The sequence below is a fragment of the Manacus candei genome, unplaced genomic scaffold, assembly GCF_025592945.1.
Source record: "Manacus candei isolate 608988 ecotype Guabito, Panama unplaced genomic scaffold, ASM2559294v1 h1tg000069l, whole genome shotgun sequence".
Taxonomy (NCBI): Eukaryota; Metazoa; Chordata; class Aves; order Passeriformes; family Pipridae; genus Manacus; species Manacus candei.
The window spans coordinates 131611-195969 of NW_026138117.1; the positions used below are offsets into that span (position 1 = coordinate 131611).

Below are 64359 nucleotides of genomic sequence, written 5' to 3' on the forward strand. Positions count from 1 at the left end.
CAGATTTTCCAGAGAAGTTATGGGCGCCCCATCCCTGGGAATGTTCAAGGCCAGGTTGGATGGGGCTTTGAGCAACCTGGTCTAGTGGAAGGTGTCCCTGCCCATGGCAGCAGGTTGGAACTAGATGGTTTTTGAAGTGCCTTCCAATCCAAGCCATTCTGTGATTCTATAATGTGTTTAAATATTTTACGTATATATGGCACAATGGTCACAATATTGTATATTGTGGATTATGGTTTTGTAGGAGGACTTGAAGAATTTAAATTCTACATCAGTGATTATCTACAGTTTTATCACCCTTCCCTACAGAGCTGGACTACCCCAATTTTCTTCACAAAGATGGATGTCGTTCCTGTGATCTCAACCAGTTTTTCAGGGACCATGACTCTTTTTAAGGAAGTTCTTCTGATCATGAAATTGCAGGGAAATATAGTTTTAGGCAAATGTTTGATGTTGCCCTGAGTCTCCTCTCAGCAGTCTTTCACTGACATTCTGGCCTGTTCTTACTGAAATAGTGAGCTTAGGGAGATGGCACATCAGTTTGAAAGTAAAGCAGCATCTTTGTAAGTATAAACTATCAAGGCCTGCTAAGTCTAAGTTCATGATAACTGATAATAACATACACAGTATGCAGAAGAAAGCAATTTGATAGTTGACCTGCTTGTCCAGCAGACTGAAGTTGAATTTCCTTCCCTGTTAAAACTTCTCCATAAAGACTTTCCAGCTAAAGGAATTACACACAGTGATACTTAAAATTTAAGTGAGAAGCTGTTGCTTCATATGGGCATACCTGGGCACAGTGCATGGAGGGAGTCAAACAGCTTAAGTGAGGTTCTAAACAGCCAGTTGGGAGGAGCCTAAACTACTCAAGACCCAAGTCAGGTATGGATTTGAGGTTTTCATCTCAGCTCTCTGCAGGAGACAAATGCTGAATCTCTCTCTCCCAAGGATCAAACAGTTGATCTTTTTTCCTTAGGATCCTTTCAGTAGGAGGATTACGGGATCTTCATGTTTCATAGGCTTCTTCAAGTGAGGTGGGAAGCCTAAGCCTATCTCCTGTCTCAGCCCAGAGGGAAACAAACCCACAATGAAAATTGTTGGCACATTTTTACAACATGGTCAAACCAGAATGTTTCTAACACATGTTTCATTCGTTGTTATGAACCCAAGGTATTTGGTTTCTAGCAAGATCTACCTTTCAGTCCAGACTCTGGGCACCAGAATGTGGTAGTTTATTAACTGATGAGTTTAAAAGATAAGGTAAATTTGGTTTAGCATCTAAATTGCCCAGTACGCAAAATTTGTTGTGATGCCTTTCTCAAATCTCTGTTGTTCAGCTAGTAGTTAGTGACCTCAGGGCATAAATCAGTGGGTGATATTCTACAGCCTGTGTGATGCTGAGGTCTAAACCCACATGATGTTACTCGTAAGGAGAACTTGGGGAGATTTTTGTTTGCATACACAGTGTTTTTCAATTGTTTTCACATTGGCTTAAACTCTTATTGAGGTATTTTATTTTAGATTGTATCCAGGCATCCTCTGCTGACCTCCTATGCTGGTCAAAGACAACCGTGTCTGGTGATCTGTCAGTGAAGCACCTCCTATGAGCTCTTTTGCATGCAGAAGACAAATGCCAGTCAGCCAGCTCCAGCCTGGCTGACCTAATTGATTTTTTCTGTGATAACGGGGAGTCTTGTCCCATTCCTTCTCCTTCCCCCAGCCAGAGTCAGGCAGAAGTTATTAACTCAGGTTAAGGTGTTATCAGCTGCACCAATCTGTTTGGCCTCTCTGCTGGGTATTAATTACCACAAGCAGAGTCAGGAAAAATCAGTATTTGTTTATACCTCTGCTGCCCTCATGCACAGCCCAACTTCTGTAACTATGTGAGAACTTGGGCACATGCCACATTTTTCTCTGCTGCAGCCAACACTTGTACCTCTTGACCCAAAAAGTGCACTGGTGTATATACTGAGCAATTGAGGTCAATGCTTCTGTATGTGACTGAGTTCTGCATTGCTGCTAGATTAAAAATCACATCAGTTAAGTTGAGCACTAATTTAAAGTAGATCTGCGAAACAGCAGAAAGACAAAACTTACATGATTCTTTCTCCATCTCCTTCTCCCCCTTTCTCTTTGCAGGAAACTGGATTCAAACTTTGATGTTTCACCCAAGCAATGAAAATTTCTTGTATAGAGCATTGGTTTTTAGGAAGGCTTCTGTACACAGAGTGTGTTGCTCTCTTTGTTGACTTCCGTCTATAATCTAAAAACCACAAGAGTTCAAGCAGTATGCTCGAGTAATTAGGCTCTCACAGCAACAGGTGAAAAGAGCTGTATTTGACTTATGATCGAACAAGAATTATAGAATCATAGAATATCCTTAGTTGGAAGGGACCCACAAGGACCATCACAGCCCAACTCCTCCACAGACCCCAAGAATCACACCATGTGCCTGAGTATTGTCCAAAGGCTTCATGAAGTCTGGCAGGCTTCGTGCTGTGACCACTTCCCTGGGGAGCCTGTTCCAGTGCCCCACTGAAGAATAACGGAATATAGGAAATACACAAAGAATTCATAGATAACTATAGTATAAAATTTAGCTTATATATAATGGCTCAGCAAGAAGACAAATACTAATATTCAAAACTGAAGTTTCACCTTAAAGATCATTAACAAGAGAACAGCCTAATAGCAGAAAAATTGAATGTAACTTCAGCTGAGTGACCAAACCTCAGAGGGGTGAAGAGTGCTAGGCACGAGTGCTGTAGCGTAGACTCTAGCCCAATGAAAGAGAGAGGGACGTATCTGCAAGCAAAACACTTCTTTTACTAATTCAGAACGTATTAGTTAGGGCAAATTATTACCAACACTATTTTTACCAAGTATTTCTAATTGTTATCAAGAGTAACACACATAAAACTAGCACTGAAGTTTTGATTCTATATTAAGAACTCTGAATATCTACTGACTTTAATCATCCGGCTTTCTGACTTCTGCTTCTTGGAAAGCCCCAGCTTACTTCTCACTTCTGAATATTTTCACCTCTGATGCTTTCAGGTTGTTGCATTTCTTATTAGCATGAACAAAGACAAGGTGGACCTGTGTAATTTTTTTTCATTTTCACTAGTACTAAGAAAGCTGCTATGTATAATAGTACCCCAATCTATTTTGCTGCATCTTCTACTGTTTAATATATGAAGTTTCCTTAGAGGAGCCCATGTTAAATGATCAATCTGCTTAGGGGCAAATGAATTGCTGAGGTAATAATTTCTTTCATCATCCCAGCTAGATCTTGACATTTGCACCAGTTGGGAAGGATTTTTACCTGATATGATTAGCATGGGGCATTACTGCTAGTGCAAACAAGTTCTCTGGCTTAATGCAAGAGTAAAACAAATGAAAAAGCTATAATTTAGGAGGAAGCCTTAGCATAGAAATGGATTTTACAAGGACAGCAGAGGTCTACTAAGAATCCTGTAGCCATTCTTGGCATTACCTAATATGATGTCTTTGTCAGTTGTCTCTGAAACAGGGTGCTTGTACCTCAAGGAGTGTGTAAGACAATTCATTGGAGTGCAGAAGGAATACATTTTTGTACCATTAGCAAATAAAATTAAAATATGAGTTCTTAAAATAGTGTTTATTTTATCTCATCCTTTTTAATTTCTATTTTTTGTAAGTTTTATAATGTACATAATATATTAGCTCAGTAGTACACTGGTATAACTTTTTAATAAATAAACATACGTATGTTGAGGGATTGTGCTCAAAAATTTTCTACTTAGGGTGCATGATCAAAGAAATTTGGAGACCTGTGTGATATTGGAGCCATCTTCCACTGGACATCTGTCTGATCAGCTGAAGAGTATGAGTCTCGGTGCAGTTTAGGACTCATCATGTGGCTAACCTCAAGTAGCACTATTGAGACAGGTTACCTATTTTTTCCACTATGGAAAATTACTCTTATGGGTGAATGACAGTGACAGATCAGGCTGCTAATATGTAGACAACATATTGCCTCCCTCAAACTTATATTCATCTTCTACTTGGATAGCACTTAATATTTTAAAAAATTCTTTGCAACTTCCCCTTCAGTAAAGAGAAGGTGGGTATACATTGGAATTTCAGCATTGCAAACCATATGTCAATTCTGGAAAAATACCTCTGTTGGTAACTCCAGCATTTGTGATGTAAGGTGAGTGAAAAGCTGTACAACGCTCCATGAGTAGTGGGTTCATCATGCAAAAAAGAGTTTTTGAATTGGGGAAAAATATATATCCTTTTAGGAAATATTCTAAAATAGCTTTGTCAGTGATTAAAAGAAATGAAAAGAGGAAGTAGGTGCAGCAGTTTAACATGTTTGTATTGGCATCCTACTGCAGAAATGCATTCAGTGAGAAAAGACTGAAGAAATCCAAATGTGTGTTAAAAAATCAGGTAAGAAAATAATTTACTTATTTAGTATTTATAAAGTCCTTAGGAGCAGAAGTAACTCTTTCTACAGTCTGTTTGACTGACAGGAGCATTTGATTCATGGTAGTATTTGATCAGTCTTTGTAGTTTGAAAAGACTGAGTTTGTTTAGCCTTAAAGAAGAAAAATGTTTGGAGGGCTTATGTAGGAGGGAGCTCATTCTCTGGGTTCAGGGTGGGTAAGACAGGAGTCTTCAGGCTCCAGACTGAGTAAAGAAGAGTCATATCTGGAAGATTTTTTTCTTTTTTCTTGTTTATAGCTGGCACTTCAACAAATGCCTAAAAAAATTATACTCTGTATCATTCTTTCTAAGATGTTAGATATACATTTAATGTTAGAAATTTGACTGATTCTGCTATAGGGAAAGGATATGAACAAATAAGACTCCATTCAGCCCTATTTTTTTTTGTGAAACTGTGGCTGCTATTTCTTCCATTGTTTTTTGAGGTATACAAGGCTAAATCTGGGTTTTAGTCTATCAGTGAAACAAATTTCAGAACAGTAAACCTCCCAGACAAATATTTAATTTATAAATTGCCCAAAGTCCCATGGATTATAAGTGATGTGCTTTTATATTGCTATATTGATCTTATAATTATGTAAAACTGTGCTGAACTGAGTACTGTAACAAGCCACATTTTCTTGAAAATGTCTGTATGGAATTTAGGCTTGACAGTGGTTAAAAAAAGGTGTGAAATATTTCACTGTTTAAGGCAGCAGCCCTTTTCTGAAGATAGTATTTCAGTGTTACAACTACCAATCTAGTTAATTTATTTAGCTAACTGAGCTCTTGCTCAGTTTTCTAATTAATTCCACTTGTGTTTTATACAGTACTTTACATACATATATCCATCTCAGGAAAAGGCTGAAGTATTCAGATCCTCTTTTGTAATTTAAGAGCCCAAGTCAGATTTTGCCTTCTGAAGTCACTTAGGCTTCATAAAGAAACATTTTCCTCAGCATCTCTTTCCAAAGATCTGCTAGTGTGAAAAGTGAGCAAGGTGCTCACAACAGTAGAAGTGAGTAGGACGAGGACTGTGTGACAGCAAAACCAAAAAGTCAGATAGCTGTTCTATTTATTTTGCTTGTGCTTAGTGGGTTTGCTGCAGGGAGAAGGGGCTGTTCTTGTCCATCCACGTGCATATGCATTCAACAAGCTGCAGAGAGGGGAAGTGAAACTGGAGTGGTGAGAGAGAGGGAAGGTGGGTGGGTTGTGGATGCTGTAGAAACAGTGGAGTAGAGGGAAGGGATGTGTACTGGTGTTGACACATCATGGCCATCTGGTTAATGTGGGGGGAAAATGGACTTTTCTGTGGAAAGCTTTCACTGTTCTGGACAGACATCTGTGACTTTAGACATTGTGAAGAAGCATCTGCACATTTGTGCAAAGCTGGTGAAGTCATTATTGAATTCATACTCATTGCATTCAAGAACTTATGAATACTTAGGTTGACAATATACAGACCTTTTCAAGTATTTCAGACAAAGAAATCAATTATAACTAGGCAAAAGGTTCTTTCCACAGAGAAAGTCTAGTACAGAAGTGATGTTTTTGTAGCTGTTTTTCTTGTGGAACAGTTAGTGTGAAAAGGTCTGGGTTTTGCCTTCACTGTTTTCCTAACAGGGCAATTGCTTGACAGGTTAGGATAAACCCCAGGGAGCCACTGAAAAAGTCCAATGGTTTTCACTGCTTTTTTGAGAAGAATAACATTTTATGTAAGGAAATTGATGTCATCTGAAAAAAATTCCCATTAAAGGATTAAAGCAGAGCCTGAAGTTTTATACATTTTCTTCTCCACTTCTGTTTGATATGATGCCATAGCCAGGGAGTTCATGTCATAGCCTGATACTTGTACCTCTGCTGAAATGTTAAGTCCTAATGAGAAGTGTCCAAAACACTTCCTTTTCCATTCAGCTGTGCTCTTTGGATCAAGTGCTTGTATCTTCACACATACACAGAGTAGCTGTATTCCAATTTTTCTTTTCTCAGATTTGTGCCCTGCCTTTAATTTAGAAAATTACTGGAACCTGTAAAACCAGGTATACACACAAATGTCAGTATCTGAGAAGTGAGCAAGAGAGTGCCCTTTCTGCTTTCACTGTCCCATAAGGATGTCACAGGGGCTGTGAGGGTGGGCTGCCCCACCAGGACCAAGCCAGAAGCCAAGAGTAGGCATGAGGTTGGTGGGACTATGCCCTCCCTTACCGGAGTCAATGCATCAGCACCTAGTAAGGGAGACAGGGTTGGTGATCATGGCTAGCCCAGAGCCCTGCAACCATCTGGCAAAGCCGCAGTGATGGGGCAGGTGCAGATCCAGTGGGTGCAGTAGATGATAGTCAGCAGGTACAGACTGGGCACAGACTGTGGTGTAGCTCAGGCAAGGGCCACAGGTGAGGATCTGGTCACAGATGCAGTTCCCAAGAAAATGGGTCACATAAAGCTACCCCAGTGATACTCTTGGCTCTTTCAAAGCCATATGAACCAAGCCGGGCTGCAGAGGCAGGAGCAGCACTTGGAGTCTGGGAGAATGGCGGCTCAGGAGCAGAGCAGGACTGATTTTTTCCTGTGAGTATCACTGAGAAATGCTGTTGTTTTCCCTAAAGTGTTTTCTTGGAAGCATATTGCATTATCAGCAAAGCCTCTGGGTTCCAAATGGGGCTCTTGGGGTCCTGGAGCAGGGGGCCAGCAGTGTGAAAAAGCTTTAGGGTCTATCAGGGGCCAGTGTGACCATGGCCTGTGAAGACTGTACTGGGAGTGGAGGCTTCAAGGTGTTAGTCTGTACAGCAGGCAATGAGCATACTCAGTGGCTCAGTAAAAGTCTTGAGGGTTTGCTAGACCAAATAAACATGAAACTTTTAGAAACATCAACCTCCTGGAACAAGAGCAGCACCAAGATATGTTTCATCTGCGGAAACTTCATAATTTCTTGAAATTTTTGGCTTATGAGAAATTAAGAAAAAAAAATATCTGTGTGTGTATGGTTTTGTTCTGACTCAGACAAAACCCAAATTTTAACAGTGCCTGAACTTCCCAGAAACCTCAGAACTCTTTCTCATCATCTCTGGAATGAGGCTCGCTCTGCCACCCATCATTTTTTTCCTTAGAACAAAAAAAGCTAATTTCTACACAAGTCCTTTTTAGGAAGCACATTGTTCTTTTGTGGCTGTGGCTGAACTTTTCAGAACAAAACGTAAAAAAAAAAGACTTCCATAGTAGAGAAGAGAGAGTAGTCTAAAGCTGTAATGAGGCAGCATAGATGGGAGCAGGTAAAAGACTTGAATATTGAGAACATCTCCGTTATTTGTATTTACTTCATACAGCTACAAAGATAATGACTTCTTGCATTGTGGTATGGACTTCCTGCTCTCAGGAGAGGATAAAGGGAGACAGTTTTAAAATATCTCTGTCTCCAGACAGTGGTTAGACCAAGAGCACGGGCAGGCATTGATCTCCTCTCTGTGTTTGAACAGTGACAGGACCCAAGGGAATGGCCTGAAGTTGTGTCAGGGAAGGTTGGACGTGAGAAAAGGTTCTTCACCCTCAGAGGATGGTTGGGCACTGGAACAGGTTCCTCAGGGAAGTAGTTACAGCACCAAGCCTGACAGGTTCAAGAAGCATTTAGACAATGCTCTCAAGCAGAGTGTGTGACTCTAGGAGGTGGTCCTGTACAGGGCTAAGGGTTGGACTTGATTATCCTTGTGTGTCCCTTCCAACTCAGGATATTCTGTGATTCTGTAATAATGAAATGTTAGTTGATAACAGTGGGGCTTATTTGTATTTCTATACAAAGTTTAAATGTTCTTCTTGATTCTTCAGTGGACAAAAATATTGCTGACATGAACATGCAAATGAGTTTCATATCACTTGTTTTAGATGCTAAAGTCTCTTTCCAGGCAGTGATGTAGCTCAAAGTACACACAGGTAAAAGATCTAATGTGAATAATGTAAGGCTTTTCGATTTCCCATCAGAGAAACTTTTTTCTTTTTTATTGCTTTATTACTACCTCACCATACACAGGCAAGTGTAGGGATGTGATTTGGATTAAGTGGAGTAGCAGCTGCACTGACAAAACCATCTCAATAGAAAAGTCTTAATGGATTCTAGGAACTGGTCTGTATAGTCTGGCTAGCCCCCCTAAATGGCTTTTACTTTGGGCAATTTCACAGAGGAAGATGGGCCCAGCCTCAAATGGGTACAACAAAGTAAAAATTAACAACATCTTGTTTCTTGTGGTATGATAAAGGGAGAAAACAGAGATTTGTTGACAGTGTAAGTGCAGTTTCATTTATGGATTGAGACTGTGACCGAGACATGCTGTAAAATGAAAGCAAATAAATTTGGCTTTCTATGGCCTCGTGTATGTATATGCACTGGAAACTACATTTTCTGCGTACATGGTAGGAAATAAGTTCTGCCTTAAACACATTGATTGAACATTGAGCTTGTTAAATTGTGATGTGTTCTTGCTTAAAACAGCTTGAAACTTGTTCTGTGCCAGTGAAGCTGCTCAGAGATAAGGATAGCATGAAGTTTTCCACTGTAGATTGGTAAACTGACTTGGTAGTAAATCAGCATGCAGGCTGTAATTTAGAGACAAGAGCTAGTTGTGCAGGTCAAGGATCCCATTGCTAAAACACAAAGAGGGAACAGGGAAGCAATGAATAATTTACAGTTTGGGATTTCTTTTATTCCTACCTTCTCATACAGGTGATGTAAAGTCCGTTTTTCAAAATCTGTGAAACATCTGAAAAACCCCTCCTGGTCCTTACTAGTGAGGAATGCCTAGCAAAAGGAAATACAAATGCTACTTTTTGCCTTGTGTTGTATTTGTGAGTTTAAAGTTCAGCATAAAATCAGCATAAAACCATGGTATTAATATGAAAAGACTTATGGCACCTGGTCTGAGTCAGGACCAAAAAAGTCCCTTTCTTCAGAGGTGTTTCAGGTGCTTTATTACTGTCACTAGAACAGTAATATGAGAATGAACTTTCAGTTAGAATCCTCTGCCTGGGGGTCAGAAACCTACCAATTCAGTCATATATCAAAGCTATGGCATTATGTTCTTCCTGCCCTATCTTGGCAGCAATTCCCTGTAAATGAGCAACAATGGTTTTCAGCAGGTGCTACTTCCTCAGCCTCAGGAATCCAAAATTGACTCAGCAGCATCTCTTGCTATGACCCTGCTCAACCTGAGGGAGCTCTCTGAGTAGCTGAGATGGGGGCACTTGCCCCCCTATCCTCAAGTCTCAGGCATCTTCATCCAAGGATCTCTGATGTGAAGCCAAGAGCTAGTTGGCTTGCAGAAGCCAAGCCATCTGCACTGAGTCCTGGGCCTGGTACTGTGTCCCAGGACACTGTGTCCCACCTGAGATAGGTAAAAGTGTATTACTTTCAACATCTGCAAACTCTGTCACCCCTTAACTGGGTATTTAGGATCCTACTTCAAAATGGCTATATTCATGTTATCCCAATGCCTTGCATGAGTGCTGATCCCTTGCAGCATTTGTGAATTAGACTGGTTCCCTTTGAAGTTGTTCACTGGGCAGTACTGAACTTTTGAGAGCTGTATTGTGGGCCATTGCTTCTTGGGCTTTAAGATTTTTCACATATTTTTTTAAAGTTTTTTGAGTTATACTTCAGGGCTATCTGGGTGAAACTATAAGGATTCAGCCATTTTTTCCCAGCTCACTTCCTCTCATTTGCATCAAATCTCCAAACAGCCCAAAGAGCCCCCCAAAAGTGACATGTATTGAGAATCCCTTCTCACCTTCTACCTCTGTTTCCCTATTTATCTCCTGCCTCCAAAAGCGCTAGATTTTCCTGCTGCCTCTGGCGCCTCAGCCCTAAGGATCAGCTGTATCCAGAATGGGAAATCGGACGCAGTGGATACCATAGGGAGAATGAGTCAAATGGAAAAGGGACAAAAAGAAGTCAAATGCTTGGTAAAGATGAGTAAACAGTCCTCCTCGGGATGTTCAGAAAGGAGATGGAAGACCAAGGACTGAAGATAACCTTTTGTTTTCTAAAAAACATTGCTAAGATGGGGGAGGGGGAAGGAGAGGAAGAAGGGCAGGCCATGCTAGTAAAAGCAATTGTGAGGACAAATGGAAGAGAGAGTATGTCAGAGGTCACTTCCCATTCTGGGACAGCAGTTATACATTTCCGTCCCAAGCTGTGTTCTGTCGGTCTTGATATCTGCTGACCAAACCCAAAAATTTTTCATTATTGTAACACCAGTTTTCCTCTGTGCATGGCTGATAAGCATAAGTTTTTCAACTCTCAAACATCAACTGAAACTTTTATCTCAAGACTGAATACATGTCTGTTCAATGCTGAGAGAAAGAAAAGTACATAGAGATAGTGTCAAAATATTATTAATCATATGAATAATTTCTTTCATGTTCTTTTCTTTGTGTTTATTTTATATTGTTTCTTGAAAAATAAAATAAAACTCTAAAGAGCAGGGTAGAAAAAGAGTTGCAAGAATTATTTCTTAGGGCTGATTTCTGCTAAAAAAAAAAAAAAAAAAAAGAAGGCTTATCTGTGGAATAACTCAGATTTCTACAGAGTTTGGAGGAGCACGAGGTTCTGGCTAGAGGTACTACAGTAAACCAGTGACAGTAATTCTTATGCTTGCATGGCACCACCTGGTGGGTAGCTGCTCATCACTACATGTTCCAAGCCCTAGATGTGTGATGGCAGTTCCTGGGCAAGTTTTTTCATTTTGTCTACAACTGGACTTGCACTCAACCCCAGATGCACCTACACACCCGTCCATGGTCAGCCACAGGTGTAGCTCAATCTCCAAGCCTATCCCAGTGTCCCTCCCTTCACCAGGTTTCAGAAGGCTGGGACACAGGTGAGGTCAAGTGTACCCCAGGCTTCTCCCCTTACAAATGTTTGAGTCTGGTTATCTATAGATACTGAGCCAGAACAGTGCCTAGTTTTGTGTGCAGATACAAAAGGAATCGTGTTGTAGGGCTGGGAATGCAGCTCCTGCTTCAATGAACATTATCAAGAAAACTTGGTTTTATAGCATGTATGATTGGCATTAGAAGTCCTTTACATCCATACAGACAAGTAGAGCCAAGGTAGCCTAGCAGTACCACCCTCTGACTGAGGCAGATGGAGAAGGGAAAAGGGGGAATATGGTTATGTACTTAAAAACAAACTTCCTCACAATGTTTGTGCAGAGGCAGAGTGGTTTTCATGCTATTATCTCCAAGTTTCCACAATTTGACATTCCAAACTACTTTTTAAAATGTAATTTTACATTTAATGAATGCTCAGTTTCCTTTGGCTTTTCCTGGAAACATTTAGCTAGCAACCTACATCTCCTGTTGCTGCAGCTGCAACAGTATCCTTCAGAGAAGGATTCACCCACATCTTGCACAAGCAGCGCGATGTGCCAGAGACTCTTGCACCTGGTCATATTCAAAATAGCTGATGATGCTGGATTTTTCTCTTTTCCCTGGAGGGATTTTTTTTTGTGGTTAAATGAAACTGCTTTTTGTTCAACTCCAGATCACCTCAGATCCTTTTTTTCATTGTATTGATTGTTTCCTATTAATTATAACTTTAACTTTCTTCTTCATCTTTTCTTGCTTTTAAGAGAAAGCTTTTCATCCCCATAGCAACAGAAAAAGGTTTGAAGATAGGTATCTCAGTGAATGACAACCCATTATTTAAGAAATAATCTGATGTTTAAAACAATATCTTAGTACTTACTACATTTAGGATTTCTAGATGCATGAGACTGGCAGGTCTTTTACCTCCAGGTAAAAGTGTGAAGGAATAAAAGTACCGTGCTACTTTCTGGTCCCATTTTCTAATTCTCCCACATTTAATTTGAAAGATTTGTATGCATAGCTAGCAATATTCTGGTTTACAGTCTTAAGCTCTGCCAGGGGAGGCTTAGATTGGATATTAGGAAGAAATTCTTTACAGAGAGAGTAATCAGACATTGGAATGGGCTGCCCAGGGAGGTGGTGGATTCACTGTCCCTGGAGGATTTTGAGATTGGGTGTGGCACTTAGTGCCATGGTCTAGTAACCACGGCAGTGTTGGATCAAGGGTTGGACTTGATGATCTCAGAGGTCTTTTCCAACTCTGTTCTATGATTCTATGATTCTAGACTTAATCTGCTAGAGCATCAGTTGCACCAACTGATACTAACTTAGACTCATCTTTCAATTGCTCTAACCTGTACACCCACAGCAATGTCGCACATATCACTTTATGAGAAATGGGGGGAGGGGGAGAAAATCACTTTGATCCTCATCTGTTATCAGATTTTATCTAAGCTTCACTCTAAAATAGTTTATTTTCATATATTAAGTATACCAAGCCCTGTTTTGAGAAGCTACATGTTGGATGTATGCTCAGTAATGACAGCAATGAGTTTAACTCATTAAAATACCTATGAGTTAAGACTTTCCTTTCTGGATTAAGTCACAGAGATGGGATTCAGCTCATGTAAATTAAACAGTCAAAAATGTGTCTGACTTAAAAATGACAACTGGGGAGTGATAGGCACTTCTAGAAAGGAGATTTAATTTTTTGCCAAGGGGTGGCAGGTCCCAGCTGATGATCAAAGCTTTCTAGTTTCTCTTGCATCTGGCAGTCAAAGCAGGGCAGGGATAGGTCCTTGAAGACCTCTCAGGCTCCCCAAGTTGCAGTCTCAGCTGCCCTGAGAGAGGCACACTGCACTGGGTCCAGGGGTCAGTGTGTTCCCTGTAGCACTTTGAAAATGTATTTCAAGGGGCAGAGTCCCACATTACATCCAGAGCCTGCTGAAGGGAAGGAAGCTGGATAAAAAGCAAAAACTTTGAAGTCATCTTATTTGATTTTCCTGAAGCTGACCAACAACAAAGGAGCATTGCAAACACTTGGAATAGCGTCTGGGTTGGCTGTCCCTCCTGCCGCGTCTCTTCCCTTTCCTTGGACAGCAGTTGTTTGCTCCTGCCTTGTTCTGGCAGGAGCAGGAGGATGTTTGTGGTGCCAGCTGTTGCTGTATGGAAAGGACAACACAGCTCTTCTCAAAAGTGGAAAGCTGGGGAGTTCTTCAGGGGAGGAGGATCTTGCTGCAGCTGGGAGCAAGGTTTCAGGGTTTCATGATCCTGAAGGTATATGTTTTCATATGGGGGAGGAAGGTGGTGCCAATCGAGTCTTATACATGTGTGATGAAGAAAATTAGGCTACCAAACAATTAAATTTAGTTTCATTCAGTGTAGCTCAGTGAGCAGCAATTAGCGATGTACTAACTTTATTTTTTTATCCCATTTGTTCATATTCTTTCTCCTTTTTAAGTTTTGGTATCCCTAATGCTTTCTCATTAAGGAATGCAAACTAAATGTGTCATAAAATTGCTGATTTCAAAAACACATTTCATTTTTCTCCATTGTTACAAAAAACAATAGATGGAGCTGAAACCTGCAGAAAGTATTCCTTATCATCCACAGCCACGGGCTCATTAAAGACTCAGCCTCTCACATTTGCAGTTATGTTTCTAGAATCAGAGATTACAGACAGATCACCACATATTAATAAAAGCTAATGCAGCCCCTCATCTCTGTGTGTGGGAGCTGAGAAGGAAGGTGAATAATATCCCCCAATATCTGAGGTGGAGCAGGAGGAATCTGCAGGATAGAAAATCCAGTATAAACTGGCTTATCCTGTGGCAACTGGGGAAACAAAATATTTTGGTCTTCTGGAAGGTTACATGTGGTCAGAGACTTGAAAATTTACTTGCTGTCTAGCATCTACTGTAAGTTCAAAAATCAAAATTCTTAAATTTCCCATCAAGATCTGAAATTAAGATTAAAGATACTTCAACATTACATGTTGAAAAAGAAATCAAACCCAAAGAAAAGTTTGCTTCCTTGAAGAGGTCTTTTCTTTTCACAAAGCCATAGTGCCTGACTACATAGGAAACAAAGAATTCCTGGAAAATATTATTTAATTTTTCTGCCTTTTCTTCATTTGGCTTCTACCTGCTTCTTAGGAGTTTGTTCAGTTCTGAATTGGACAGCAAGGACCATGAAAAATGCTGCTGCAGATGCTTTTGGGCTAAATTTTTGCTCCCAATCAGCCAAACAGGCTTGTTTCTCTGCCACTGGATCCAGCTTCCCCAAGGAAGTCCTTACCATGTAGGAGAAGAAGCAGCTCACAGGGGCCCAGCAGCTTGTCCACCTTAATTGGGGTAGCTATTGCTGCTTTCCATGTCTCCATTAGAGCTACAAAAAATATGCTGGGGCCTTCCTGCAAGGGTCATCAGATTCATTTCCTCACTCACAAGTGTATTTTACTGCAACTAGAGTAAAAGCCCCCACACTTGCTGCTGTCAAGGAGCTGTGAGTCCCACTCAGTGCTTCCTCACCTTCAGTGGAAAGTGAAGGGATTTCAAGCTGATATTTAGCTGCTGCCATCAGGCCAGTAATGTTTGCCTGTGACAGCACATGGCCTGCTGGAGAATTTTGGTGTGAATCAAATCATGGAATCACAGTATCACAGAATATCCTAAATTGGAAAGGGTCCACAAGAATCACTGAAGTGCAACTCCTGGACTTGCACAGTACAGGCCCTGGAATCACACCATGTGCCTGAGAGCATTGTCTTCTTGAACTCTGGCAGGTTCGGTGCTGTGACCACTTCCCTGGGGCACCTGTTCCAGTGCCCAACCACCCTCTGGGTGCAGAACCTTTTCCTAATATCTAACATAATCTCCCCTGACATAGCTTCATGCAGTCCCCTTGGGTCCTATCACTGGTCAACAGAGAGAAGAGGTCAGTGCCTGTCCCTCCACTGTCCCTCACAAGGAAGTTGTAGACTACAATGAGGTCTCTCCTGAGTCTTCTCTTCTCCAGGCTGAACAAGCCAAGTGACCTCAGCTACTCCTCATACAGCTTCCCGTCTAGACCCTTCATTGTCTTCAAAGCCTTCCTCTGGCTGCTTTAAAATAGCTTTATATCTTTCTTGTACTGTGGTGTCCAATAGTTGAGGACACCTGTGTTCATGGCTTCAGGAGCTCAGCATCATGGCAGAAGTCACCAGGAAGCCTGTTACCTGTCTCCTCTCATGCTGGCCCAAGACTTGCTCCACATCTCACTAACTTTGCAGCAGCAGGAGCCGTGGCAGGTGAAAATTAGAATTTCTGAGATGGAGTGTGGGTCCTCTTTGGAGGATGGATGACAGAAGTGAAACCTCACATAATACACAGGGAGGATGGAGGGACCTTCACTGCACTACACAGGGATGGTGCTTTTCAACCTCCAGATTCCTCTCACCTTTCTCCTCCAGTTGCTGCTGTGGCAAACTGTGAGTTAAGGAGCAGCGAGTGAGCCCCGCACACCTTCACGGTGATTGGAATCACAGGAAATGAGCTGCTGAGCAGTGTAAAAGCAGAGGTTGTCTTTAGGTTGATTGCCCATCTCTGATCTTGAGAATAACACTTCTAGCATAGAGCAAGGCAGGTGCTGCAAAAGGTATTCCCAGAACCTGTGTTGGTGCTTCCCCACCAGAGAGTGAAATAATATTTGAATGGGGGTAAAAACACACATTAATGGAAACATTTATTTATTGGAACATCTATTCAGAGTGCCTAAGAGAATAACCTGTCACGATTCATTATATACAAATATCTAAATTGCTATTACAACTAGGAGACATATTAAATATTGTAGAAAATAACTTAAAAAAATTATTTATGGATACAAATGCATATTATTTTCTGAGATGAAAATAAAGAAGTTAAAAGGTTTCTAATCTGCAAGAGAACTTGCTTCTTAAAAATATATATTATATACATTTTAAAAAGAAATGAAATGGGTTTATTCTTTACTCATCTGGCCTTCTTTCATATAAAAAAGAGGGCTTCTATTCTTACCTAGAAAAGCAATTTGAGTATAGATCACCAAATCCCTCCTACCACTGTGGCAGCATTAGTTACCAAAACAGGAGAGATGCCCAAGAGCAAAAGCTGCACACTGCCCTGACAGCCCTCTGCTTGCTCATTGCCCCATCAGCCTAGGGTTCTGACAGGTCCCCTGTTACCTTGGGTTCCCTCAGTGAAACTCCCCCTTAAAGTGACCAGCAGCTGTACATGTGTAGCATGAGAGCCTAAGCTGCCTGCTGTTCCCTGGAAAGAGCCGGCTACTTGGCCCCTCTCTTTATTGTCCTGTGGGTGTTGCCTTCTGCAGAAGGAGGTGATACTCCGGCTCAAGCCACACACAGCAGCCTCAGGCTCTGCCCAGGAACTGGTAACTTGATGTTACAACCATTTGAGATATTCAGAACTGCTCCTCTGGTGTGTATTTTCTTCAACTCTTTTCTTTCATTTAGGAAGACACATTTCACTTTTCAGTGCAGGAATGACAGACAGCAGCTCACTTTGATGTTTGTTAACCTGAACTATGTTTTTCTTATGAAACACTGCTTATGTTAGAGATGCTGTTTTGGGTCACAAGTCTCTGGGCTCTCTCCCAGCTCACTAGCAATGGCATCACAATTATTCAAAAACTTCTTACTGGAAACTTTTCACTTCCCCTTGTAAACAATTTGGGGAAACCAAAAAGCACACTGGTGCTTTCAACTTCGTTTTGTGTAAGATTTTTATGATGTGCTATATGCCTGAAACAGTGATAACAGTAATCCAGCTAGCCTATATTGCCAAACTGAAGAGTTTGTTTGGGGTTATATAAGCTTTTGCTGGTATTAAACAGTCTCCGCTTTGATCCTATTGTTGTTATTATTGTGCTGCAAAGAGTTTCAACAAAAGGCACAAATTAAGATCTGCAGATACATTCCTGAGACATGCAATGAAAATGAAGATATGCCAAGAACTTCCTGAGAGAAGAATTGCAGAACTGAAAATATATTTAATCTGGAATAGATACACATTACAGTTTTATCTGGGACCTGAAAAGTCTACTGTTTTAGAACTCAGATTTCAAAAACCACAGCCTCTGCTGTGGTAAGCTGCTCTCTGCCAGAATATGATTGCAACTTATTGGGATACAGTAATTGGCACTAAATACAGCTCAGTGTGAATAGTAGAAAAGGAACTGATCTTCCTTGGCATCAGCATACTCCAGCATATGAATGTTTCTGAATTAGAAACGCAAGGTGTACATTTAGTGAGGGGGGCCAGTACCCTGCTGGACTACATTTCTTGGGCTTAAAAAGATTCTTTTAAAGCTTCTTTCCCTTTTGCATTGCGAAAGGAAATGACTGAGGACAATACAATAAACATTTAGTCATGCAGCAAAGAAATATCTGGACTGAGAGCAAAATTCATTGTTGCCTTGGTCAAGGGTAAGTGCAGATGAGTTGACAGAGCCTGCAGTTAAAAACTGAATGGCAAAACCCCACAGATTAACTTTAGTCTGTCTATGTAAATTAGCTTCCTCTTTGCAATCAGTATTTGCATCGTTGATACATTCAGCGTTAACACATTGTATGTACATTTGCTAATGGTCTCAGTGCTTTTATCAGCCATTTCCGGGCTTGGCCCATCATGTTATGCAGCCCCCAATATCTGAAGTGTATGGCAAAGACGGACATAGTGGAAAATCAACCTGGTGCTTTGCATCTCTCCTCTCACCAGGCACTGGCCTTACCTGCTGCTCCAAGTTTGGCCCTAGGTCTACGTCTGCTGCCAGTGAATATCAGCCACACAAACAGCGCCATGGACCTCAACTGTGCCCTGTGGGAGCCCAAGCTGAGCCATGTCTGGAGAACTGTGGGCACCCAAGACAGGATGTGTGCATGTGAGGGTGCCACTCCACTGGAAACCTGCAGCTAAGAGGACAGCTGTCACAGCAAGCACCCTGAACGACTCTTCTGTAGCTGCTTGGGCACTCCTATAAAGGCTTCCCAAACCATGCTGCTTACTTCCTTGCTTCTTTCCCCTCCCCACTGCCTTTCTATCCCTAAAGCCATTCATGAGCAGATGTAAGGCTGAGTCACCTCGAAGTACATGGCCTGCCCTGAGTGGGAGCATTTTGCACGCGTAGCTTTGCAAGCAAAGGTAATGAGGATGTCAGAAGCAAAGCTGTAGCCCTGTGAGGATGTCAGGAATACTGGACTCATTCCAGGAGTTGCCATGGTTTTACGTGCACCTTAGCAGAGCTGAGAATACAATTTGACCCTCACTCTTTTTATCTGATGAAATAATTAAAGACTAAATTAATAATTTATGAATAAATTATTCATATAAATTAAAGACTAGAAGTACTGACTGATGCTTATATCATAAGAATAGAATCCAGGTTCTTGATTTAAGCTACAATACAGAGCCCTCTGGAAATATGCACCACCCAACCTCTCTCTTACACACCCCATTCCCTTTCACCACTAAATGGTTTTGTATATTGCTGGAAATATTTCTTAGCAAATATGTGTCTGGAAAAATCAAAAGCTTTTCTGGGTGTAACAGGCACTGAATAAATAATTAATGAGCACCAAGATCATCTGCTTTTTTTATTTTCCTCTTTTCTTTTTCTTAAAAAGAAAGGGTGAAAACAGATTTCTGTTGAGACACGGATGACACCTTTAAGCAATGGTGCATGATAAATTAAGAAACTGGGTGGAGTGTTTCCTTCCTGTAATCCGTTTGTAATCAGAGAAGTTAGAGACAAATAGGATGTCTTATACAACGTCTGAAAAACAACCTTTTAACAGTTAAAAAAAGAAAAAAAAAGGAAAGGTCCTCCCACTTCTCTGCTGGACTTAATCCTGAGTCCCCTTAAAGGCCAGGATGACAAACACCCTGCCTCAATTGGTGGAATTTCTGATGCTGACCAGCTGATAACTCTTCAACCTGTTTTTTTCCCTTCTTGTTCAGTAGGCAGGTTGGTGTCTTGTACCCCTTTTCTTGGGGGTATAAGTAGATGTGTCTTCAAGGAATTTATGGTGTCTGTCAAGACTTGACAGCATCTGCTTACCCAAACATGGGCGAATACATTTCCCAGGCAGATGCATGATGAAAGAAGGGGACAGAGGGAAAAAAAAAGCCCAACCAAAATCTACAGGGTTCCCACCATCCTGTGTATGACAGCCACAGCCTTGTTTTTCAGCACCCTCTCTAGAGCAGATGTCTGCTCTGAAGCATCTACCAGGCATATTCCAATTTGTCACATTCTACATCTGGGCAACAAACCCCAAAAAACCCATATTTCAAACAGCTGCAAAACAAAACTGAAACACTAGTTGACAGAAGAAAATACAAAAAGAAAACCAAAGCATTAAAAATATTTTTTTTTTACCACAGAAAATACTTTGCTTCCCTAAGCACTGACTTTTGCAGGAGCTCACTATTTTCCTGCCTGTTTTGTCTAAGAGTTAGACAGAGTGGTTACAAGGATCTAGGAAGCTGGGAAGTTTAAAGAAAAGCTTTTCCACTTGCATATCCTTCATTTGGGGTTGGACTAGGTGATCTTTAAAGGTTCCTTCTAACCCAACTCATTTTGTGTTACATTCATGAGCTTGCTTAATCAGGGAACAGGAAGACAGGAAGCATTGGTTTCCTGCCAGTCTGCTCACCAGGCACTGAAGTGTCTGGGTTTGCTGCTGAGGTGTGGAAGGAAACAAGCCTTGTGACTAAGGTGGCCAAACAACCTTGATGACTGAGAACTAGGGGAACAAAGTGCTTCCCACTGTAAGAGATCTGGTTTGTGACCAACTGAGGAACCTGACTGTGCATGTCTATGGGACCTGATGAGAGTCATTCCAGAGTCCTGAGGGTGATGTAGTTGCCAAGCCACTCTCCATGATATTCATAAAGTCATGACAGGTGAATTTCCTGGTAACTGGAAAAAGGGAAAACATTGTACCTATCTTTAAGAATGGAAGAAAGGAGGACCCTGGGAACTACCAACCTGGATCATGGAACAGATCTTCCCGACAGCTATGCTAAGGCACATGAAAGACAGGGAGGTGGTTCAGGACAGCCACCACAGCTTCACCAAAGGAAAATCCTGCCTGACTAAACCAAGTGGCCTTCAACAATGGAGTGACTGTATCAGTGGACAAAGGAAGAGATATTGTCTGTCTGGACTTCTGTAAGGCCTTTGATGTGGTCCCTCTTGACATCCTTTCTCTCTTAGTTGAAGAGAGATGGATTCAATGGGTTGACTGCTTGATGGAAGAGGAACTGTTGGATGGTCACATCCAGAGGGTAGTGGTTAATGGCTCCAAGTCCCAAGGGACATCAGTGACAAGTGGTGTCCATCAGGGGCCTGTATTGGGACCCTATTTAATATCTTCATTAATGACACAGACAAAGGGATCGAGTGCACCCTCGGTAGCTTTGCAGAAGACACCAAGCTGAGTGGTCCAGTTGATACAACTGGATGATGCCATCTAAAAGGGCCTGGACAAGCTCGTGAAGTCAGCCCATGGAAATGTTACCATGTTCAACAAGGCCCAATTCAAGGTGCTGCACCTGGGTCAGGGCAACTCCCAGTATCAATCCAGGCTGGAGGATGAAGGAATTGAGAGCAGCCCTGCAGAGAAGGACTTGGGGTACTGATGGATGACAAGCTGGACATGAGCTGGCAAATGTGCGCTTCCAGCCCAGAAAGCCAATTGTATCCTGGGCTGCATCAAAAGCAGTGTGGCCAGCAGGTCGAGGGAGGTGATTCTGCCCCTCTACTCTGCTCTCATGAAATCCCATCTAGAATACTGCTTCCAGCTCTGGAGCCCTCCACACAGAAAAGACGTGGGTCTATTGGAATGTGTCCTAAGATGGGCCATGAAGATGATCAGAGGGCTGAAGCACCTCTCCAGTGGAGAAAGGCTGAGAGAGTCGGGGTTGTTCAGCCTGGAGAAGAGAAGGCTCCGGGGAGACCTTGTAGCACCTTCCAGTACCTAAAAGGGACTTATAAGAAGATAGGGCCAGACTTTTCATCAGGATCTGTTGCGATAGGGCAAAGAGTAATGTTTTTAAACTAAAAGAAGGTCAATCTAGATTACATGTAAGGTAGAATTTTTTTACAATGAAGGTGGTGAAACACTGGAACAGGTTGCCCAGAGAGGTGGTAGATTCCTCCTCCCTGGAAGCATTCAAGGTCAGATTGGATGGGGGTCTGAGCAACCTGATCTAGTTGAAGATGTCCCTGATCATTGCAGGGGGACTGAAACTAGATGATCTTTAAAGATCCCTTCCAATCCAAACTATTCTAACATTCAACGATGATTTTATGATTCTATGACCATCAGCAGAAGTTTTGCTGGGACCTATATGTCCCTAGTAACACAGTTCTGGAACAAAGCCTTGTCCATACTGATTTCAATGGGTCAATCCCTCTGTGTTTCAAGATATGCTCCCAGAAACTTAGAACCAATAATATGTCTGCTTTGGGGAAAATGTGGTTGAAGTGGTTCCTAGCATCTCCTAGGAACTAGGAGGCAGAGGATCAAGCAAGAGTTCAGTTCTGGGGTAACACTAAGTTGTTTCGATCATAAGACTGGAGAGGGACCACTGCTTTCTGCAGAACCACATAGATTTCTCTTTTGAGCTGATTCACTTTTTGGAAGGACTTCAGAGAAATGGGTGTTTGGCCACATCTATCTAATCTCAGAGGCCCAGATCAAACAGGTGCCTGGAGAATGGAAACAACTGAGTGCATTTTCTTTCAACTCAAATTGCCTGTGCTTCTGATCACTCTGCTTTTCTCTGTTTGGGACAAAGCTCCCCCTGCAAAATGTAGTAACCTGATAGATCAAGGTCTGGATCCTGCCTCCTCCCAACACTTCTCCCACAGAAATTCTGATCCCTGCACTATTTTTTTTTCCTTATTTTTTCTTCTCCTACTAATAATTGTCCCTTTACACTGACTGAAAAATGAGGGGAAACGCACTTACGTGGGAATCATACCCTGAAATAAAAGTAGCAAGCGGAAGTCGCTTTTAAAGTCTGACTATCAGGATTATCAAACTGAAATCTGCCTTGTAGGGTTTAGTCAGGCCAGCAATCAGTCAGCAAACATGCAGTTGTCTAAACAATTTCAACAGGAGTTATTGGTTTTCTCAAAGCTGAGTCAATTCAAGCTAAGGCACTGGCTGTTTCGTGCTGTGCAGGTGGATTTATTCGGAGTCAGCTTGTGAACTGCTGCAATGGAGGCAGTGATCAAAACGGCAACGACAGAGCGATTAAAACCTTAAAAACCCCAACATGCTGAGGATCAGGGATGTAAATTTCAATAGTTTTCAGTGAATAAAGAAATAACTTTGTTTTGTGACAATTAATTTTTTAGTTTCATCCCAAGTACATGGGATTATTCTTTCTAAAAATGTCGGTACTAGGTTCACAGGGAATGCTGTAGGTGGCATTCATAGACCTGGAGGCAGAGCTCTGGTGCTTCACAAAGTGGGTTTTAGTTTCAGCTGCAGGAAACTGAGGTGTCTGTTGGTTCTCAATATAAGCATCCCTTCCCTCCCAGGAACAGTCACTAGTCACCAGACTGCAGATTCATTCTGCACAGAGGGTAGTTCAGTATTTTGTACAACATAGAACAGGAAAGACAAATGCTGCATCTGAACTTGCACTCTGATGCATGCCACAGTGCATCTGATGAGCCCTGTTATTCCAGATTTGCAGGTTTCATCCTACTTAAGGGCTCTTTCCCTTTTTCCCTGCTCTCTTGCTTCTTCATCCCCCTTGCACATCAAGAATATTAACTCCTCTCTGCCACCCGCCATCACTCTCCCTCTCTTCCTTCCCAGACTTCTTCTCACCCCATGCTTGCAATAAGGTCTCACCTGTTCCTACTTTGCCTTCATACAGCACAGGAACCCTTGCTCAGGCTGCAAGAAAAATACATGCCAGGAGTCTGTTTTGCAAAATGCCTCCTGTTTTGTATAGAAACCAAGGGGCATGTGTGAGTGTGTTTGGAGGGAGAGGAGATGTTAAAAGGCTGAAAGTCATGAGACAGTTTGGTTCTGGGGCATAACCAGGACACTCATCTCTACTTTTATGCAAAGGGTTGGTATGTCCTGAGGCTGGGGAGCCCTCAGGGCCTTGTGCAAATCAAATCCCCATCTGCATCTGCTTCCTCTGAGCTCCAGGAACCAGAGCCACATTCAGGTCACCCTCAAGGCTGGTGCAGATTGACCCTAGAGGAAGATCTCTGCACTGGAGAGATACCGAGGAGCTTTCTAACATCACTTAAAAAAAAGTCTAAAATATCACCAGACTAGTCTCAAGTGTCTTAAAAAAAAGTCGTGTCCCTGTCTCCCAGGAGAATACAGTCATGCAGATTCTTACCAACAAAGGCAGTGACCCAAATTCTCATAGACTGCTTGAGATAGCTCCAGGGAAGACTATAAAGGTGAACTCCTGTCCCTATTGAGCTCAATAAGAAGCTGAGTGTGGACTTACAGAGGGCTAGAACTTCACTCAGAGGAAACTCATCTGTAAAAATTCACACCATTGCTCATAGTCATTCTGAAAGACATGACTAGTCTTCAGAGGGATGTTTTCTTAGCACCTAAATGCTTTCTAAAGAAATTTTAACATGAACAACTGAGTGCCATCAAATTGATTACCAGGTAGTAGTAATTATTATTTTTAATTACTAGATAATTTTCTTTTAATTATAATATGATATACAACAGTATATTGTACCACAGCATTAATTACTGCATATACTTTATCATATAATACTCCAGGATTTTAAAATGTCACATTTTTTATCAAAAGTAAATGCTAATTTTTTTCATTCTGAAAGTTTCTTTCCACAGTTTTAGAGGTAATAGCTTCTTTAAAATGATAGTGAATTAAAAGTTGTGAAATTTTAACTATTTGTAGCCTTAAGGATCAAAGAATAAGAAAAAAAGCACTCTACTTCTAACCTTCCATATTTAAACTGAAAGAATATTGTTAAAAAAAAAGAACGAATTAGGAAGCGAACCAAATCCCATTAGTTTTTAGGAGGTCTGATTCAATATATTTTGCACTCTTTGAGACTGAGACTGAAACTCCTTCCTGTTTACCTGTGAGCTCATGGTAAGAAGTCTGACAGTTGGTTCAATTTTCTATGTGGAAGTGAGAGGTTTCAATGCAAGAACTTGAGTCTCTGTCCTGCAACCATGCTTATTATAAAATGCCCTGATGTTTCTGCATATGAAGCTATATCATAAATAGCTGTAGTTTGAGGAATCATCCTAATGTTTTGGCCTCCATTCCAAAAAAGCAACTAAGCACCTGCTTAAACCAAGGATCTTGAGTATCCTCATTATTATTGTGGTAGACTGTGAAAGGTAGAAGTTCAGGTGCAGACCACTCTCATCAGTGTCTCACAGGAGCATGCCTCTGGAGTCATTATTACTGGAATTGATTACTAGAAAAAATGACTTCAAGAGAATAAGGATTTTGTTTGTAGTTTTTATAGAGTCTTGATTGCATAAAAAAATTACAGAAGCATATATCTATATAGCAAAAGGAACACTTGGATGTTAAAACTCACAGATAAGGAAGGTTGCACAGGTCAGTTTCTCTCCCTCACCTGCATTCAAAAGTGCCTTGAATGGGTAGCTCTGGTGTAGACATCTGCAGTGCAAATGCCCAGAGCTAGGTGAGACAACCCCATTGCTGTCTCAGAAAACCCAAATATGAGGTCTCTCATAGACTCAGAAGACCTGGTGCCACCTTGGGTTCAGTGTGTTGGAGCCCACTCCCCAAAGGCAACCTATGCTCCTGCCTGTGGTCTTGTGGGGAACTGGCCTTTAATAGCTTTCAGGTGAACAGTTTTACATAATGATCAGTGTCATAAGTGCCTTTTAGTTGAACAGGTACATTCAGGCAAGAGAAACAGATTTTTAGGCACAAAAGGGGTTTTATGCACAGAGGACCTAACCCTGATGCTCCGGGGCTCCTGACTTTCACCTAGAGACCCACTGTGTGTAAAAGTATCATATACCATATATCAAATGCCTGTCCAGATTGCAAGGGATGCCACTCCTTTAAATAGCCTTGTTTTTTTTTACCTTGCTCTACTGGGCACCACAACTCTGAAATCATGTTGACAATATTGGTCTAAGCCTCTTCTATAAATGAGAGTTAGAAGCGAAACCCGTTAATCATTTCTACACTTCATTACATAAGCATCACTCAACAGTAAAATGTACTTGGTCACAGTTACACAGAAGACACTGCAATTTTTCTCTTCCATGGAGGTGATCAGGGTCATCTCCTCTGGCCACTGGCATATTCTTAGTGTGAAACAGAAATCATGTGTAGGGCATGGCATTAGACCTATTTTTTTTGCTGTACTTGAAAAAGCGAAGACTTAGAAGTGAGGGAGGAGCTAATCGTTGCAAAATACACAGTCATTTCCTGAGCCCTCTGGTTGGATGAGTACAAACTTTCAACTATTTCTAATTCTTCTCTGTCATTTAAGAGGCTTTCAAGGTGCACTGTACATCCCAGACAAGGTAAGGAGTACAGCTTTCCACTTCTTCATTGTTTATTCAAAATTGTTTTTCAGTGGAGTCAGACTCAGTCAAGACTGATTTTTTCTCCCTCTTATTATTTACATCTGAAGGGAGAACAAAGTTCCTTGCAATCCAAGAAATACATGTGTGTCTTTGTGCAAGATGACTGTGAGCTGTAGGAAAAAAGGAAGAACTGTTTGGCTTAATAATAGAGCAATGATAATTAAGAAATTATGTTGCACATATTTAGAAGTCAGAATTATTACAGCAATACTGCAGTATAAGAGAAAGAAAACTCTTACCACTAGTTTTAAGGAGTTCACACTGCACAAACCACTATCAAAATAAAGGAGTTTAAGTGCATAATTAGCTTTAGTGAGGGAGGTAGTAAAAATCATAGTGTGTCTTTTCCATATTGGGGCAGAAAAAAAATAGAAAAAAAAGCGCCAGATAATTCTGGACCAGTTTTATTTGTAAATCTGAACCCGATATTTATCTTTAGCTATTGTAGTCATGTACTGTATTCATCCTGAGACTGTTCCTGAGGTTTCAGTAACCAAACATACACTCAGAAGTGACTGTGGAACCATATCATAAAGTGATATAATTTCCTTGGGATATTTGGATGCATAACAACTGAACTCAGACAGACAGGCACCAGAAGGAAGTCTCATAACACTGCACTCTTGCATACTGCATTTGTTATCTCTTAATACATAGGGAAAGAGACTATTTGTGTGAAGTTTTGTTTTCTAATAGATCAGAAACAAGTATAAAATAGCCATCTGTGGGGCAGTTATTGTAATAATGTTCTGTCACTAGGTCTCCATACAGAAAGTGAAATTGTGTGTGCTGTGCTGGTCCCTGGTTGAAGTCATACACTGGATATGCAGATTTTTGGCATTTTTGGGTTTTTTTAAGTCTTTGCTTATAATCAGTTTTAGTGTTTGGATATTGGCTCCTTGAATGTCTGGTATAAACATTTTCTGGATTTTATACATAGTGATTGGGAGAATCTAGTTAGGATTTTTTAAAGCATTTGTTTGATTCAGACACATAATTTCGATCCATCATTTCTAAATCACTTCCACTGTACTTGTGAGATTGCTGCTGCGGTAGCACTTGGACCTCTCAGATGAATTTCACCCTTAACAGACTCAATGAGCCACTGGAAGCTTTGTCACTGCTTTTACAGGTGGGGAACTCAGATGAATCCCAGTTGACATACCATATTTGTGCCCTGGTATTTACAGCTCCCTAGTGCAGGCAATCTGATCAAGAAACCCAGGTCTTCCCTTGCAAACAGCTGTATTTCAGTTTAGACATAACTAGAAAGCATGCCACTGTTCTGCTAGGGAAGAGGCTATGACATGGGTAGAAGTATTTGCATCAGCCTTAGTCATCTCAGTTTGAACATTGATGCCAAGCACCTAGCTGTTCCTTACAGGTCTGTATGGCCTTAGCTGCTAAATACTTGCAGCCTATGCTGCAACTTGCTAGAGGAAAGCTGGCTGAGGTGTGCCTACCCATCTTGCAGTCACATTTCCCAGTTAGTGCATAGGCACGGCTCAACAGCTCTGTATGCAAAGAGTAAACTGAACCCAGGCATCCCCCTGTCACCAACTAGCAGCTTGCCCACTGCTTCTACCTTCAGTTTTTAACATTCCTTCAGGTACATTTATTGAAAATGTGTATTCACCTACTGTTTTTCAGTGTGGGTTTGGGTTCAACTCTGATGCATCTGTCTATGTGGATAAATTTGCTCTCACTGATGACTGTAAGCACAGAAAACGCCAACTTAGGTGATTTAAAATGTTTACTCTCAGTGCTCTGTTTCAGCATCAGTATCTTTGATGTGGGAAGAGGGTGCACTCCTCGTCTCTCTGTCAGAGGGAGGCATATGTTATATGTACCAGTTATGTGTAACAGGATTGAAAATAACCCAATACTAGAAAGTTGTATGGTAAGTTTGGTCTCCCACAGTAACTGCTGTATTCTGGGCAAGTGGCTAGAGGGGAGAAACCCAGAAGACACAACCCAGCCTCAAGAAGTTATCTTATGGTAGCCTCCTCTGTCCTGCTCAAAAATAAAGACACATCAAGACTATGTCACAGTGCATTTAAAAGATGTGCTGATGTTTTGCACATGTATTGCTGCCTAATAAAATTACTTCACATTTGCATAGTTTCCAGATAAATAGGTGTTTTGAAGCAGAAGATCAGGGGCTTCACTGCTGACAACTAATGTTTGCAAAGACTTCAATTGTACAGAAGGATGGTTTTCTTACCAGGCATATTTATTAACACTGTTTTCATGTTCTTCATAGTGTGCAAAAGGAGCTTGAACATGTAGCTTTCCTATGAAAAATGACTATGGAAGTGGGGGGGTTAGGCCCTTGACTACTGTCTTCAAAATTCCTGAATGAAATGAGCTCATTTCATAAGTAAATGTCTTCGGGATTGTTGTTTGGGCTTGATTATTCTTACTGCCAGCTGTCAAATGGGAAGGTCAAGTTGGTGTTTCTCCTGGGCTTGCTATTTACACACAGGAAACCTGAGAGGGACTCAGCCTTAGAGTTACAGTTGTTATTTTAAAATAGATTTAAAGTGGGCAATATAATCCAATTTTTGTCTAAATTTAGGTGCTAATCAATCAGAAACATTCCACAGGATTCATTTTCTACATCTTTGAATCTGGTAATGTCAGTTTGATCCAGTCTCTTTTCATGTATTTTGACTGGAAGCCTTGTGTCCTTATGGAAATTTTCCATCAAAAGTCTTATTTTTCAGTGTTTCACAGAGAGAGAGTGAGCTATGTATGCTTCAAGCAACAGTTCAGTTTTTTAAATGCTGGGGTTTAGGTCTCATTGATATCCCAACAGAGAGATTCTGCCTTTTTGCACAGAGAGCAATGAGGGTCCAAGTGTTGTTCAGACAGGGGCAAGGGATCTATAAACTTGGTCAAGAGCCACACATTTTTGTCACATTTTCACACTCCCACATGATGAATTCAGGCTTAGAAGGTGTTGAATTGAAAATCCTTGCTCTCCAAACTGCTCATTAAGTCTTGAAATAAGAACAGAAATTACTCACTGGCATGATCATGAAGAAGTAGCTGGGGTTACTTACTACCAGATACACTGCACCTGATTCACATCTGCAGAAATAAGAAGGGAAAATATCAAGCCAACAAAAAGTATGTACTCTTTTATCTTCATCTTCAGATGTGTATACTTTGAATCTTGAGTAGTCCCGCTCGAGCTGTTTTACAGCTAGTGAACCACATATTTAAAGCTATGACAGACAATGTTATCAGTGCTTGTCAGTGTTCGTAATTATCTTTAAATGCGTTCCTTTTATTTATTTATTTATTTATTTATTTATTTATTTTAGCAACTGATTCTTAAAAAACTTTTTAACAGAACTGTTTTCTGTTCCTTTCTGTAGCTCTTACTCATAGAGGAAATCTGATCTGCTGCAGTACGGAAACATCAGCAATGACATGGTGAGACAAATTCCTTAGGGAGCTACCTGTAAGTCTGATCAACATTTAAGATGAAAAGTTTTGCATTTTCTTTGGCAGGATGTTACACACAGAGTTTAACTGTTTAAGGCAATTGCTGAGGCAATAAGGGAATATTCAGGAACACAAGGTTCTGCTTTGAGTAGGTGAGGGAGCACAAAGAAAGGAATAATCTTGTTAAGACTTTTTCTTTTCCTGCCTCCCCCTCCCTCCCCAACTTCTCAAAAATATGATTGGTCTTTGAGACTTCCTAAATTGTGCCCTATTGAAGTCCTGTTCGCCCAGGGTCCTGGATACACCAAGTGGACCTCAGTTCAGGGCTACAATGGTTCAGTAGCTGAAAGCTGTGAGAATAAACCTTTTTTGTATTTTTGTCACTTCACCTTGTGACAGTCAAGCAGTGCGGGGGTCAAAGGGATATCCTCCTGGAACACCAGCAGTGGTGAGAGGTAGGATAGGAAACTCTGGATATGTAAGCACAGAAATGGTGAAGAAAAGACAAAAAAAAAAGACAAGTGGAAAACTGGTAGTACAAACTTGAGGTATATGAAGACACAGGGTGGTTTCTGGACAGCAGTTAACAGAAAGAAGACAGACTTTGGGTTAAATGCTACTGATGATGAAAGCAGGTTTGCAGAGGACAGCAAGGTGTGATCCTTTCAGCTCTTTTCCTTAAATATTTGGGAGAAAACCCTGAAATATCCAGCTCTCAGTAATCTAAAAAATAAATCTAAAGACAGAGCAGGTATGTCCACACTCTCTAATGGTCTAGACAGAAAATGCTTTTAACCAGCAGTAATTTTGCACTACATCCATTTACTGGGACCAGTCATATCCTGATCTTTACCTTATTTGACACAACTGTAATAACTGTTTTCAGCCTCTGAAACACGATGGCTGCATCCAGACTCCTTTTTGGGAATGGTCTTTTGTCTGTCATAAGTCCTAAACTATACAAGAAGTTGTGTGTGGTCCAGACCTGTTTGAGGGAGCATTAGTTGGTGTGAGACAAAACTGTGCCAGAACTGTAACAGCCCAAGCAATTGAGTTCCATGACCTGGGCCCTTGTTCTGACAGTGTTTAATTTACTAATATTGACACGCTTTCCATGTAGTAAAATCTCCCTTCCTCATGTGGTATATTCCTCAGAGTCCTAAGTGTAAATATTACAGAAAAATAATTCAGCACAAAAAAATCAATGAACAGCCCATTTAGAGGGAGACCATGCCTGTCTCCTTGTTCAGCTCTCATCTACTTGCTGCTGGAGGACACATTCTGACTCAGATGTAGGGCTAGAGGAAAAGGCAAAGTAGCTTCGTGATTGCAGTAACTGAGTGATGTTCTGGGAAATAAGATTCTGCCACTGATTCTACCTGAAAGTCGATGCTGAGAAAAATGTGTGTGATGCTGAGAAAAGGTCACCTTCATAAGAGAAAAATACATGATAAATACCTGAAATGGAGCTGGGATGGAACTTCAGAGCTTCAACTACAAACAGGAAAAAATTCTAATGCAGCCTCTGACTGCTGGGGAATTATACCATAATAGTTGCTTCTTATAATATGACATAGCAGTACTTAAGATACTCAAGGAAAAGTATGGAGCAGATATCCAATTGCCATAGTAGAACAGTTGGATTTTGACAGGACTGAGAGAGCTGTCCTGGTGCCAGTGAGGAGCACGCTTAAAGCACATCAGTAAGACTATATTTCTTCTTTAGAAATACAAGTGCTTTCTTTTCAAGAGGTCAAGGAGTAGGGAACAGTGTAACTCCTCCTCTAGAGCATTCTCCCAGGAGAAAGAACATGCATATTCAGCACTGTCTTTGAAAAGTATTTAAAGGCTTATCCATCTCCTTCCTTGTTAGCTAGGTAGTATGCTAGCAGGTATGGTCTGAGCTGAACTGCACCTGGCCAGTAGAAGCTGGAAGAGCAAGAAGAAGGGGACAAAAGAGGAGCAGATGCCTGAAATACCATTCAGCCAGAAAGACAAAGACCTCATGTCTAGCCTTGTCTTCAAAGACAGTATTTCACAGTAGTCACTGGATAACTCCAAAGGCCAATCTAAAGAGTAGATTCCAGACCATGTCCACTACCTTATACTTGGTGACTGTCACTAGGCTAGAGAATCTCTTGCCTTCATGCATGCCATTTTCATCTTTCCCTGAATTGTTGTATTGATAATTTCTTATTGTGCATCTTTGATGTGAAATATGGGCAGTACCCAGAAGCCTTGTGGTTAATCTCCCTCTCAGATAATAAGTCCCATGGTCAGACTTGGGAGGCACCTTAGGGCATCTATTTCCTGACATTAACCGCTTTTTTATCATTCAGAGAGGGAAGGGAAGTGTTTGTCTTGTACCAACCATCTTAAAACATTGTGGCAAATCATATTTAGTCTCCAGAAAGAAAAGGTAACACAGAATTTTAATAAAAGGAAGTTGGACAAAGAGATTCAAGGCTCAGGTCTTCCAGTAGTTTTTCTGTGAGAGAGAGGATGTTCTATGAGACTCACTAAGATTTTTTTTTCCCTCGAGTTTTCACATTTTCAAGGCTCATCCATCACCTGCTCTGGATGATCTACTTGTGCAGCAAGTGAATAGTGCTGACTTTACACTGTTTCTTATAATTTTTCTGGCTATTTCAGATCCCATTTTGAGACACTTAAGCCTTCATTGGTGGCTTAATCCTTCCACTCATGTGATGCTCATCTTACAGAGTTTGAAATTCTGTTTCAGGTCTGACTTCAAGGGGTGTAAGTTTTCAGAAACAGGCACCAGCTCTGAGTTCCTAATTTTCAAGTGTTTATTAAAAGACACCTGGATCTGACTTGCAGAAGTATTGAGCACTCACAAATCCAGATATGGTCAACAGAAATGTAACTTTGAATCAGAAACATTTTATGTAATGCCAAATGTGCTTAGAAATCAGGTCTTAGGCAACTTGGGGTCTCCATTCCTCACTTTTCTGTTTGTAATATGGGGTTAAATAATCTTCATATTAGAGGAAGGCTGTAAAGAAGAATTTTGCAGGTTGTTCTGAAGCTACAACACTAGATGACAGAAAAATGCCCCAAAATCAGTTATTTATTTAGTATTTAGGTTGAGAGTTTGAACAATGCACTGTACATAGGGCACAGTGTCACTCACTGAACAATGAGAAAAAAGCCAAAATTTTTCTAATGGGATATTTTGCCTTTTCAAAATTGCTGGGAGGGCATTAGTTCCAAAAAAGATAAAGCAGAAAAGCTCAAAACTTGTCCATTTTCCAGAGTGACTCTACTGTGACTTGTAGAGTTTCTTGACAGCTTGTTGACTTTCACCATTTCACTAGTAGGATCATTAAACTGCAAAGCAACCAGTGGAAACTGCTGATGAAATTCTGGATCCCAGGCTCTTCAACTGTTTATTTGTTCAGGCTACTAGAACAGTAACCTTCCTGAGGTATATGAGCATTGTGAGTATTTCAAAAAGGAATGAACAGACATTTTCATAAGGGACACCTTTCTCTCCCCTCAATCCCAAGTTTCTGCAAAGCTCATGATCTCAGTTACATAGTGCTGACATACTCAGTACACTGATCAGAACTATTTGGGTCTTTAGAAATACCTAGTTATTTAAAAAGTTTGCAGCCTATCCATGATTGCAGCTAACAGAAATTGGCTGATGGCACATGAATGTGAGGCTTAAGCAGAAGCAAGATCAAGCCTTTAAGCTGAGCTAAACATTGCTTTGCACATTGTATACAACATCTCTTTATCAACTCAATTAGTGACCTAAATCTGTACAACCTTGTCAAAGAAAAATCTGGAACCCACTTTTTGGCATGAAGATGTGCCTTCTTAGTCACACATTTCTCCCATAGGGCATAAAGATATCTTTAACACCTCTAAGAGAATGAAGAATGAAGTTTCCTGCTACATCTGGCTTTTGCAACCTCAGCAATTCTCAGCTGTGCAGACACATAATCTTAAAATCTGGTCTTGGTGGATAAAATAGCATCACAAACTCATCACTTAGGTGTTTCAGGTTCAATGTATGTTAAACATTTGAGATTTATAATCATATATACTTGTGAAAACTTTTTTTCTAGCTTTTTAAATGATAAGTTTTCCATCAAGACCACTTCTTTGAGAAACTAACAGGACATGCCAGAGTTTTACATGTTATAATAGGCTGATAGGTCTGCTTAACTCACACGTCTATTCCTGCTAATGTTTGTGGGCTGAATACATGATTAGCCCCACATGAGAGGGGCAGAGATCATAACCAATATAGATATCAATGACATAGATGGTTGGTCTGTGCTGAGCTTCTAAATGTGTGAGTTGGGTGGATTCTCAGCACCTACCAGTTTTTGCTGCTGCAGCAACAAAGTTTGCAAAAACAAAATTTGCAGTCTCTCACAGCAGTGCATGGAAATCACTTTGTTATATGGGGAACACCAGCATGTGTAAAGGTTATTCCTATGCCATTTAGCAATAGGAGAGCAGAGACACACAAATTGTACTTCAGAAATATTAGCTCCTTTAGTTGTGCCTGCTCTTCTGATTGCTCTAATTTGTCTTTGGGACTAGTGTAGAAGGAAAAATAAACAGTCAGAAATACAGTATAATAGAATTTTTTTGATTGGAAAAGACCCTTAAGGTCATCAAGTCCAATCTTTAGCCCAGCACTGCCAAGTTTGCCACTAAACCATGTCCCCCACATGCCACATCTGACTTTTAAATAACTTCCAAGGATGGTGACTCAGCCACTTTCCTGAGCAGCCTGCTCCAGTGCTTGACAACCCTTTCAGTATCCAATCTAAACCTTCCCTGGTACAACTTGAGGCCATTCCCTCTTGTCCTAGCACTGGTTACTTGGCAAAAGAGACTGACCCCCATCTCACTACAACCTCATTTCAGGTAGTAGTAGAGAGCAATAAGGTCACTCCTGAGCCCTCCTTTCTCCAAAGTCAACAAACCCAGCTCCCTCAGCCACTCCTAATAAGACTTGTGCTCCAGACTCCTCACCAGCTTTGTTGCCCTTTTCTGGACACTCTACAGCACCTCAGTGTCTTTCTTCTAGTAAGGGGCCCAAAGCTGAATATCTTTGCCTACTTCAAAAGAGCATGTGAACACTTGGAGATTTGACTTCCTCAAGTCTGAAATAAAAACTGTCATGTTGCAGCTTGCCATTGCCAACCATTTCATTGTTTGCACTAACATGCCAGAGGACCTGTAAATGCTCCCCTACCCACACCTGTCCCAGCAAAGTAAAAAAGTTCTCACCTTCCATATATCATCAGCTTGAACTTTTCTAGTAAATCTGAAGAAAATAAGTAGGGTTATGTTCACAAGGACCAGAAATTTAGAGTGCCAGATGTTAGAAATAAAGCCGTGTTTCTATATCAAAGATATTTTGTGTCCACCTGTGGGTCCAAGAGAGCTGAATGGTAATTGCTCTCACTTCCTGTTCCCTTCAATGGAAGATAAATGTATTCACAGTCTGTTGGTCCATTCATAAGTTGGGTCTGTCACATGTTGAGTCAAGAAGGACTTGGTATAGACCGATATTTGTAACCACGTGAAATGCTCTGCCTTCTACTCTGAGCTACACCTTCATTGCTTTGATCCCGGGCTGAAAAAGGGATGGGTGAAAGGCGTTTTGACCAGTTAGGATGAGACTCACAGTGTTGCTCTCCCATAAGGGGAGATCATACCAACAAGTGTTCCTCCAGTGGCTCTGTGGGCAGTAGAAAACACTAATCTATTTTCTTACTACAGTTCTGTGACTTACAATAGATTAGTATATGATGAAAATTATCATTATTGCCATTGTACACATCTACAACATTCTTCTGAGTTATTATGGCCATGACATATAGAAAAGCATATGCAGTTGCAGTAATCAGGGAAAGGAATTCAAAAACATTAGGTGGAATGATAAATGTCTGCATTCCAGGCTTTCATCTAGTTGGCCAAATAATTTATGCCATGCCCAGAAACTTAGCTAATCTTGTGACCTTCACCCTTTATCAGCCAATTCACATTTATTGAGGGAAAGAGGGGAAGTACAGACCCATGAATATAGACCAGAGATCCTTTTCAAACAAAGCTCAACAGCAGCTGGGTTCAGTAGTTCTTTGGGTTTTGTTTATATTCTTGCTTCTATATTAATGATGAAATGAACAAGTGGAAGTGTTTGATACCTCTTCTGGATGACAGTCACCCAGGATTTCCACACCTACTTCTGGATTCTCCCATATCACATCTTTCCCCTACAGATGAGGCCACATGCTCACCCACAGATTTCATTTGTCTAGTGAGAAGATGTACTGAAATACCAGTGTCTTTCACTTTTAAGTCCAAGCAGCTTACGCTGCTTCTGTGAAAAGTATTTGTTGGCTGGCTCATAGAAAGCATCGCCTAGCCCAGCATCTTGATGCACATTGTCCCCACCATTCTCCACCAAGTCCTCGTCCTTGCCTCCTGTTTCTGCAGCCCAGGGCCATTATTTTCTTCTGTGAAAAAGAGCAACAAGTCTTCCCCGAAACAGACTCAGGCTGTGCTTTCTGTGTCAACACTAATGCCTCAGTGCTCTTCTCCTCCTCCAGAGAAATGTGCTATAGAAACTTGTAGGTGCTTATTTCCTTTTTTGAGATCTGTGCTGTAGCTTAAGTCTCTTGATGTGTAGCCATCAAAGGTATTGAAAATAGATAACTCACAGTGATGCTGGCAAATATATAAATAAATAAATAAATAAATAAATAAATAAATAAATAAATAAATAAATCCTAAACCATCCCCAATCTAAATCCTTTCCACAACCACTCACACTGGTGAAAAATGGTATCATAGATTTTGACAATGTCCTAAATATGGACAGTTGCAAATGACAGCATTTTTTTGAACACATCTCAAGACACAGTGATTCTAGCATTATATTTTTTTTTTTATATATTAGGGCTACACCGACTGTGCTGCTGCTGAATCTCTAATGTCAATGGTGACAAATGTCAAGAGTATTTCTCCAATGGAGAGACAGCAAAATACAGTATCATTTATTCAAAGCCACCATAGCACTCTCAGATCAGAATTATATAGTATGTAAATGTTCTTTGCAAATCATTTTGTATTTATCTTTTTGACATTGACAATTCAACTGTCTTTTGTGGCAAAACTCAAGGGAAATTACTTTAATGTGCTTGCTCTGTTTTATATACTTTTGATCTAATCAATCTCAAATTAAATAACCGGGTAAAAAAAATGGTGATATCCTACATTGGAAAGGTTTGGAAACCAACCTCTTTTCTCTTTATTAGAAATAATCCCTTCACTTCATGTTTCATTCTGGGCGGTGAGAAAACTGAGCTTGTGTTTTTTTGCTAAAGGTGCAGTATTTCCACTTCTGAAGTTCTCGTTATAGTTTCCACTAGTTCTGAACACCTCCACCCCCAAGAATAAAAGCAAACACCTAGTTTGGGGCTCTTCTGTGTTGTTTATACACTCCGTTTAAAACGTTATCAAGTTTTTTAAACTTTTTTTTTCTGTGCTTAAAAGCAGACTGTTTCAACCACTACTTCCTTATTTCTCCTCCCTTCCTCTTAACTCTTTAATATAGAATCTCTACTTGTGCTTTTCTTCTTTGTTTACAGCCTATGATTAAGTATATCTATGCATCTTCCCAACCAACTGGGAGTATAAAAGCCAAGCAAATTTTCAGGCAGCTTTTAATCAGAAAAGCAAGACAGGGTTAAAGTGTTGACAACAATTTGGTAGGAAGGGGGAGAGAGAGGGTGTCAGGCTGTTACCACCAAGAATCTTATGGTCTTCTCATTCGTCCTTCTAATAGAGTTTTATTTTGACAAGCCTACATCACAGGTTGCATCAGATTTCCACCTTACAACACTAAAAATGACCTAATCATCTGCTGCAAAAACAACCCAAGAAATCAGGCATGCAGCCCTACTTCACTCCTATCTGTCCAGTGGGAAAGACACATGAACACTCAGCCAGGTGATGTGCAGTGAAGGCATCATACCCATCTGCCAGACTCAACCTCATTCATTCCCACAGGTCCTTACATCCTGACTACTCTGTTTGGGAGAATGTACAAAAATGCAGAGTTGAGCCAAGTAGCTTTTCTCTGCTGAATGCCTTTCCTGGTCTACTGGGACAGGATATTTGTTCTCAAGGAGTTTGGCAAGGAAAAAGTTAAAATGTCTGCAGACATTTTCACTCTATGATCTGGAAGACTGATTAGCTGATTGAGTGGCAGTACATTATGGAAGACCTGCCAGGATTTTCGACCTAGAGAAAAATCATTGAGATTGCTGTAAAAACAGGCAAGTGGTTTTACTTGACTGCCACTGAGTCTCAAAATAGAGAGTTCAGGCAATCCATTCAGGGTGGAACTACACTCACCAAGGGGTGATTTAGCTAGGAGAAAAGCAGATTCTTCATACCAACCTCACACACTAAAGGAGAAAAGTTTTCATCATGGACAGAATTTTCAACATCAGACCTTAATGCTAGCATTTAAAAAGACCTTTAGGAGCCTAAAAACTCTCTTGTCACCACTGTAAATGCTGAAACTCAAGGCTGAAGTCTTCAAGTGCTCTTGCTAAGAGTGCCCAGTATCAAAACTATGAATCCCAGTCACTAAGTGCTTAGAAGCCCATGTGTCTTCATACCCAACTCAAACCGAAGGCCTGAAATGATTCACAATTGGGCAGGGGAGGGGTGGGCAGTGGAAGACTGTTCCTTGTGCTCTGTCAACTTGAGGACCAAGTACACCATAAAGAGTCAAAACCCTTATTGGAGACTTACTGGAGTATATCCTGCATGCGATAAAGCCAGAAGAAAGGTGGTGATGGCATGTGCCCTTTAATCCTGTGGATATTTAGGGCACTCCTTACAAACTTGGGATGTTTACCCAATCTGATTGGAACTGAAAATTCTTGCAGCAATGCATTAACCACCATGTTAAAGCTATTTTTCCACAACTTATCTTTACTCTTGCACCTGAATTTGCTCCAGTTTTCATAGTGCAACTGGAACATAAAGTCCATGGGTGAAAAAGAGGAGAAGATATCCAAACTGCATTACCTATTTCTATGCAATTTATATGTTTTATATGAAGTGACTAATAGAAAACCTTATTGCTTGGTGGAGGGTGTAGATTTAAATCTCACTACTCTGAAGATAGTAATAAATTCTTATCTCCCCCATCCCCATTGAGTATGATTTGGGAAGTATGAACAGTTCTGTTGTTTCTGGTTCAGATCTATCCATTTTTTATGAGACAAGCATCTAAGTGCAGGAGAAATTTCATTTGAAATACATGGTTGTATCTAGAGGTCTCCTTGAAACCCTCAGCAAAGTGTTAAAAGCTAAAGGTTTCTCAGGGACCAAGGCATTTCCTGTTGTCTAGCTTGCTTGCTGCTCAGAGTCCTGGTTCTCTGGATGTCGTGATAAAATGCCTAATTGTGAGCCACTGAGGTATGGGCTTCTCAGCGAGGGCCATGGAGACTCCTGGGCAGGCAGGTACCTCTGTCTACTTATGTTTCTACGACCTGGGGCAGAGGAGGTGTGGATGGTGGGTGCACTGGGCTGTCTCTGTGGATTTACATTCTGTATTAACTGCTTCTAGGTAGTTGCTGCTCTCCCATGTCTCTGTATGTTTTTTCGTGATTGAGCAAAACTAACCACAATCTCCTTTTACACCCAATTTCTAAAGAAACTCTTTTAACTGGTTTTCTGCTGAACTGTGGCTTCACTAGTGACAAGAACAAGATAGTAGAAATCTAGTATCCAAAGTAATACCCCAATTTTGTCATATTTTTTTCAGTCATTTGAGAGCCAGAAAATCTTATTTTTCCTCACAATTCATGGAGATTTTTCCTCTTAGGATATTATTGCACTATTCTGTTTCATATGGAACACTACCCATATCCACTACCCATAAAGACATACATTTTTATTTTGATAATCCATTTGTGAAGTTTCATTATTGGGGTAACACAATTTAAGGTACAAGGAACTGCTCAATTTAAAAAGAAAAATATCTGAACACAATTTTGACATATGTAGTTGCTTGAATATCAACATTCAAAAATATGGCACAAAAACTTAATAAAGAACTTTCTGACATAATTTTTGGACAACTTCATCAAGTGTACTTCATTGTTTTAAGAAGTCATTGAAATTTTTGCAGAAATTGTAGCATAAGAGATCTTGATGTCTTGTCTGGGAAAAACGTTGTTATAAACCATGAGAACAAGTCCATTGATTTCAGGGAACTAATATTAGTTAATTGGATTAATACTTTCTGTGAAAGTGGATACAGAACATATCTAACTTCTTGGGGCATTCTAGAAAAGAATTTTCTAAGTAAATGGGTAGTGTATTACAGAGACAGTTTTCATCTTAGAGTTTAATAAAAGCAGGTGCTGTGCCTGCAATTTCAAAAGCCACTTGTAATGCTCTCCGTATAACTCTTGAAGCATTACAAAGCAAGATACTAATATTTCTTGAGCCATCACCAGCAAGGTAACTAAGCAGTGCAAAGATATTAGTATTATTTAAAAAAAAATTATATCAGAGTAGAAAAGTGACTGTTCAAAAGGCATCGAGCAAGTGAAAGGAGAGCACTGGCATTTAAGAACATCTGCTTATCATCCTTGAGAACACACCTACAGTCTTAACAACTCTCAAAAGCATCCTGATTCTTAATCATCTACCTCTTGTAATTGCAAGGAGGCTTTTTCACAAAGAGATACAAAGAAGTTGATAAAGTTTTCATCTCCTTATTGACATGGCTTTCAGCAGGAGTGATTATAAGGAAACTCGTTGTGGATGTTGTCCCCAGTCCTCTTCATCCCAGCACTTTCGAAGTGCTCTTGGAGTGCCAGAGCCATCCTTTTACACAGGCATGTTCAATAAGGTGGCTCCTTACTCTGCTGTAGAAAATCATAGTGCTTTGGCTATCTGCCATTGCAGAGAGGTCACTGACATACTGATCTCCTGGTCAAAGTATTGTTGCATCCTTTACATCTACAGTTTTGGCAGCAGAAGACAAGCTTGCTTTTGCTTTTGCTTTTGGAGAAGAGTGCATGGAAAACAGTCAGGAATGCTACTGCTAAAGGCTGATTTCTCAAAAATATTTGGATGCCTAATTCCTCTTGGGGACTAAAGCCAAAATTAGCATATTTTCCAAATGTTGTTTTGTACCAGGTGTGTAAAGAAACTAGAAAAAAAAGAGCAATAACTACTATTAATACAAATGGCAATGCAAGGACTTGGCATGTGATATGACCTAAAAATAGGAGACTATATAAATACATGCTCATACTAAAAAGTAGTCTGTCTTGTGATTAGTGTGACCATTTCAAAATATTTCCTGTTGTAACTGTATAACTCTTAAAAAGAATGGATAGGTTTGAGCTGGTGAATTGCTAGATGTCTTTCAACTAGTGCTGGTAAAAAAAAATGATAGATTTCTTTTACAGTAAAGAAACAGGTAAACAAAACTAAATAACAAGCCTTGGGGTTTGTGTAGGTTAGCTCATATCATGCTGTAACAGAATTCTCTAAAAACTATCAGCCTAAGCAGTACAAACACAAGAAACTTCTACGTGTAGTTTATAGTACATCCTAGAAGCATCTACAGAGATGGTGCAGGGAGGTTTGAACTGAGGAAATTGCTTTTAAAATTTGGGGGTTTTGTGTGTTTAATTTTTTTTTCAAGAGTTTCAGAGAATTGAAAGAGGAACCTGCACTGAGCAGCTAGTCCTAACTTGTACAAAACTTTCCCCACATAATGTGACGAAACATATTTTATCACTGCACTCTTATCTTTAGTATCTGAGATGTTAGGGCACTATAGTTTGCTCATCTGCATGGATGGATGGGGCTAGAAGGGGTTTGGAGAATTTATTTTGCCTTTCCAGCCTCTTTTATGGAAATGGAATACACAACCTTTATTAAACCACGATCCTCAAGAAACTGGATTTATTTTAAAGCTTAAAACTCTGCTTTCCTTTTCTTCCTCTCTTTCTCTGTATATGTGTATGACGATCTGGCAAAGTGAGACAGAGAAACACACAGAGAAAAAGAAAGGATTCTAAAGCTGCTGTCCTGAAGGGTACATTGCCTTTATGTTTTTTATAAAAGTCTTGCTGAGATATTAAAATAAAAAAGGACTCAGGCCTGTTTCCTTCAGATCACTGAATGAGTTTCAAAACACTGGCCTTTTCCACCATTTGCTTGCCAAACCACATTACAACCCCTGTGGGCTGTACTGCTAAGTGACTGTCACAGGCAGGGGTGACTCCATCTCACATGCCCCAGCAGGCCCCTCCACTGCCAAGCTGATTCCACATGGAGGTGCTGTCTGGCCACCACGTGCACATGCAGAAAGTGTGCTCGGATTCCAGATGATTTCAGCAGGGCTAGGGAAAGCATAGCCTCAGCAGCTCTGTGGAAAACCGCACGATGGTCCTGAGCCCCTGAACTTCCCAAGAGCAAGCACGAGCAATGAGTTCCAAAACAGAGCTGGGAACTAAGTAATAGCAAAAATTAAATAACCTCCACTATTCTCAGAAAGAGAAGTGAGAAAGTAGGTGGTGCTGATCTTCCTTCACAGTGGGCAGGGGAGTAGGTTGCATTTTCAAAACCACTGTCCCATCCCTACTCCCAGGAAGCCGAGGGCATCCTTGGGGTTTCAGAAGAGAAGGTGGCTGCTGTGGTGGCTGCAATCCCATTTCAGGCACTGCCAAAGCGTGTGAAGGAGCTCCCAGCAGCATTTCTCCTTTGAGATCTATGGTACTACAAGAGAGTAAAAAAGGGAACCTGAACCTTTCAATAGGGAAGACCTCAAGAGAGCCCAGTATTCAAGCTTGCCATTTTCTGCCAGGTCTCATTTCTCATCAGATATTTTCATATATTATGCGCTTACTTGGGGCCAACAAGTTGTATTTTTATGTTATCTTGATGCTAATAGATTAACCAGCTCCACAGAAAGTTTTTGATCACTGGAATGTGTTTCTCTGCACAAGAAGGTTCCTTGGTGCAGATTTGGTTTGTGATAGCTGATTTCTCCCCATCAGTTCCCATGAGGTTCAGGGTTTTTCTAGTTAAGCAGCTGAAGTTGTAGAAATTTATTTGCAATAGGCTACAGGCCAAAGCTCTTCCCTGTCCTGATGGGGAAGCAGGAAACCCCATGTCAGTGCTCCTGCTGCTACAGAGACTCAGGATGGCAAAGGTCTCAGTCAAGAACTGCTAATCTTCATCTTGTGAGGAGCTCCCCACTGGATCTTGAATGCTTGGCTTCTACAAGGAATCACATTTGTGACCTGAACACATACATCACACCAGAGTGTATTTTCCCAGTTTGGTTAGAGGTACTTGAAGGGTTTTGTTATTTCTGTATCGTTCGCTCTCACAGCTGATTTTTCTATCCCAAGCACATCACTGCCACATTTACCATTCTCATTATTTGACTGATGATGCAGTCCTCCAGTCACATCCTTCAGCCCATGGAAATTTTGTTTCACGTGTTGATGCAGCTGAATTGTTGACTGGATGTGACACAAAGCTTCCCGTAATGCAACAGTACTGATCCTCCAGCGACACAGCCTGTTTTGGTTGGGCTGTATCAGCATGTGCCCTGGTCATACCATTCTTAACACTCACTTTCTTTCATGAGACTTCTCAGATACCTAAACTAGGTCAGATTCCCAGCTGAAAACCAGAGCAATCAGCCTCAGCATTTTTACTCCTTTTATGTAACTGCGTTTTTATGTACCTGGGGTTTTTTTGTGGCTGACTGTTTTACTTGATGTGCTTCATACACTTCACATGTAGACACTGTTTGTCTGGTTCCTTCCTGGATTTAATACCTTTTCCTGTCCTTTTTTTTAAGACTATAGAGGATTTAATAACATTCCCACCACTAAATATGTGTCATCCTGAACTATATGCTTTCTTGTGCCAGTCAGCTCTCTCTACATTTTAGTTTAAAAACTGTAACCTTAATTTTTAGTAACAGAAGCCTGGTTTGTTTTAGTTTAGGTCACACCATATTTTCCTGAATAGGTGCCATTTGCACCAAAAATTTCCTTTATTCTTAAGTACATCTGTGTCATTTTCCTATGCATCTATTGTCAAGTTACACACTAAAACTGCAGAAATCTGGTAATATTTCAGAGCACATCACTTAGAGATCTCTAGCGCTCATAACAACCCAAATTTTGTCTCCAAAGAGCTGTCTCCTACTGCTCTATTGTTATTCATATCTTATCAGAGCATAACTGTACCAGTCATCAAAATTGCCTCAGAACACAGCCTAGTTGGAGGACTGCAGCTTGGGGTGCTCCCCAGAGGTCAGTACTGGATACAGTCTTGTTCAACTTCAAGCTGCCAAGTGCATATCAGTTTAGCTCCTACAAGAGCCCCATGTCTCACATTTTTCAAAGACTGTTTTCATTACTGCTGATGCGAGAATCCTTGCTACACAAACACTTTTATGGTCACATAAAACTGACTGTAGGTTTTGACACACAGGTGGAAGAAGACAGGTACAGGTACAACAACGCACGTGGTCCTATTCTGTGCCAATTCGTTTTCACACAGAAGCTGACCTAGTCATTTTAAAGTAGCAGCTGAGTGGTTCAAGTGTGAAAGGGGTCAATCATGCTTTAGGGGACTGGTTCAGATTTGGACAGAATTCAGGCAATTATAGGCCTCCAGGAAACCAGGATCTGAATCAACAGGATGTTTAAAATGGGCTGGAATCAGCTTCAAACACCTGCATTTACTGTGGAAGTGACTACGTATGAGAATGTTACAGTCACTGGAGATCTGCCTAGTACAGTCAGTGGTATTCCCACTTTACAACTCACCCTAAAATAGACACTTGGATTTCTATGGATGATAAATCCACAGATGTAGAAAAGACCAGGCAGGAAAGGTGCCAGCTATACCCAAATCTTGCAACTTCGTACCACTGATGTGGAAAAAATTTTGAAGATTCATATAGATCTTACTTAACAAGAGGAACAATAATTCATCCTGTATTTACATGTCACCAGTTGTTAGGGATCTAGCAAAGGCTTTTTGGGGCAAGTCTATTTATTTAGGAGGTAGAAAGAGATTTTGAACATACTAAGGCCTACTAGTGGAAGTAGTAGAAGAAGGCCCATCTGATGACAGCTTACATGCTCAACCAAGTTTTTTGATACACCCCTAACAATACTGTTTCCAATTTCTGGTCACAGTATTTTATACAAATGTTAGAATTACCCTACATTCTTTGCTAAAAATATTTCCCAAATACCACACCAAATTATCCTTTCAACTACACCTGCAAAGCTTGGTGGTCCATTCTGTTTATGGACTTCATCATATGCTAAATCAATCCACAGCTACAGATTGTCATATCTTTAGTGCAAATATGAGAAAAAGCAACATCTGAGGTATTTTTCTTTTTTTCTTCTTCTTCTTTTTTTTTTTCTTTTAATCTAAAAAGATAATCTTCAAGAGCACACATGCAGCTCTACCTCAATTCCTTTGTGGACTGAACAGGAGAGAAAACAGTCAAAAAGAGTTTCACAGAAAAGAGAGATGAAAAGATAGAAAGTACAGATTTCAAATAGGATATATATATTTATATATATATATATACACACGTGTTTTTATATATATATTTTTTATTGTAAAATGCCTGTTGGACCATGCAGATTCAATGTAAGACCACCAAGTTTTCTGAAGATTGAGGGATTCTCTCTTAGGAATCTGTCAAATTGTCTACCACAAGCACCTTGTACCTAAATTCTTTTCCTGGAATTTGAGGTCAGAAAGGAAATGATCAGCTACACCTTTTCCTCTGACTTTCACAACAGCTGTGTGAGGCAATTACTTGTAGTGGGAAGTGATTGCTGACCGGAAGCCACTGTCTATCAATCCTGGACACAGACAATATTTAAAAATTTAAAGTTGTAAAGGAAATCAGTTCATGTGTTATTTAAATTTCAACTTGATCTGACAATTTCCATGGTCAAAGTTCCATAAAAACATAAATCTTCATCATCTTGCCATAACTCAAGGGCAAGGTACCTGCAGGAGGACCCTCTGGCACAGGATAACTCCACACTACACAGGATGTCTGCCAGAGTAGTTAAAAGGAGCTTTGCAAGCTGTTTGTCGACCATCTGATAAAGACTGTGATCCACTGAAGTGAAGGTTCCCTGCCAGGCGTCAGTAATATTTCAGGAACTGCGTGCATGCTCTTCCTCCACGATATGTGCAAGATTGCACTGTTTCACCAAGAGGCAAGCTATGTTGTGCCACTGGGATATGACTGTATGCACATGAGCAATGATCACAGAGGACTATAAGTCCTATAGAATGAATTTCTCAGCTCTTATGTTGAACTTTTATGTTGCCTTAGCTTTGTTAATCCTTTCTAAAATATCAGCCTTGAAAAAATTAAGCTTACTAAATCTGTGTATGTAGGAAAGATCAACATTTTTAGCTATTAACCCATTTTTAGCTATTGGAACCTCTTTAAACCCAGTTTAGGATGCTTACTCTGAAATTTAAACCAGTTTAGAAAATCTATCAGTGGAGTTATTGGTTTCAATTGACCTAAAGTTTTGCTCACAGAATTTTTAAAAACTCTCTTGGGCACTGATAAAGAAAAGCGTAAACTGCTTCATTTTGTAATGTAACTATCACTTGAATCATAAAACCACACTTCAGATGCAGAGATTGCAGTATTTGTCAATACTGGCCCACAGACTTACTATTTCCAAAAACCTGACCGCTGCAGAAACAAACTTTTTAAATGCCACATTGATGAGTTTCACACTGAACTGGCTTATTAACACAGACGACAGCAGCTGTGTTTATGCAAATCTTATCTAAATTAGGATGAAGGTTGCTAACACCAGCATAGCATCCTGACATTGCTGATTTATGGTTAGAAAAGGTGAAGGTTCGAATGAATTAAAATTCAACTATCAACAAAACTGCACAGTCCAGGACAGACACTGCACAGTCCAGGAAATTTAAAGGTAGCTATGTACAGTTAATTTTACTGCTTTACCTGGTTCTGAAGATTTAGTACATATTTTCTTGTGGAATTTCTTTACCTGTCATCTGTATATTTAGTCTTCATACTTAATAATATCTTTTTGATTCAAACTTGGAATCTGCCCACCTGCACTCTCTCAAGCTGGAGAACAGAAGCACTTCCTAATAAGCAGAAATGCTAGGATTATTTTCCTTCACTTTTGAATAAAGTTGCTTTTGTCTAGATTGATTCAGCTAACAGATGGAGGCATGTACCCTCCACTACATTAAAGCTGGTAATGCCTCTATATTTTCTTGCTGAAAAAATAGAGGGTTTTTTACCTCTCAATGTGAAATCTTTGTGGAGAGAAGACACTCTTGTTTTACCTTGTCCTGACTATTTGAGGTTAGAGCTGTAACCACCATAAGGTTTACTTTGACTGGGTACGCTGAGATAAAGACTGAAGTTTGTCTCCACAAGAGTTTTTGATTAATATAGTAGTTATAATGTAAGTTTTTCATTGTAAAAAATACGCTATCTTTTGCAGTGAAGGCATACATATGGTTTTCTTATGTCCTTTTTCTGAATAATCTTTGGTGAAAAATAACAAATAGACAGTACTTTTGTTTTTCTAAAGCTAAATGGCACAGAAGGTCAGGAATATTGCAGCTAGTTAGATGTTTTCAGATTCATTTTGTTTCCTCAGAAATACTTGCACATGCAAGTGCACAGAGGGTAGAAGTCATATTTCCAAAATGTATTTATTCTTAAAAGAAGATAAGGTAAAGCCTAGCATCAAATAATGCCTTTGTGACAATATAATTACAGGCTCTGCAACAGTTTCAGATCTTTGCAATAATGTTACTCAGAACAAAACAACGGGAAGAAAAAAAATCAGCAAAAAGGACAGGGAAACCCAAATGCAAAGAAGTTTCTTAGAAGACTTGGGTTCACATCTTGACTGAGTGAACCAAACTCGTGTCTTTTAGAGATGTAGAGATGTAATCCTACAAGCTAAAATTTGCATGAAAGTTCATTGCAAGGATGAGAAAGAATCATCAAGGCAAAATCTGCAGTCTCTTTTGGTAAGGCCCATGTTCAGTTTAAGAAACACACAACCAGAGATGAACTCATTTACATTCCTCAGTTTGGTGAACTTGAACATTCGCCGAAGTGTTTCTCTGAAAAGCACCAACAATGCTTTAGGAACAATAACTGAGATGTGTTACAGAAGGGCACTTTTCCTTCTTGTTCCTCATATTAAAACCCCTTATTCTATCTAAATATCAAAGTGTTTTTCACTTTTCTCACAGTTTGAGATGACTGGCTCCTGACTCCTTGCCTTCCTGGCTCCTTCTTCTCCTCATACTCAGTCTACAATAGAAATTAAGCATCTGTTTTCTGTGCTTGTGTAATATTCTTTCATCTTACTAGTAATTCAGACAGTCCAGGAGGGCTTGAATACCCAGTAGGAACACTGCACACTGACAATCCCTAAGTTTTAACCAGTTTTAACTACAGTTAGGTAGTCATAAACTACCCTAACCCTTTAACTCTTGTTACTGATTGTAATAGTATTAAACTGAGTAAATGAGAAATAAAATAAGTTTAAAAAATTCTAAAAAGCGGTCTTTTGAGAAAAAACAAAATATATTCTTCAGCCACACTTGCATTGATTAAAAACTATTAATATGATTTTCTAAGTGCTTACAGTAAAATCTGTGCTTTCACTTTGCTTCATTCTGAATCTGTTTTCAATTGAATTGAAATTGCATTTCAGTTTATTTTACCTGTAATCTGAAACATGCCATTCTACACTCTTATGCTAGAAGGGTGTCCTTCCGAAAGTGTAACAATATCAAATAATTAATAAAATAAGACCATTTTTCCCTATGCAATTGCACTTTGACAGGTAGTGAACCAAAAATTATGAAACAGAATAAGTTTTGAAAGGCTTTCTGCTTCATTATACATTTTGACATTTATTTTTCCATCTCAAATCCCAAAACAAATCACAAAACAAATCACAAAACTTTTTATAAATTGGCAATTCTTGTTTTCATTTGGCTCACTGGCTTTTCAGTCTTTTTCACAGGTGCACTTGACATTGAAAACAGGAAGATAATAGACGTAAGAAAGAAAACATACCAGTTTTTTTAGTAGTTCTCCAAAAAGAAAGTAGACACATCTCTACCGTTACTCTTCCATAGCAAGGAAATAACACAGTTCTCTTGCAATTTTTTACTGTGTGATTTTCAGTACATCTTTTAATGTTTTATTTGTCATCTTTTGCCAATCGAAGGGAAAGGAATCACTATTGCAGTCAAAAAAGCACTAAGCAGCTGTCACCTTTGTTTACAGATTGGATAAAAACCTAGTGCTACTGAATTTTCAAGTGAGCTTTCTGTGCAGAGTGAAATGACCAGTGAGCACAAAGAATAGCAAAAAAATCCTACATTTCATGTGTGTTACTCCAGAGGCTGTAGGTGCTTAGTACCTAATATGAAACTAAAATACATCCATCCACTAAATGATTCAGAAATGAAGCAAGCAGAAAAGCTTAAGATTTCTCTTTCTGTGTCAGAAGCTTGAGGACTGCTGTAACTGTCAACAAGACTGGATTGTGTCACTTGAAGAATCCTTATTGAGTTTTTGTTTCAGTCTACTTGTATGTTCATTTGTCTGTTGGAGTTTAAATAGAGCTCTCCCCAAAAAATAAAAGCAATATATAAAAAGTATTTCTGACAGGGATATTTATGTAACAGAACTATACTTTTACAGATTATGCATATGAAATCTTAGCTGAAGGTGGATATTTTTAAATTATCCTGCAGCAAAGTTGGTCTTCAAGAGAATCTATGCAAGCTTCAGTGATTTGAATTGTGTTGGAAACCTGAAATTGAAAGGAAAAAACTCATAAAACATAAGGGGACTCTAAACCTTTAAAGTGATATTCTTCTCTGTCTTGATGTATGACATTTTCTAATTAAACCACAAGAGACAGACAGAGACTGTGGTTGCAGTGAGGGAAAGACATATAGTTACCCTGAACAAAATGTAAATATAGCATTAACTAAACCCCTATAAACACAACAGTGGGAGAGGTAAAGTACATTGAAATGGTACACTGTGGTTCCAGCAGCTTAACCTGGTGTCCTGGGTCAACCCCAGCCGGCAGCCAAGCCCCACACAGCAGCTCAGTTCCTTCCCCACCAGCAGGATTGGGGAGAAAATCAGAACAGTAAAAGCCAGAAAACTCATGGGTTGAGATAAAGACAGTTTAACAGGGAAATCAAAAGCTGTGCACACAAGCAAAGCAAAATAAGGAATTAACTCACTACTTCCTATGGGCAGGCAGGTGTTCAGCCATTTCCAGGAGAGCGGTAATGGTGACTTGGGAAGACAAATGCCATTACTCCAAATGTCCCCTCCTTCCTCCTCTTCCCCCCACTTTACATACTGAGCATGATATCATATGGTCTGGAATATCCCTTTGGTCAGTTTGGGTTACCAGTGCCAGCTGTGACTCCTCTCAATCTCCTATGCATCCCCAGTCCCCTCGCCAGTGCAGCAGTATGAAAAGCAGAAAAGGCCTTGGCTCTGTGTAAGCACTATTCAGCAATAACAAAAACATCTCTACGTTATCGACCTTATGTTCAGCACAAATCCAAAACATAGTCCCATACCAGCCATGAGGAAGAAAATTAACTCTACTCCAGCCAAAACCAGCACACCCGGCCATTTAAAAAGCAAATCATCACAAGTAAGGGTGAATCAGAGCAGGAATTTCTTCTAGCCCAGACTTTCCTGAGCAAGGAATTCAGGATTAGAGCCTGAGAGAATATGCCAAAAGGAAAGATAAAGTTGGAAGGAGAATTTTCTGTACTCCACATTTCCCCAGGAGGTTGTTTGCCCTCAAGAACAACTTGCAACATCAATCTTGTGTGCTTTGCATGCCCTCTTGTCCCCTGTAGAAGAAGACTCTAAAGGAATCGCCACAACATTCTTCTTTTGCTCCTTGTGATGGGCATCTTTATCAGTGAAAACCATGCCAAGGTTTTTCTTTTTTGGAGAGCTCTTGTAGGCATCTAACCACAAAGTCTTGTGTCTTTTAACTCCAATTCAAGAAGTGCCTACATTTGGAGGTACTTAGTTTTTACCGACGGTAACATTTCACAAGTGCATAGAACTTGCCTTTAGCCAGGCCATGAGTGCTGATTCTGTTTTGTATTCTGTAGCATCTATGTGTGCATTTTTTATCTCCTTCTTAGCAAGATGTATTCTCAGAAAAAGCAAGTATAGAAGAAAATTTGTTTGTGATTAGGCCTAACACAAAACAAAATGTAAGACTTATTCAATAGCCTTATTACCAGTGAGACAGATATAATGGAAATTTTCACCTACGCTGCTACCTTTCCCAGTACCTACAATTTCTATAGGAATAGTAACTAGGGGTCTGTGATAGCAAATATCTTTCACTTGCAAAAGCATATTATTAGAGCTCTGTACATACTCTGATTTAGATAAATTTTTTCTGATTGTTTCAAGAAGTTTTGGGTTCTGAGGCACACAGAGGTGCCACTAGAGAAGGATTTTTGAGGCTATAGAGTTCATGAATAGGTATTTGCTATGGAAAGTTGAAATAGAGAGGATTAAGGATTTTTTTCCAAGAGCTATGTGACAGTGAGTGCTTTTTCAAGTTCTCCTGAAAAAATAAAGAATTAGTTTCATTCTTGATATAGCTCTCCTGACAAGAACTGAATCTCCTTTGCAATGGATTTGGCTCAGAGGGCTTTTTGCAGTTGTGAACATCTGATGATCACTTCATTACTTAGACCAAGTTTGCTTGGTGTCAGTGTGTCATATATTAGTAGCACATCTCTGACTACTTTCCAATCCTATTTTCATGTTCCTCTTCCTAGGCTTCCAACAGCTCAGCTAGAAGCTCCTGAAAGACTGGCAACATTAGTTAGCATCACTTGCTTGATACCGACTCTCACCACTACCGAATATTTTTAGCTGACATTTGAAGCACTGTGTCAAGTTGATCAGATCAAGATCAACCTCAATAAGCTGCCACTGAGCTGCTTGCTGCTGCACTGTGATTTTCTGGATTTGTGCTCAGGTGGTTTTGAGTTGAGTGCCTCCCTACTGCACTACAGTCTTCACTAGAGACTTCACATTTGCCAAGTCTCAGAAATCATCAACAATTCTTTTGTGAAAGGTCTAGCAAGTTATTCAGTAAGAACCTCTGTCAGAAAAAACAATTTTTATCAGAATGGTTATTTCCAGCTCTAGAGTTCGCCAACTCCAAGGGCTGACCTCTTTGAGGGACTGACCTGTTACACTACTCATGACCTATGACCACACAAATTAAAGGTCTTTTTTAACTAGATCTGAGGTTAAGTGACACCAACTAACTGGCACCTATGGTTTTTAATCTGACCTCCTGCAGCAGGTGTGTCTTGCAGTCAGACACTTGGATTGGATTAAACAGTGCAGGCTATCAGAGTCCACAAGCAGGACTGTGTGTCTGAACCTTCTCTCTGCCTGTTATTAAACATAATACATGTGCCCACAGTTATCAGTTGACTTGGCCTGGCACCTCTTCAGACCCCTATTGCCACTCTTCACAAAACTTACTCTAGATCTATCCTCTGTCTTTCTGGACATTCACTGCCATTTCTTCACTTTTTCAAGCCTGTACTTTTGTGAAACTGCATGCCTGTACTTGCAGCTTAATGAAAGTAGGCACACATGTAGCACATTAAGGCATGAGTTCTTGCCTGCAACTGCTGAATGCTACTACGCTGCTTAAAATAAATAAGTTAACCATAATCTATTACATCTGCCAAGAAAGATCTACATAAGCCAGACAGTGAAAGCATGGGTTTGCTTTGCAGGCTGCAAAACTGAAACTAATTTTGGAGAATTACAGGTGGTGCAAATAAGACAGCTGCAAACAGAACGCTTTTAAAAAACTTACATCTTGCAGAAACTGAAAGTCAATAGCTTTTCTTTTTATTAGCAGAGGGCTTGTTCCTTCTTAAGCCTGGTCCTTTCAGCCTGTAAATGAGTCCAAACAACTGCAATCTGTCCTTTGTTCTCATGTGGTTTTTTTTTTCTTTATATTCTGTTTATATTATAAATATACCAAGAATAATGGATTGCATGTTCCTGTTGTGTGAAGAGGGGAGATTCTCTTGACCCTTACTGTGGGGAAATTTCCTCGACTGTTAGTATTTGCCTGTCAATGCCCCAGGAAAGTGGAGACCCTTGTGCCTGACCAGTCGGTCAGTGTCCTCTTATGGGACGCTTCACTGATCAGTCCTGCTGAATCAGAGGGTGGTTCAACTGACTTACTCAGAGAAACACACCAACAGCATAAGGGAGACCCCTCAGCAGATCTTCCCACTTTATTTGAGTGTGTTACTGGCTGCTGGCAACTGCTGGTGTCTGTCAAGGGCTCACACTAACAATTTACAGAATAACACACTTTATTAATATAAAATTGTGACACGTTAAGGTTTGAAGATGGCTGGTGATGGCATCTGACTGCAAAAATGTATTTAAAGAAATACTGAGACAAGTTCTTATCCTAAATAAAGTATTCAGCACACACAGAGTACAGCCCTTACCCAATACATGTCCCTGTGGGGGAGAAGCCCTTCGACTAATCCCAGCAATTACAATGGAGCCTTCCTAACTTTCCCCCCATTCTAGATTTACTTTTATACTATTTCTTTATATTTAGGTGGAGCTTGAGTGACTTCAGTCATAAATACCTTTGTTGCTGATTGGTGTAAAATCTCCCACTTCATTTTCAAAAAAATTATAGAGTGCACGCCCAGTGAGGGGTGGTCATACCTTGGAGGTGGGTAACTTTGGGATGGAGGTGTGAGTTAATATTACAATTAGGCTTTAATGAACCAAGTTCATCTGAGGAGAGAGATTTCATCACAGAGCCTGGCTGTGGGGTCTCCCCTCTGCTCCACCCTCTGTTCCATCCCCCTTAGCAGGTGCTTACTGTTGTATGGGGAATCATCGTGGAACTGCCAACCACAGTCCATCCAGAGAGTAGCAGCTGCATTTTACCCCATATTTTCTGTACCATCATAACTTCTGTTAGGATGTGAATATTACTTCTAACTTTCCTCTCATTTTTATCCCCAGCCATCTTCCCACAGTTTTCCTTTCCCTAAGCTGAAAACAAAACAACGAAAAAAGAAAACTTCAGCACTTACTTTGAATTGATCACTGTTTAGTTGGGGAGAAAAAGTCAGAAGATATTGTGTACCACAAAAATCAAGGTCGTAACATCTAGAGTAGATAGGATGGACTTAGCTCATGGAAAATCTGTGGCCTAGTGTTCAATTTAATTTCCGTTTGTGATAGATGATTTCCTTTATGTTACAGTAACATAAGAGGTGTGATAATGAATAGACTGCAAAGGGGTCTGGACAGGCGGGATTGATGGGCCAAGATCAGTGGTATGAGGTTCAATAAGGTGAAATACAGAGTCTTGCACTTGGGTCACAACAACTCCATGGAGCACTACAGGCTTGGGGCAGAGTGGCTGGGAACCTGCCCAGTGGAGAAGGATCTGGAGATGCTGGTCAACAGCTGGCTGAACATGAACCAGCAGTGTGCCCAGGTGAAGAAAGCCAATGGCATCCTGGTCTGTATCAGGAATAGTGTGGCCAGCAGGACCAGGGCAGTGATCACGCCCCTGTACTCAGCACTGTTAAGGCTGCACCTCGAGTACCATGTCTAGTTTTGAGCCCCTCATTACAGGAAAGACACTGAGGTGCTAGACTCTGTCCAGAGAAGGGCCACAAAGCTGGTGAAGGATCTGGAGCACAAGTCTTATTAGGAGTGGCTGGGGGAACTGGGGTTGTTGAGTCTGGAGAAGAGAAGGCTCACAGTAGACCTTATCACTCTCTACAACTACCTGAAAGGAGGTTGGTCTGAGATGGGCTTCAGTCTCTTCTCCTAAGTAACAAGTGACATGATAAGAGGAAATGACCTTGAGTTGCACCAGGGGAGGTTCGAGTTGGACATCAGGAAGAACTTCTTCACTGGAAGGGTGGTCAAGCATTGGAACAGGCTGCCCAGGGAGGTGGTGAAGTCGCTATCCCTGGAAGTGTCCAAGAAATGACTGGACTTGGCACTTAGTCATATGGTTTAATTGATGTGGTGGTATTTGGACAAATGTTGGACTTGACGAGCTTGGATGTCTTTTCCAGCCTTAATAATTCTATGATTCTAAGGAGTAGAAAGACATTCAGCAGGGAAAAAGTAGCCATTCAAAAACAAGAAGAAGTGAGACTCGTAAAACACTACCATGATTTGGAGGGAGGAGAGAGTTTTCAGAAGGTAATTTTAATAGATTCAGTACATTCAGAGAATATCTGACAAACTACTTAGTTCATTAATAGAAGGATTATATTCTTAATTTCTGTGTTGATGTATTGCTTTTTTCACTTAACATTTCTCCTTTAGGTTTTGAAGCCAAGTGTTCATGATATGATCCAGCAGACTTACAGGAATCAACAACCTCCTTGTGAATAATGATTAAAAACGGATCCCACCTGGATGCTTTGACGCTGGCAATGCTCCAGAATAAAACTGTCTCCATCACTCTCCCAGTTGTGTATACAGTGGTGGCTCTGATCAGCATCCCTGGCAACTTGTTCTCCCTTTGGGTGCTCTGCTGGCACATTAAACCCAAAACACCTTCTGTTATCTTCATGATCAACCTAAGCATCACGGATCTCATGCTGGCCAGCTGCTTTCCTTTCCAGATTTCTTATCACTTCCAAAGCAATCACTGGAGCTTTGGCAAGACTCTTTGCAGCCTTGTGACTGTGATGTTCTACTCCAACATGTATTCTTCCATACTGACCATGACCTTTATCAGCATTGAGCGGTACATGGGTGTGGTATACCCCATGAAGTTGATCAAGTGGAGAAGAAAAAGATATGCCTTTGCTGCCTGTCTAGCTATGTGGATTTTCTTGCTACTAGCCTTGTACCCATTAGAAAGCACAGATCTGACCTATGAAGTGAAAGAATTGGGGATTATAACCTGTTTTGATGTCCTAAAATGGGATATGCTGCCCAACTTTGAAGCCTGGGTAGTTTTTCTCCTCACCCTATTTGTTGTCCTCTTCCTGATCCCTTTTGTTGTAACAGTTGGATGCTACATTGGCATCATTCGGAAGCTAATTCAGACATCGAACAGATATGGTAATAAGCAGAAGACTAGATCCATCTACCTGGCGACAATTGTCCTTCTGGTGTTCATCACTTGCTTTGCCCCCAACAACTTTATCCTACTTGCACATATGATCATCCGCCTATTTTATGACAGCAGTTTGTACCCTGCCTACAAGCTCACCTTGTGCCTCAGTTGCTTCAACAACTGCATAGATCCCTTCATTTATTATTTTGCATCCAAAGAATTTTACCAGAAATTCATGCAATTGTTTCGCCCAAAGGTACTGCTCAGCGACAGCTTAGAAACCAGAAGGGAAAGTTTATTCTCTGGTAGGACCATGTCAGCCAGGTCAATGTCAAGTGGACCTATGGATGGGTTAGAGGGAGTAAAAGTCTATTTGCAAAGGCAGGAAAGTGTTTTTTAGCTTTAGACATCCCCAGAAGAAAGACATGTGAGATTCATGAGTAAACAAAGAAGATATTTCCATTTGAATGGTTACTTTCAAAATACCTGGCCTTTGTGACAGAACTCAATCTGTACTTACATTGCACATTCTACTCCAGTATTTTCCGGTAAGAAATGGAAGCCTTAAAGGAATTGAGTTTATTTAAGAAGGCACTGAAGCAAACTCAACATTAATAATTAGGAGTTGGCTTGGAAGTAGCCCTACCACATGAGACCAAGGGATAAATTTAGGACAAAAGTTACTCTCAGGTTGTACAATAGGGTTTAACCAAAGACTTGTGATTCTCTGTGAATGTGAACTATTACTGTACACGAATTACAGCATACACTGAAGCTGGGTTTGGGGCAAGGGGGTTGTTTTTCTAAGCAACACGCTCAGCTTTGGGTTGTTGGGGGGCTTTTTGTTTGTTTTGGTTTTTGGGGATTTTTTATGTATTGCTTTCTCTCTTCTTGTATTTCTATAAAAGAATGAATAAAAGTAGCATGTCATTTTACCATTAATTCATAATGCCTAGCCACTGTGAATTCACAACAACACTCACCCAACAGTTTAGCAGAACCAAACCACACTGACATTTGAAAAGGACAGATTGACTCATACTATTTATTTCAATTTTATACAGCAAAATATCTCTTGCAATGAAAGAAAAGCTAGAACTAACAATGTTTGCAACTACTTCAGCTGCTGAATGGATTATATTTTAATTTCTTGAAGTTATTAATTTCACAGGACTGTGGGGAGCAGTTTTTTAAAAAAAGACAAAGATCTTCTCACATTAACATGTACTCTAAGCTATATGTAGAAGAGCCATCCCTCTTAGCAGAGAATTTAGCTTTATATAATGCATGGGCAATGATTTTATCTTCCTTATAGTGATGGTGTGGATTATCAACCAGATTTTCAGCTGGATAAACGAGAATTCAACCACAGACTGGAGAGTGATTTTGTACCAGCAGAAATCAACTGAACCTCCATCCCTATGTCCAGATGTCCGAAACAGATGGCTTTCAGGCAGGCAAACAGAAAGAAGAAGAGAAAAAGGAAAGTAAGGCATGAGAATGGGAGCTGTACCACATACTCTGATAGTAGGTTATGGCAGGTGGATTGTGCATCCTGTATCTGGAATGCTTCTCTGAAATATCCTTCTCCAGCTTGTTTGCATATACCATGACATGTTTTTCTTTTAATTTTTCTCACATCTCAACAACTGCTTGTGTGCTTGGAAAGACAACTGCGGACCATACACTGGGGAAAGACAAAGGCAAAGTTTTTCCTGCCATATTTACAGCTTTTTACCTACCTCTGGCCCTCATTGATAGTGGAGAGCCAAAATATATCTGAGAGTGCTGGACGAGTTTCCCCTCACAAGTGAGACAAAGCTATACAGTATCCTTTTGCTGCACTGCAACATGCAGGGTCCTTAAAATCTGTCATTTTTCTTTGAGTATAACATAATTAAAATGCAATTTTCCACCACTGATCACCATGAATGTGTTCATGACAGATGTCAGAAAACCACAAAATGCACCATGACATATTTGTATGTCCTACCTTCTGCTAAAGTATCATCAGTTTTTGGAGAAGAGTGGACCTAGTATTACTTTACCTGACTTAGTAAAGCCAGTGGGAACATTCAATATTTTGTGGCATTTCAAGTGATAGTTTTAATTATCTTCACATTTTCTGCCTACAAGGCCAGCCTCAATGATATGTAAGCTGTCTAAACCTTCCCATCAATTTGCCTGGAAGATACCCTTCACCATCCACTTTCACAGAATTCCAGCTTTCTCACTGCCAAAAGTGTTTAATTGTTTTCAGCATTTTTGCTGCAGCAGAAACTTTCTTGGAGGTTATACTGAAATCTCTCTCCCCTTTTTTTTTTTTTTACCATGCAAATATTTTTACAATGAAAACCATTACTTCTCCTACCTCTAATGCAGACTCTGTTTTATTCTGAACCTGATCTGTGAGCGTATAGTCTCTCCTAAAATGTTCTTCAATGTGCCTGAACTGTAACTGACACCAAATAGAGCCAAAAGGGAGAAACCTTGCACTTTGGATGTCAACAGTTATATTTTGAAAAATACTGAATTGCTCCTTTTGCAAGAGAAAATAGATGGTCACAACTGACTGAAAATGTTCTTCTCTCCATCCTCACACAGCTCAACATAGCCCTTCATCTCTCTTCTGACAATGTTTAAAAAGAAATAAGGAGGATGCCTCGGGTACAGATTCAGGTACATCTTCATGCCATTTCACCAACTAGCCTCTAGTTAGCTCAGATTAGGCAAAATTCCCATTTGGGTCAGCGAGACTGTTCCTTGAGAAAGGAATATAAAAATGAACCAACAAAAGCAATCTTTTGAGTCTGATGGTGTATACTGTGAAGGCTTGGAGGGTTTTTATTAGAGAGGAAGAGAATAAATTATCTTTAAAAGTGGCCCAATATACTGTTCTTTGATCCTGAAAACCTATTCTTCTGGGGCATCATAAGAACAATGACTTCTACCTTCCTTGGACAGTGGGTGTGAGTTGACATTCACACATACACACACACACACATAGATATATAAATATATATACACACATAAATGTAGATTGCAATTTGTGAGGTTATGGAGAAGTTCATGTCCATGTTAGCTTCACTTTGGAGAATATGGGCCCCGGGCAACATGCTTACTTGCTTGCCTCTGTAGTTAATGTAATTTTACTGAGAAGACAAGAATGCTTCTGTTTGTTTTGGAGGTTGGAGGGGTTTTGTGGTTTTGGTTTTTTTTAATTGTCTAGAAATTTAATCTATGAATCTGCTTGAACTTTTGCGTACATATAATAATAATAATAATAATAATAATAATAACAATAACTAAAAAGGCTGTGATTTAAGATTCATTCCCTTGTTTTCATCTGCCATGTGTGAAAAACTTCCAAACATAGAAAAGGGTAGAGAACCCAAGTCATGGAATAAAATTATTCTGTTTCACATTGTTATTGTGGTTTTTTTAGATTTCTATATTGTTTTAAGTCTATTATTTTTCCCATGCATGAAGATTGATTTTTTCTTTGCATATGTGTTCATATTTTTATTTTTTTTTTTAAACTTGATATTGTCATAGACCCTTCACACAAATTTTAAAAGTATCAATACTTGAATGAGATGTTGGCTAACTTAAATCCTTCTCTGTGCCCAAGAGGTGCACCAAGTACGTATATTTTTAAATTTCAATGCATTTCTGAAGTGGTCTGGCAGTCAGAGCCCGTCACACCCCCAGCCCTGAGCAGGGCACTGGGGGAAACTGGGCAGGGACAGTCAGGGTTGGTAGTCCTAGAATCATAGAATATCTCAAGTTGGAAGGGACTCACGAGGATCATTCAGTCCAACTCCTGGCCCTGTATAGGACAGCGCCTGGAATCACACCCTGTACCTGAGAGTGTTGTCCAAATGCTTATTGAACTCTGTCAGGCTTGGTGCTGTGACCACTTCCCTGGGGAGCTTGTTCCAGTACCCAACCACACACTGGGTGAAGAATCTTTTCCTAATATCTAATCTAAATCTCCTCTGACACAGCTTCAGGACAGTCCCTCAGATCCAATCACTGATCACCAGAGAGAAGAGATCAGTGTCTGCCTCCCTGCTTACCCTCGGTGAGACTGCAATGAGGTTTCCCTCAGTCTCCTCTTCTCCAGGCTGAACAGACCAAGTGATCTCAGTCGCTCCCCATGTGGCTTCCCCTCAAAGCCCTTCACCATCTTCATTGCCCTTCGTTGGACAGTCTCTAATAGCTTAATATCTTTCTTAAACTGTGGTGCCCAAAACTGCACATCATATTCAATATTGTCTAGGTAGGATCTACAAGGACTGGAAAAGATCAAGATAAGGGCATATGGGATGATCTAAGAAAGTAATATGAAATCTTACAAGTTAAATAGTTTAAGACTGTTCACCTCAGAAAAGAGACAATGTAAGGTAGGTAGGAAAAAGGTCTACAAAATCCTCAATGAAGTGGAAAAGCTGATTTGGATGAGTTTCACTGTCTTTGCCCAAGCAGTAACTTCAGAATAACATATTAACTAATGAGATTCAGTCTTCTTGCAAGTCTTCTAATATTTTTCCTTAAAGTCTAAGCAGGTGGAATATGTTATCAAACAAGAAGACTTGCAAGCCTCTTTAATTATAAAACAAGAAGTTCAGAGCTGCCAGACAGAATACCTTTCTAACTTTTAGCATAAATACCTCAACTCCCTTCTTGACTCTCTTAGCTCATGATGATGTCCTGCAGTCAGTCTTTTTCTTTTCCTTCTGCAGAAATTTTCAGCACACAGACACTGATGGTTCTCTTTCCCCGGTTTCTTTACCACATGACCTGGCTTTGGCATGCCACAATTACTCATATACAGAAAGTCAAGTGCACATGGTGTCCTGCTGGGAGCTACCAAGGCTAATTGTCCTTTGAAGCTTTTCCTGTTATGTTCCAAAACCTTAACCGCTGTTGTTGGATATGGTGAAGTACCATAAAAATGGAGAATAGTTTTGTTGAGTCCCTTAAATCTGTAGAAATGTAAAGGTTTTGCTCCTCTGCTGTATACCTGAGCAGCTTTGTCAAAGGAGAAAAGACAACAGACTTAAGGGAGGTATAAGCAGATTCAAGCAAGAGATGGGAGAGGGGTTGCAGAAGTAACATCTGTGGTCGCTGGACAGAGAAATACTCTATCTGGCAGTCTGCAAAGAGACACAGAAAGTTAGTCTCTGTATTAGTCTCTCTGCAGTTAGAGAATGTCTGTAAATAATTTTCTTCATAAACAGTCAGTTTCATTTTAGAAACATGGAGCCTTTTCAACATAAAAGTTGGAAGCTGCAGCAAATCTCCAGATCTCTGCTGTAAGGAAAGGAATCTGATTAACAGACATATAAACCACTACCTAGATACAGAACAAACATCTCATAGAGGGACTCAGATCTCTGGAAACATGAGCCTGCCATGCACAAAAGGTGCAACTTATCTGATCAAAATAGATACCAAGTGTTGTCCTAAGCATCTTATTGCTTGGCAACATTCATGTTGACTTCCTCCTCTGTTCCCTAAATTTATGTGACATTTGCTTTGATTATTGGTTGCATGCAGACATCCAGGTGTTGGTAGATCTCTGTGCCATGGTCCCACACCACAGAAGCAATGTTGGTATCCCAGGACTGTTATCACTTTCTTCTTGACAGCTGAATTGTATTTTGCCATCTTCGTGCTTGCAACAGCAGATTGTTTATCTGATGTAGGCTCATGACCTGGGAAATAATATTCCTGGGGACCTCAGCAAACATTTAAATAGGCCGCAGGTCTTTCTCACTTCCCCAGATTCATATAGGTTCAGAAAATAAAGGATAATATATAAGTTAAATTACTGGAAGCCTCTTCCTCTCAATTACCTCTATGAAGAGTCTGTTCACCTTCTCAATTAGAAGCTCTATACAGAGTGCAATGGCTTTGTCTCCCTCAAAAAGTTTCAGCACTGCAACACTGATGGTTTGGTTTCCCCAGTTTGTCATTATTGTCAACAGGCTGATATTTTTATCTTCCCCTATTTCACCTTGCATTCCATAGTAAATGCAGAATGCATCAGTATCTCACCCTATTTGCATGGGGTAATGCAAACTACTCTGTACACTTACACACAAAATGTCCATATGTTTGAGCGTTTTTAATGAGGCAATTGTTCCCACATATTGCTGCTAAAACAAAACCTTTAAACAAGTACAAAAATAAGATACAATACAGCATATAATTTTTCTTAAATTGATAAATCTTATCAGACTGAGAGGATAGAAGACAAAAATAAAGACTTTATTCTGACACTATTTAAGTTTTTATTTCCACATCCAATAAAGTTATTTGGGTCATAGGATAGAATTATTCTTAAAACCACGAAAACTTACAGTGGTCTTAACCTCTGTGGTAAACATATATTATCACCTATTAGCATGCTTATGATAGCTCTTTATAGCTCCAATATCAGTGTATCTCTTTCAAGATATTGCTAGACCTATTGTCATTAATATCAGCTCTGATTGTCCCTAAATCCTAGAATCATAGAATCAACTGGGTTGGAAAAGACCTCCGAAATCATTAAGTCCAACCCTTGGTCCAACACCATTGTGGTTACTGGACCATGGCACTAAGTGCCATATCCAGTCTCATCTTAAAAACCTCCAGGGACGGAGAATCCACTTCCCTGGGCAGCCCATTCCAATGCCTGATTACTCTCTCTGTAAAAAATTTCTTCCTAATATCTAACCTAAACGTCCCCTGCCAGAGGTTAAGACCGTGCCCCCTTGTCTTACTGCTAGTTGCCTGGGAGAAGAGACCTCCTTTCAGGTAGTTGTAGAGGGTGATGAGGTCTCCCCTGAGCCTCCTCCAGGTTGAACAACTCCAGCTCTCTCAGTCTCTCCTCATAGGACTTGTGCTCGAGTCCCTTCACCAGCCTTGTTGCTCTTCTCTGGACCTGCTCCAGCCCCTCAATATCCTTCCTGAACTGAGGGGCCCAGAACTGGACACAGTACTCCAGGTGTTGCCTCACTAGTGCTGAGTACAGGGGAAGGATCACTTCCCTGGTCCTGTTGGCCACACTGTTCCTGATCTAGGCCAGGATGCCATTGGCCTTCTCGGCCACCTGGACACACTGCTGGCTCATGTTCAGCTTCCTGTCAATCCAAACTCCCAGGTCCCTTTCTGCCTGGCTGCTTTCCAGCCACCCCGTCCCCAGCCTGTAGCACTGCATGGGGTTGTTGTGGCCAAAGTGCAGGACCCAGCACATACATGTACATACAGGCACGGATAGACAGTTATATTATGTAATCTTTATAATTAAAACTAGGAATTTGAGCGTTTGTGGTGTATGGCCTTTAGTTCTTAAAAGTTACAGCTTTTTACAGGTGCTTGAAACTTAGTGATCAAATACGTAGGAAAATGACGGTATGCGCTGCCCTCTGGTGGAGATTTAGATAATAAACATAAGAGCTCCACAAATGTTCTCGGCCTTGGAGCCTCGGAAGTTATCTTCCGGAAGAGCTGGGATTCCAGTTGAGACAATAAATATTTTCTTTTATGCACCTTATTTTCATCTTCCCTAGCTTTATACCGTTATCTTTTCAGTTATTGTTATACCATATAAGCGGAAGGAAGAATTGTTTTTCACACTTAGGCAACTATATGTTTGCATCTTACATCATATATCTGTACACACATTTTTTATAAACACACACACATATATAGCATATGCATGCTATATAATATATACATTATGTACATGCACCCTTTCCTCAAAAATATTTTACGAATTTTTTAATATTTTTAAAAATATAAACAATTCACCAACAGTGGTCTTTATAGTCTGCTATGCTATTTCTTTTTGTCTAGAGATTATGTGAGTGTTAATGGGAGAGAGAATAATGCTGCAGTTAGAGGTGAAACTGCCTGCAGAGCACAAATCAGCCACGTCACTTATTTAAGAGAGGTTCATGGATTCAATATAATCCACTGCCCCTCAAACACACAAACACACAGATATCTAGGGATGTTGTCAGCAAACACTTACCCTCCTGTCCCACTGACTACAGGCTTATTAGCCACTGCCCAATCTTCCCCTCTGAGGCTGCTCGTTGGCCCTGCACTAACAGCACAGAGAAGGCAAGCTGCAGATCCGAAGTTGCTCTCAGCAGCAGACATTGGCAGTGGCAGCAGCTGGGAAAGTCAGCACTGGAAGCATATATCATGTATTTAATGCTGCTGCTATGTCATGTAAATTGGGATGTGCTTGCAGCACAACATTTTAACCTGGGAGAGGCTATAGCACACATTTGATATCAGGTGGAAACTGGCAGGAAGGAAGCGTTCTTTCTTTTTTTTCTTCTACCCTACATTGCTGCTGTGCACCTGGCAGCTCATCCTCTTGGACAACAACCCTGTCATTCTGTGCTTCTCTTGCTAGGATTTAGTTGTCTTCACACTGAGATTTTTTCTAGGCTTCTCCACTTTGCAACACCTTTCCTGTGGCAGAATCTGCAGAACTGGGCAGATACATTTTCATTGGCAGAAAAAGGCTCCCTGAAAGACGTAAGTCTGAGCTCTTTGAATTAGTGAGGCTATCCTAGAAAAGCCAAGCTGCCCTGTGAAAGGTGAAATGCTCATTCCCTTCATAGC

At 40.4% G+C, this 64359-nt stretch overlaps 1 protein-coding gene across 4 annotated transcripts; it reads left to right on the forward strand.

The window, feature by feature from the left end:
• The first annotated feature begins 3848 nt into the window (after positions 1-3848).
• On the forward strand, positions 3849-56584 carry P2RY8 (P2Y receptor family member 8). 4 transcript variants are annotated; one of them, XM_051806989.1, is made up of 4 exons: positions 3849-3930; positions 4383-4437; positions 29353-29438; positions 54987-56584. In XM_051806989.1, the coding sequence occupies exon 4, from the start codon at positions 55055-55057 to the stop codon at positions 56126-56128; it is 1074 nt and encodes a 357-aa protein (XP_051662949.1). In that variant the 5' UTR covers positions 3849-3930; positions 4383-4437; positions 29353-29438; positions 54987-55054; the 3' UTR covers positions 56129-56584. The 4 variants fall into 4 exon arrangements, with proteins under 4 accessions (XP_051662949.1, XP_051662948.1, XP_051662947.1 ...); XM_051806988.1 differs by lacking the exon at positions 3849-3930 and having other exon boundaries at positions 4356-4437; XM_051806987.1 differs by lacking the exons at positions 3849-3930; positions 4383-4437 and adding an exon at positions 25865-25906.
• Positions 56585-64359: the final 7775 nt, after the last annotated feature.

Excerpts from the sequence above, each read along its gene's own strand:
- P2RY8 (XM_051806989.1), top strand. The coding sequence starts at position 55,055 with ATGATTAAAAACGGATCCCACCTGGATGCTTTGACGCTGGCAATGCTC.